The 72,089-nt window shown below is 35.5% G+C and overlaps 3 protein-coding genes and 1 long non-coding RNA gene across 6 annotated transcripts in view; 2 read left to right on the forward strand and 2 right to left on the reverse strand.

Moving 5' to 3' along the window:
- Positions 1–4,714, reverse strand: part of LOC18448790 (adenine phosphoribosyltransferase-like protein, putative (DUF2358)) — an 18,624-nt gene extending 13,910 nt beyond the window's left edge. The window contains exons 1-2 of one of the 3 annotated variants that reach the window (XR_016052986.1): positions 4,329–4,713; positions 904–1,010 (exon numbers count right to left, since the gene is read on the reverse strand). Coding sequence is in view for 2 of the 3 variants with exons in the window: in XM_006858841.4 (XP_006858903.3) it covers positions 904–1,010; positions 4,329–4,543 (322 nt within the window). In the remaining variant the exon portion in view is untranslated. Of the gene's footprint in view, positions 1–903; positions 1,011–4,328 lie in introns of all 3 variants that reach the window. The other 2 variants (XM_006858841.4, XM_088863274.1) reach the window with 2 other exon arrangements.
- A 9,959-nt stretch (positions 4,715–14,673) lies between these two features.
- ZDS (zeta-carotene desaturase) lies at positions 14,674–31,624 on the reverse strand. Its single transcript, XM_006858843.4, has 14 exons — positions 31,322–31,624; positions 30,365–30,489; positions 29,862–29,996; positions 28,647–28,719; positions 28,453–28,526; positions 26,167–26,271; positions 24,365–24,609; positions 24,112–24,199; positions 21,616–21,658; positions 21,328–21,484; positions 20,999–21,127; positions 17,714–17,786; positions 16,289–16,453; positions 14,674–15,057 (listed from the first exon to the last, which is right to left on the reverse strand). The coding sequence occupies exons 1-14, from the start codon at positions 31,479–31,481 to the stop codon at positions 14,908–14,910; spliced, it is 1,722 nt and encodes a 573-aa protein (XP_006858905.2). The 5' UTR covers positions 31,482–31,624; the 3' UTR covers positions 14,674–14,907.
- Positions 31,625–48,057: 16,433 nt separating this feature from the next.
- Positions 48,058–49,952, forward strand: LOC18448778 (Tetratricopeptide repeat (TPR)-like superfamily protein). The gene has a single exon (XM_006858844.3). It carries the CDS (start codon positions 48,344–48,346, stop codon positions 49,652–49,654), a length of 1,311 nt encoding a protein of 436 aa, XP_006858906.1. The 5' UTR covers positions 48,058–48,343; the 3' UTR covers positions 49,655–49,952.
- An 8,201-nt stretch (positions 49,953–58,153) lies between these two features.
- On the forward strand, positions 58,154–65,985 carry LOC148782727 (uncharacterized). Its single transcript, XR_016052989.1, has 3 exons — positions 58,154–58,611; positions 60,464–60,825; positions 62,361–65,985. It is a non-coding gene; the product is annotated as an uncharacterized LOC148782727 (long non-coding RNA).
- The last annotated feature ends 6,104 nt before the right edge of the window (positions 65,986–72,089 follow it).

A 72,089-nucleotide genomic window follows, 5' to 3' on the forward strand; every position in this document is an offset into this window, starting at 1 on the left:
AGCATGACAACTTCAAACTGCACTATATTAGACTTTCAAAATGAAATATAGTCATTTCTAAAAGTTAAATCACATTTTCAAAGAGTGTTATAACGATAAGACCAAATCTATCGTTTCAACTAGTCAGACCGAAATAGGACTAGAGCCTTGGTCAACATGATCCGAAGAAAAAATCACGTTTTGCCGAAATTTGAACTCATTTGACTGGCTAAATAATGTTGAGCAACATTATATATAATATATTTCATATTTTTAAGCTACTCTTCCTACTTTTTTCGTATTTTTTAAACATCTGGTCAGCCGGTCCAGCCAATTTAACTATTTAACAGAGAGTAGGACCTATTTTGAATGGACCAAATCCCTAACTAGTTCTGTGGCCAATGCGATTTTGATAACACTGATTCCAAAGACATTGATGACATGATCATAAGAAAACAATATTCAATTTACCCTTTGTAGATCAATATTTTAACACCAAGAGCCGGACTAATGCAAACATCTATGACAGATCACGCAAGTTCAAGTGCCTCTCATATTTCTCTTCTACAACTTTAGTACATTAGGGTTAAGTAAGAATACTTTGACAATGTGAATAATGATTCAACAACTTGTGGGATATTTATCTCAAAAATGAAATACATACAATTATGTCACTGGGTTTTTGGCTCGTCAAAGAACCTTCTATGAGTAATACAAGAAAGAAACACAAATACACATTGTCTAAAATAAATAGAAGATACGGCACGATCCAACAATTTGAGTAATACCCCATTATTAAATCATTTACTTCAATGACTACCAGCAAGTGAACAAAACCAAAGATAGAAAATAAAATAAGATTAACAATGATTGATTCCTGATAGGGGAATTTATAAAATAGTCAAGGACATGGCAATTTCTTACCTGTAACAAAGTAAGATTTCTCAAAATCTGATTGAAGGATGCCCAGAACATCATTAACACCATATACAGAAACTTCATCCCCTCGAGTATAATTAACACTCTTTAATCTAGGAAATAACAAGATTTAGGTAACAAGAATGAGACAATCTAGGTACTGCACATGAATTCACCAATGCTTATTTATAGTAGAGCACAAAAAATAAGCATAAAACAGAATGATTCGGAGTACGATTAATAAATGATAGTAGTTGCTGAGATTCAAGTAAATGAAAATATTCATTATCCATGTTGCAACTTCTTAGTAGACATCAGTAGTTCAGAGACAAGGGGTCTCAATCTCTAGCACGGTTATGAGATAAAATGAATGTATTATGTATAGTGTTAGCATGACACTTTCTTGTCTAAATTTTGAATTTTCTTGAATGTTGAAATCAACTAAGTTGATCAGAGTTCAGGCACTATGGAATACGAATTTAATCAGATTCATACGTTTCTAAGTTGCAAAAGGAATTAAAGTACAACGAAACGCAAGGAATCCATTAACATTTGTTAGTAGATATAACCAGAATACAAAAGAATTGTTTTCAAAATTACACATACTAGAGAGAAGAGAACCCTCAAGGGCATCCAATGGATAAATCTAGGACAACTTCCCTGACTACAAGTATAAAGGAGATCCATTGAAGTTACCCAGATATTCATTTGTAAAACTCACTACTAATTAATATATATTTTTTGGAACTTAACTACTAATTAATATATTGAAGCATCTTTAATAAGCTGGAGGTAATACAAGACTCCACAAAAACTTAATGACACAGAAGCCCCTAAACTTTAAGTGACTTGAATGCATGCGCAAGCACGTACACGAAACACACTCAAGCGCACTTGCACACATACCTGCAGACACCTGCCCACCCACCCAGACAGACACGTGCATGCATAAGTACGCACACATAAGGGAAAAAGGAAAAAAAATATACAAATTCAGATCAACAATGTCAAGTGTGATCCTTCTCACACGGTACAGAAACCATACCAACATCAAAAGAGATACCTTAGATTTCTCCTCAGATGGCTCAAGAAGCCTCAGGCTAAAGAATCCATCTCATAAACCACAATTAAAGGAAGTTATCTGAGCAATGAGGTGAGGTCTTTTGGAGCTGGTTTGGAGTAGCATTTTAAACGCTCAGCAAGTTCAATAGGAAATTGCCTTAGTAGACTTGTCTTGGGCCCTTGCAGGTCCTTGCATGACTCATCTGAGTCTTCTGGTCCAAACCTGACTCAAATCGGATGAGTTCATCCATATCAACTCGGTTCAGGACCAAGCTGAATGCAGAGCAGAGTCTGTGATTGAAAACCTGAGTGTGGAGAGGAAAGAAAAATAACCTATTCCTCAGAACAGGAAGATGTAATCATTTGGTGTAAAGTTTATCTCATAAAGCCCACACTCATGAAGACATCAATCCATTTTCTGGTTGCCTACCAAGGTCTCCGCTAGATTTTAGAAGCCTCACGAACATTTTCTTTCGAGTGGAAGGAATAGGGAGCACAAAAATTATCCAATTCAATGCGCATAGTCTACAACCAAAACACAAGATATTAGACTAGTTCCCTCCTTTCCAAATGGATGTTGATGACTTTGATTGGTGTGAATCTATAGGAAAATACGATTCAAGACAAAAATGACCCTAATGGGGTAGCATCAAAATGTGTACCAAATGATTCAAAAAGGGGATAAGGTTCAATATGCCTTGTTGTATGCAGCATTTTGAGATAATAATGGGATATTAGTGGGATCCAGAAAGACATTTCCCAAGGATCATTGCTGTATCCTGGCTCAAAATGGTTAAAATAATAATTCTCATTCATGGACAGATGATTTATTGTTTACTTTTCTTTTTTTGTCCAGGAACTAATTAAATTGTATTATTGCATGGGAGTTGCATAAAATTGACATAACCTGAAATATATAAGTTCACAAAATCAAGAAGAACCAAGACATTCAGCAGCACTGCACTTCAAATGTAGTCCATAACTAAGCGGGGGCCAGTCTGATGCCAACCTTAAGGAAATTGAATTAGTAAGCCCACCTGGAACCAAATTGATCATGTCACTAAGGTTCAATAATTGGGTCAAAGTTGTTTCTTCTGGAGTACATTGAGGTTAGTCAAGTTGTAGAGGCAGCAATGGTTAGGTTCAGAAATTTGAGGGTTGAGGATCGAGATTAATGAAAGCAATAACGCAAGGTGGACTGGTAGGAATGAAGTGAAGAATAAAGAGCTGTTGGATCAGCTTCTTATCCTCATTGCAATTTTAAGGGTCTGCTTTGGTTCAGTGGATAGGAAGGACAAACTTACTCAGGAACATAGATGTTCAACTTCATACTCTGTCAGACCATGTATTACAAAATTTCTTGCACTAGTGAAGTAGTAATGTACAATTTCAAAAACGTGCTCTGGAATTAGAGGCTTATCTCCTCTTTTCTTTTGGCTTGTTTTATTATGCCATTCACTACTAGCAATCATCTACAGAGTAGATAATTCCAGTTTTATAATTGTTCAGGTCTCTGTAGAAAGAAATAGTGGAACAACTCCTCTTATCAAGTTGACATGAAAGTGTGGATGCATATGCCAACTTTATTATGGATGCCACGAGTTTGTGCCAAATCTTAAACAATAGCACACCAGAGAATGGAGGATTGCTGGTAAAAGACATTAAGTAGCCAAGTTGCTAGACTATTTCTTTTCATTTCTCTAAAGAACACTGAAGAAAGGGAAACTACATTATCTTCAATAATACACAAGGTGATGAAGACGACTTATGAAGAGGATTCATGAGGATGTTATATCGGTTGGTTTATCAAACTCCCCACTCATTGAAGACCAAAATTTTTGACAAATGGGCATTTCGCTAAAATCATGACAAGATTTTTATCTCAAACAAGAAGAACAAATGATTAGGATCCCACTTTTCTTAGAACACTCCACCCCAATTTTCAGGGCATTATTAAAAAAACTAAATTTTGATGGCTGCCCAAAAGGTAGTCCAAGAAAAATAAGGATTGAGAGGTCCTTAGAGATGCAGTTGAGGAGATCCTCAAATGTTCATCAAGCCCCTAAGGTATTGAACATATAAGGTCAAAGGCCCATTCTCAAAAAACATGAGCTTAGATCCACAGTGGAACTATGTAGCCTCCCCACACAAATTAGAGGGGATGCATAATCATTAGTAGACTGCTATGAAGGAACTCTGGCAGATTTGACCACATTTTTCAAGAGAACTTTTACTAGTACTTAAAAAGTTAATAATATGAGTATGGCAAAGGCTAAAGTGAACCATGAGAGAAGGAATTCAAGCAATTTGAGGAGTTGCATGAATGGGAATGCATAGCATGCAGAGGGTAGTCAAAGGGTTCGACGAACCCGGTGTTTTGGGGGCTGAACAGTCGAAGAAGCTCCGTGACTCCATTAACGGCAAGCTTTAGCAGCTGAGGAGCTTCTTCTTTCTCCCCCAGTGAACATAAAAAGGGGCCCTGCATCTTCTTCTTCTTCCCATCGTTGAAGTTAGGTTTGGGAAGTGGTTTTAAATGAGAAGGGAATGAGGAGCAGATAGACGCCATTTCCCGCCTCTCGGTCATTCACTATGCATATTTCATAGGACTTGCGAATCGGATTTTTCTCTGAGCGTACGCTATGCTTCCGGCGGAGTGTATTGTAGACTTACTAACTCGGGCAGAAGACCAATGGAGACTTTTTAAGGTTTTGGATCCAAACTTGACAGGTCGAGTCCAAAAGTGGAACCGTATCTCAGGTTTGATCTAGTTAAATCACCGTATTAATATATTTTTTTAAAGATTAAGGTATTATACGAAATAGAAATTTGACTTTATTGCAAAAGCAAAAATATGATATTTTTATAAAAAAGGTCGGGATATCTTTATAAGTGAGTGAAAGAGCACATAATATTCTTTTAGAGGTTATAAGAATGGATCTCCAATATGGAAATGAGTTTCTAAAAGAAATATGGCTTTTAAAAGAGGGGTGGTATTTTCATGAGTTTTGGATTGGTTAATTTCTACTTTTAGAGAGATAAAATCTTTATGTTACTCTCGAAGTTTTTATCAACGGTGTTGCTCAATAGGGAGAACGGGTTTAAAAGGGAAGATCGATGATGATCTTTGTAACAATCCTAAACTTTTAAATAAAAAAAAAAAAAAAAGAGGAGAAAATATGCTTATAAATAGGTGATGTTCTGTTTAAGTATGATGGTCCTTGGGGACCATCACTGTTTTTAAAAACTTTTGTTTTGGATTAACTTTTGCTTTGCCTTTACTTTTTTTTCCTTTGCCCGCTTTTGCCTCCTGCTTGCAGCTGGCAGCGTCCTTTAGCGGACGTGATTTTCGTACGATAAAAGTCTGCTTTTAACGCGACACCTCAGATATGAGGTAGAGCGTAAAAAAACAATATAATAATACGTTATAAGAATTTAAATAGGGGATGTGAGCACTCCCACCCTAAAACAAAATTTTGAGACCTCTCTCTCTCTGGTCGAAACACAGTGAACTTCTCTCTCGAACCGAAATTTTTTTATCGGAAGCTCCATCTCAAATAATTGTGGGTAAGTGACATCGTCTTCCTGAAAAATAGTCTGTTTTTAATAAATAGTGATATTTTCGTTCAGAATATTTATTTTATAAGTTTTGTGTGTAAGTGACATCGTCTTTCTGAAAAATAGTCTATTTTTAATAAATAGTGATATTTCCGTCCAGGATCTTTATTTTATAAGTTTTGTGTGTAAGTGACATCGTCTTTCTGAAAAATAGTCTATTTTTAATAAATAGTGATATTTCCGTCCAGGATCTTTATTTTATAAGTTTTGTGTGTAAGTGACATCGTCTTTCTGAAAAATAGTTTATTTTTAATAAATAGTGATATTTCCGTCTAGGATCTTTATTTTATCAGTTTTGTGTGTAAGTGACCTCATTGTCTCGAAAAATAATCCATTCTTTTTAAAAATAAAATGAAATAATTATTTCTGCTTATTATCATGAATTTTAGGCGCGATAAATTTTATGCGCACGTGACCTCATTATCTTGAAAAATGATCTTTTTAATAAAAATTGTGATATTTTATCTATGTTAGAAATTTTGAATGCAGTAAATTAGAAAAATAAATTTATTTATTTTTCTTGTTTATTGTTAGATATAAATGTGATATTTCTGCTTTTAGTAAAATTATGATATTTCTTTCTACTGTTTTGAATATTTAGACATTGTAAAATTCGTGTGCAAATAACTGCCATATTATTTAAAAATTGACATTTTTGCAATTGATTATAGTATTGTTGTGAAATGTTTATTTACAAATTAACATCCCATAAATTGTGATAATTCTGTATTCTTGAATTTTTATAAGAGTTTTTCTATACATATTAAATTGGCAATTATGCTAGAATGCCTTTACAAACTGCTACCTTTCTAAATTTGAGCCCAAGATATTTGATTGGTTATTTTTGAAATGTTATATAGAGTGATTGTTATTAATGGTTTAAGTGAAATTCTTATTAATGATTTTAGTGATATGTTGAGTACATGATATTGCTGCTTTCGAATGTTTAAAGAGATTTAGAAATAATTTAAGTATGCAAGTGGACTCATTCGGTTCGCCGGTGAGGTATAAGTGGACCTATCTGGGACGTCGGTAGGGATTAAGTGGACTCATCCGATACGCCGGTGAGGTATAAGTGGACCTGCAGGGATTAAGTGGACCTATCTGGGACGCCGATAGGGATTAAGTGGACTCATCAGGACGCTGATGGGGTATATAGGTTACCTACTTGGGACGCCAGTAGGGTATTTTGTGAAATCCTTTGAATTATGTACTGTTGTTAAAAGTGTTATAAGCATTTCAATTACTCGGATTATACTTAATTATGCATTTCTTGAAAGTGAAACTGTTGATGCATTTCTGTTAATAGATCTCATTTTGGAAAATATTGATATCTTTCAATCATGATTATTTTTAGGATTATGATGATCACTTACTGAGTAGCCAAACTCATCAAACTATGATAAACATTTTTCAGGATAACTGCGGTTTCATTTGTGTCCTCGTCAAGATCAACTTTGGGAAGATATTGTAGTTTTGCTTAAACTTTTTTTTGTTACTTTGTAAGACCTTGCCACTGTAAATTTGTCCTATCAATAGATGTATATATGTTTTGTCTGTCACATCTCGGGGTGTGACAATTATGGTATCAGAGCAATAGGTTTAAGATTTTTAAGAAATTTAAAAATATTTTTCAATAATCAGGTACACAAATTTAGAGGACTAAATTTCTTTAAGGGGGGAAGAATGTAACAATCCTAAACTTTTGAAAAAAACAAAAAAAAAAAAAAAGAGGAGAAAATATGCTTATAAATAGGTGATGTTCTGTTTAAGTATGATGGTCCTTGGGGACTATCACTGTTTTCAAAAACTTTTGCTTTGGATTAACTTTTGCTTTGCCTTTACTTTTTTCCTTTGCCCGCTTTTGCCTCCTGCTGCTTGCAGCTGGCAGCGTCCTTTAGCGGACGTGATTTTCGTACGATAAAAGTCTGCTTTTAACGCGACACCTCAGGTATGAGGTAGAGCGTAAGAAAACAATATAATAATACGTTATAAGAATTTAAATAGGGGATGTGAGCACTCCCACCCTAAAACAAAATTTTGAGATCTCTCTCTCTGGTCGAAACACAGTGAACTTCTCTCTCGAACCGAAATTTTTTTATCGGAAGCTCCATCTCAAATAATTGTGGGTAAGTGACATCGTCTTCCTGAAAAATAGTCTGTTTTTAATAAATAGTGATATTTTCGTTCAGGATATTTATTTTATAAGTTTTGTGTGTAAGTGACATCGTCTTTCTGAAAAATAGTCTATTTTTAATAAATAGTGATATTTCCGTCCAGGATCTTTATTTTATAAGTTTTGTGTGTAAGTGACATCGTCTTTCTGAAAAATAGTCTATTTTTAATAAATAGTGATATTTCCGTCCAGGATCTTTATTTTATAAGTTTTGTGTGTAAGTGACATCGTCTTTCTGAAAAATATTCTATTTTTAATAAATAGTGATATTTCCGTCTAGGATCTTTATTTTATCAGTTTTGTGTGTAAGTGACCTCATTGTCTCGAAAAATAATCCATTCTTTTTAAAAATAAAATGAAATAATTATTTCTGCTTATTATCATGAATTTTAGGCGCGATAAATTTTATGCCCACGTGACCTCATTATCTTGAAAAATAATCTTTTTAATAAAAATTGTGATATTTTATCTATGTTAGAAATTTTGAATGCTGTAAATTAGAAAAATAAATTTATTTATTTTTCTTGTTTATTGTTAGATATAAATGTGCTATTTCTGCTTTTAGTAAAATTGTGATATTTCTTTCTACTGTTTTGAATATTTAGACATTGTAAAATTCGTGTGCAAATAACTGTCGTATTATTTAAAAATTGACATTTTTGAAATTGATTATAGTATTGTTGTGAAATGTTTATTTACAAATTAACATCCCATAAATTGTGATAATTCTGTATTCTTGAATTTTTATAAGAGTTTTTCTATACATATTAAATTGGCAATTATGCTAGAATGCCTTTACAAACTGCTACCTTTCTAAATTTGAGCCCAAGATATTTGATTGGTTATTTTTGAAATGTTATATAGAGTGATTGTTATTAATGGTTTAAGTGAAATTCATATTAATGATTTTAGTGATATGTTGAGTACATGATATTGCTGCTTTCGAATGTTTAAAGAGATTTAGAAATAATTTAAGTATGCAAGTGGACTCATTCGGTTCGTCGGTGAGGTATAAGTGGACCTATCTGGGACGCCGGTAGGGATTAAGTGGACTCATCCGGTACGCCGGTGAGGTATAAGTGGACCTGCAGGGATTAAGTGGACCTATCTGGGACGCCGATAAGGATTAAGTGGACCCATCAGGACGCTGATGGGGTATATAGGTTACCTACTTAGGACGCCAGTAGGGTATTTTGTGAAATCCTATGAATTATGTACTGCCGTTAAAAGTGTTATAAGCATTTCAATTACTCGGATTATACTTAATTATGTATTTATTGAAAGTGAAACTGTTGATGCATTTCTGTTAATAGATCTCATTTTGGAAAATATTGATATCTTTCAATCATGATTATTTTTAGGATTATGATGATCACTTACTGAGTAGCCAAACTCATCAAACTATGGTAAACATTTTTCAGGATAACTGCGGTTTCATTTGTGTCCTCGTCAAGATCAACTTTGGGAAGATATTGTAGTTTTGCTTAAACTTTTTTTTGTTACTTTGTAAGACCTTGCCACTGTAAATTTGTCCTATCAATAGATGTATATATGTTTTGTCTGTCACATCTCGGGGTGTGACAGTCTTTTACCAATGTTTAGAGATAGGTATTATCGTTTGTAACCCAAAATTGTAATCTTTATTTTAACAGTGGATTTCTAGTTGTCAAGGCCGTGAATGTAGCCTTACAGGGTGAACCACGTAAATCGTGTATTGTTGTGGTGTGTTTTTTATATTTACTTTATTTCTCGCACTCGATTTATAGTTGTATTCATCTACTTTGCATTTAGTCAATCATGTACATGATCTTGGATGGGATCCCGATGTTTGGGATTCCTGGTTCTGCAAGTTAGAGGTTCATGAGAACCTTACAGATCGGGTCCATTGTCACCCTGACTATAAGCTTATTTTTTTTGCTTTTTTTTTTACCATCTATATCCATATTGTTGGCAACAAGATCATAATCACCCACCATTAGATTTAAAGGTATCTGATTTATTGTTTAATAGCTAAAGATGACTACGGGTTCTTACTGTATGTAATCATTAATACACCTAAATGAATAGGGCTTGAATTATTTTATCTCCAATAATTTATGGGTATGGGTTGGATCCAACCAGACCCGGATCTAAAAAGTATTTAGGTCCAGATTTTGGACCTAAACCCAACTTGCCGAGTCCAAATGTTGGACCCATACCCGGACCTAAATAGTGTTCGGGTCCAGATTTTGGACCCGAACCCAACCCGTGGGGTCCAAATGTTGGACCCATACCCAGCCCCGTGTTGGATGTACCCGATGGGTCCAGGGTCAGGTCTTGGTCCATTTCCTCCTCTAGTTAAGATTGAATCAACCTCGGGCTAAAATTGAGTTTTATTTTATTTTTTATTTTTTATATAAAAATGGTATTAATTTGAATTTTGAGTTTGAGAATTATTTTTAAGTCAAAATTAAATTAAAATAGTAAATATTATTTTGAATAAATAATATTGATTAAAATAAGTTTAGGAGTATTTTGGAATTTTTTATTCAAATAGTTTGAATTATTTTTATCTAGTTATCTTTAAAAAACAAATATATACCCCAAAATTCAATTTAATATTTTATTTAAATAAAAGCTAAAAATTAAAATATAAAATTAATTTTGGCCCATTAGATATCGCCTTGTGAAATATCGAACTCTGAAAGGGCACCCTTACACCTATCGTGGGTAGTATATTTAACCTTTTCAGATATGGAATCAAGAAATCCCTATTTTTAAATTAAAATTTTTAGATTTTGAGTTCTCTATTATGAGGGAAAAGTTTATATAGAGCCGAGGCTTTAAACAATCAAATTAAAGCCCACCTCAAAGTTTCACTAGAAGATGTTGTGATGCCTAATACCCTCAAATTGATCATCTCGACATCAAGATGTATTGATGTGAGAAAAAAATGGATTTTAAGATTTAAAAATAGTGCATCTTGTAATGTATTTTTTGACTGTCAATTTTCAAGATTTTCACAGATATGCTCGATCTACACTATTTTTTACACTTTAAATTTTATAATTAAAGTTGAAAATATATTTTAGTGCTATCACAATGATTTTCAATACTGAAATCACATTTCTCGATACTATTTGAAGGTGCACTTTACTTTGATTGTTTAGAGCCTCTGCTCTATGCAAACCTCACCCAATATTTAAATCTCATAATTTTAAAATCGAATGGTCTCCATTCAATCTAAAGTTTTTTTTGTTCTTCTTCTTCTTATTCTTATTCTTCTTTTTTTTTTTTTTTTTTTTTTTTTTTTTTTTTCAGGCCTACAAAGAGGAAATTTTTTTTATTGAAGTTAGCTTATAAGTTGAAAAGGTTACATCCGCAAAATTTGGAGTAAGATACATACGGGTAGACAAGATTTTAGGCTAGAAAGTAAATGAACAGTATGCTCCAAAACTCTATTCACTTTTTCATTTTCTTTTTCGTAGATAGAGGAGTTCGACGAGGCCATACAAACGTTCACCGTTGGCTGCCCTAGCGCCATTAAAGTTCCTACTGGGCTCGCTGACGGCCAAATATAATCCAAAAACTCTGCCTACGGCACCGGCCCTCGCCTACACCCAATCCGGCCCCACCATTAAGATGTAGCCACCTTAGCTAGCCCAGCACCTGGGCCGAGCCAACGAACTGGGCGAGCTGCATTGACCCTCATAGAAAGAGAGTGTCTTTAATGTTTTTGTGTGAGAGAGATGAACGCCGTTGATATTCGTGAGAGAGAAAAAACTCCTCCCAAAGGTATATAATGAGGGGTGCAGTTTGTATAAAGATGAGGCTCAACCATCAAAAGTAAAGCTCACCTTCAAATAGTGCTGAGAAATATGGTTTCAATACAATAGTGTTGAGAAATATGGTTTCAATACGAAAATCTTCGTCATAGCTTTAAAATCTATTTTTATATTTAATTATAAAATTTAAAGCTTTGAAAATAGTGTCAAGCAGGTTTATGGAAACTTGAAAATTGATTATTAAAAAAATACGCTACAAGATGCATTATTTTCAAATTTAAAATTTATTTATTTTTCTCATGTCCATGCATCTCGGGCACTATGTTTGCTCCGATAGTGGATCATGCGTTTCGATACTCAGTAAGTAGGCTCTAGCAGTGGAATATGGAATCACAATGCTCTGACACTATGTATGTGTGCTCCGACAGTAGATGATGCGCTCCGTCACTATGCACTATGTTTGCTCCGATAGTGGATCATGCGTTTCGATACTCAGTAAGTAGGCTCTAGCAGTGGAATATGGAATCACAATGCTCTGACACTATGTATGTGTGCTCCGATAGTAGATGATGCGCTTCGGCACTATGTAAGTGCGCTTCAACAGTGCAACACTCTGGAGTCACAACGCTCCGACACTGTGTAAGTGCGCTCCGACAGTGTAATCTGGGGTCACAACGCTCCAGCACTATGTATATGCGCTCCACCAGTGGATCATGCGCTCCGACACTGTGGTGGTTCGCTTCGTCAATGAGCTTCGAAAGTTAATGACAAATCTGGCCAAATTAATTTATGTGTACATAAAGGGCATTTCTGTCTAAAAAAATGAACTTTTTTCCTTATGAGTAGATGCATAGAAAGTGTATTTTTAAAAAAAACGAAAAAAGTGAGAAAAACTAAAATCGGAGGTAAGTTGCAAAAAAAGTGTGATCTTGGAGTTTTTTAGTAATTTCCCCTTCAAAGAATGAAGTCTGATTTTGTAAGTTTGTTGTGGAAAAATGGATGAAATTAGGAAAGAGAGAGATGGAGGCTTCAAGAAAAAGAGAATATTATAACAAAAAGAAGACGACTTTTAAAAATAAAAATCTTTATTCAAAAGTATAAATAACCGGGGCTTTAGGTTCCTGGTTGCTCTTGTTGACTTCAATCAAATATGTGCCGCTCAAATCTAATGGCCTAGAGGCTGCAACCAAGTCAGAGAACATTACTTACAGACCAATTATGAGAACATGTTGTTCTTAAATTACGGGCGTCACCCTTCTTCTCTTGGGGGTTTTTTTTGTTAAGTTATCCTTATCCGGTAAACCGACCATCGGACGACTAAAGCTTTGGCATTTAAATGAAAAGAAGATATCAAACTGGATGATATTTCCATGAAACCATAAGAAAAATAATTCTTTCATCAATTTGCGTTTGGCTTCTGTTGGGCCTTCAAACTGGATGATATTTCCATGAAACCATAAGGAAAATAATCCTTTCATCAATTTTCAAGAAAAAAATTATGACACGAAGGAACTCCAGTAAGTTAGGAGAACTTTGGAGGTCACGGTATTTTAGGAACCAATTTCGAAGTTGAAAAATGTAATGAGAGAGAGAGAGATTGCTTAGGCCAAACATGCCTCCCAGGTTTTCCTCACAACAAGATGCGATTTGATACCCCCTAGTAAGATGATGATTAAAATGTTTGAAATGGCACTAGTCCATTAAGGGTTTAATATTGTATCAATATGAAGCTTTCATTCATTAATCTATATTTGTATTGCAAAATTAGCTAAAATAATAGCAATGGAAGAAATAAATAAAATTCATATGTATCAATACTAAATTAACTAAAATAATAGCAATGGAAGAAATAAATAAAATTCATATGTATTAGTACAAAATTAACTAAAATAATAGCAATGGAAGAAATAAATAAAATTCATATGTATCAGTACAAAATTAACTAAAATAATAGCAATGGAAGAAATAAATAAAATTCATATGTATGTGTTGATTTACTGGCTGTAGAAATGATGCAAGGAGAAAAATAACAACCAAAATAATAATAATAATAATAATAACGTATGAGAAAATAAACCTTCTCTCAAAGTTTGCAATGAAATCCACCCCAAAACAATCTTATAATGAACTTTATTCAATTCTCATTATCTGATCATTCTCTAATCTATTTACAATCAGGGATCTCTTCTTTTTAAATACACTTCAAATAAAATAAATAATTAATTAAAAAAACCTAAATAAAATACGGACAAGCATTCTATGCTTCCCCTTGAGCATAAAAATTACATAATTTCCCTTGTCTAACTGTCCACCCTAAATGGAAGGCTAAGATTGATCCAATCACAATGTCACGTGTTTAGACTATTTTATTTTTAATTTTTCTTCTATAAATTATTTTGACACCAAAATTTGGACATCCAATCCTCTATTAAACTCGTGCTAGGGAAAAAAAAAAAAAAAATCTCATAAAATAAAATGACCAAAATAACCCCTAAAAATTACAAAAGGCATTTTGGCCATTATATTTTATCAAAAAATTATTTTTAATATTTTTATAGATTCACCCCAATGAGAAGATGATACGTACCAAATTTCATATTCATATAATTTGTATAAAAAAAACTAAAAATAAAATACTTTGAGACGTCAAATCTAAAATCAAACGATAAGTGACTCTCTTGATAAAAATTGGACGGATGGATGGTAAGTGACTCTCTTGATAAAAATTGGACGGATGGATGGTAAAAGAAGCATAAATCTTCTATGCTGTAGAGGAAGTATAGAAACCTTTCCCATAAAATAAAGCCTATCTCTAAACAAAATACAAACTTCTCCTATTTTCTCTCTTTACCTCACGTGTCACATCTCTCTCTATTTTCTCTATCCTCCTTATTTTCCTAAATACTCATGCACCAAAATTTTCCCATATAATCCATCTCTATCTAAATTTCCTATAAATCTCTAGATAAACGTAAATCCCTTTGTCCAATATTAAAATCAACCATATCCACAATGCTACTAAAACTCACGCCCCACTTAATCTATGCGCACTTGCTAAATTTTTATTTGCATCAAGAAATAGCAATATAAGTAATTCAAAGAAGTCACCCTTAGAGAAAGTGAAAGAACTAAGAGTATTATCCTTTTAACAGTCGAAAGTAACAAGGGAATGGGAAAGGAAATTTGATAAAGGTGGAGCAATTATCTCTTCACATCCAATACACTGCTCGATATTGGACCAGCTTACACATGATTTGAGTGGAAAAGGAGTGAAATTTCTATTTGTTTAATACAAGATCTTTAAATTACATACAAATTGGACATATTTAACATGGAAGAACAAAAACAATTCTTCCCGTATGACAAGAATCAAAACCGTGGTAAAAATTGCCATTATGCTATACACGGCTCAATCTTTGCACCTACTGCTGTACCTTGGGCTATCTTCTTTCTTAGGGAAGCTAGCTCTTCCCCAGCACTACATATATAAGACGCAGCTTGTCTTCCTGAAAGGGTTGCTCCCTCCATGCTATCAATATAGTCCTGCATTAGTATGCAAGTTGTTCTATCAAGGGTTGCTGATGCCATGGTTTAAGATATCAATAGAGACTTAAAATCAGACTGCTCTATGATATTGAAGAGATTTGTGGGGGTTGATAAATACCACATATATTCCTTCATTTAACTAGAGTGTCTACTGAAGGTAATGAAATCCATGACTCAGATCCAAGACATTTGCATAGCAAAAAGCAATGTTAAAAAAAAATAGATTGGTGAGGTGGATCGCCCACCCACCAAACCCGATCCGGATTGGCGATCTAAAAAAAGAGGAAAAAAAAAGAGAGAAAAAACAATGAAATAAATACATAATATATAGTATAGATGTTTTAAATCTCTTGGCTAGGATGGCAGCAGTAGTTAGAGGACTCTTTGTACAAAACATAAATGGTCTCCTAGTATATATATATATATATATATATATATATATATATATATATATATATGATGGATTTAGATAAAACTAATTTACAACCAGAAGCATTACAGAAAAATCCAAAAAAAGGGAAAATATGAAAAGAAAGCATATGAAGGTTAAGGAGAGAGATGGATACTATGCAGAGTGTGCAGGATTTTCACGTTAGCAATGCCTCTTCTCCTCGATAGTCATGATAGTTGGATGGTTTATAAAAAATATAGTCAGGCAAATAAGAAGATTTTCAATAACTAAGAAACAAATCATAAGTTGCCAGAACTTTATCTATCAAATCCCTCAATAATAGGCAACCCAAGGATTTTCCAGCTTCACATCCACGAATCCAGGCCTAGGTCAAGGACTAATATGGTCAATGAATTTTTAAAGACAGGGACTGGTAGCTTCTATCTTTCCTGCACAAAGTTGGACCGACAGTCCACTTCTTCCATTCAAATCTTAAGGCAACTATAAAAACTATGATTAAAACTTCTAAGAGATATTCATGCATTTTAATGAGAACTGTGGTCCACCTTTTTCAAAATGTTTCCTGTACATTGAAAGTCGCTAGTATGAGAATGGATGGAAAGTTAAAGTGTCCTTGTCTGCAAGCATGGGGTGTACTCATGCTAGCATCAATCAGAACATATGCAGTTCTTTCTATTTTGGATGGCATCGTACACAGTTCTTTCTCAGGATTCGGAGCAATTAGAGCAACATGAGCATTAGTAATAGACAGAAGATGTGCTCAAATGGTCATCAAGAAATTCAAAAGAGCATGAAATATTGGATAAAACATATTACCTGCTTCGTATATGAACCTGCAAGGAAGAAGTTCTGCACTGGTGTTCTCTGATCAGGTCTGAAAGGATCCATTCCAGGACCCTCACGATATAGAGATTGTCCAATTTTGACCACTGAAGACCAAATAACTTCTAAACCTTGAGCAGATGGAAACAGAGACAGCACCTACAAAAGGCAAGTTCATGGAACCAATACTTTTTCATGTCCATAATGTACGCATTTCTTGAGACAATTAGTCATGCAGTAGGCATCCACATAAAAATAAATAGTTCAGATAATACATCAATGTGAAAAGTAAATGAATTCAAAACGAAAATGAAAGATAATGACATAACCTGTACATGCAAAATGCCTTTATTGAAGATGGATAGCTTGGGGCCTAATGTTGGGCGGTCAAGAAATAATATACCTCTAGCATGAGTGTAGCTGAGATGATGATGCTGAGATGGATGAGTGGCAAAACAAGAAGGGATAGAATTTGAAATGAATACATTCGGAAAAATTTAGGTATGGCACAAATAGGATAAAAGAAGAGAGAAAATAGACTAAAGCGGGCTGGCCATGCAAACCCAATATAGCACCTGTTAGGAGGTGAAAGTTAGTTAAAGTGGAAGACTCAAAAAGGGTCAGGGGTAGTCCAAAAGAATATGGTTGGAAGTAGTGCGAAAAGATATGGGGACTTATGGCCCCACTAAGGTATGACCTTTAATAGAGCAGAATGGCGAACCAGGATTCTTGTAGCTGATCACAATTAGTTGGGAAAAAGCTCTGACGATGATGATGATAACTTGAGCAAGAAGCACCAAGTCTACACACCCATTTCTTCACTTTTTTTAGGCTTCGTTTACCAATGGGGTCAATTACCCGTATTACATTATTAAAGCAGAGCTCTATTGCAAATGGTACAATTAAAAGAAATGACCTTATGGGCATCACAGATATAACAGAATTTTTTTTAGCACTTTCAGAGTTTTGGATTCAGGCCTTTCACTAAACAAAAAAGGAAAAGATGAAAAAAATGGTATGCTGAGCACTGAATCTAGTTTCATTGACTAATGACGTTACAATTCCTTCCAAAGGTTGTGTTGTTTACACTTGAAATACCCGAAAAAAATTGCTTGCTTGATTATAGGTTTTCAGACACTATTAGAAGAATCAAACTAACAAATTCGATAATCTAAAGAGCATGTGAACAAAGAGGCTGAGTCTGTCATTTGTAAATAATACAGATAATTTTAAACCTACTCTGATGAGTCTCAGAGAATGTGAACAAAGAGGCTTTTAAACCTAATCTAAAGAGCATGTGAACAAAGAGGCTTGTGCATGTGCATCTTTACAGGCCTGTGAATGTATAATACGTAAAAAAATTCTCCAAGGCATGCTAATGGTGTTAATATGGAAAAGGAAAAACTACTTATCACTAACCTGTTTCTGGATCCGTTCAATGATTTTATCATTTGTCAGCGGCATGTAGGGATCACCTGGAGTTATCACAGCTCTGCAGAGGAAAAAACAAATTTACAATAAATCAGACTATGGAAATGAGCAGGGATGGTAGTTAGCCAATAGTTTAAGCAGATATATAAAAGCACTTCATATTCAATTATATCATACAAAATAAGTTAGACTAAAGCCAGGGCGTGAAAGCTCCAATAATATACAAATGAAATCGCAAGAACCAAGAATGAAAGCAACAAAAATGCCAAGTGGTCAAGTGTCAAGATAAAAACCTCTTAAAACTTATGCATCCATAAAGGGCAAACCAGGGGAAAGAAAATTGCACACAAAATGTATCTCTCAAAATCTTCTGTCTCCCAGAAGATGCATTTTAGACATACTCCTGGCTCTCAAACATCAACTAAAACCCTAGGTAAACCTTCAAAGGCAAACTTACATCATGAAGCTCACAAATTGCAGTTAATTAGGATTGCTTAAATAGATGCTATCCTTACTGGCCCTATATAAATGGATTCAAATGTAACCATCGTAGTAAAAACAAATAAAGTTTCTTTGACTCTCCTATTGTGACCAAGGGTCCATGTCTATTGCTCGGTGACAAAGATTTTCCAGCCTTCTGTTGGTCCCATAGATAACCATCAAAATACAACTTTGTTGGGTTCTCCTGTTGACTACTGTTCAATCTCCATGTCTATCGCTGGATCCTCAAATACTGTTCTAACCTTGTTGAACCCAAGCCACTTATGAGATTCTCTCCAAATTAATTTAGCAGTAGCCATGATTATAAACTGATGCCCAAGAATGTTCAACCTATATAATGAGCAGAAGACATCCATCATACGAGTATTATAACTTGGGAAATAGTTCATTATTAATAGAAAACATATCCCCTTGAATTTTGACATCAGAAATTTCTATTGCTCGGTCACAAAGATTAAAAAGTTTCTTTGACTCTCCTATTGTGACCTATTCAGTGTCCATGTCTATTGCTCGGTCACAAACATTTTCCAGCCTTCCGTTGGTCACATAGATAACCATCAAATACAAGTTTGTTGGGTTCACCTGTTGACTACTGTTCAGTCTCCATGTCTATCGCTGGATCCTCAAATACACTTCCAACTTCCCATAACGTTGCAATGAACCTTGTTGAACCCAAGCCCCTTATGAGATTCTCTCCAATTAATTTAGCAGTAGATATGATTACAAACTGATGCCCAAGAATATTCAACTTATATAATGAGCAAAAGAAATCCATCACAAGAGCATTATAACTTGGGAAATAGTTCATTATTAATAGCAAACATAGCCCCTTGAATTTTGACATAAAAAATTTCTACTAGTTTTGGATTAAACATCAGGAATTTATTATGTCGTTCAATCACCATAGAAAATAACTGAGCTTCTTGATTTTTATTGTCTTTCTAAAATCAGAGCAAAAATACTTTGTTAGCCAGAGGTATTTTTGTGTTGCTTCCAAGCTGCCTAACAAAGTTTCTAGAATTTGTGAATTCTAGTTTACAAAGGTAAATGCAGCCTTACTATTCATGTCGGTGACCAAGTTGGAAAAAAGGAATGCAAGTAACGAAACTGGAAGGTCATAGGACAGTTTAGCAACCAAGGGAGTGAGGAAAAATACCCAAAAGAGTATCTAAGAAGCATCTGGGATAGTCTATCAAACCAGACCCTGGGTCTGGGGTTGTTTCAGAAGCCTGAAGTTGGTTTAAGGATAATTCTAATTGGAAAATATAAATAAATTGAATAACATGAATAAATATCTCAAAAAGTTAGTTTTGAAAAACTCTTCTAATTTCTATTTGTAAGGATGGAATTCATTCAATTAAAAGAATGCATAGGGGAACAGCTATAAACACAAACCAAAGACAGAGATGCTGAAGAGGAATCTGATTGGACGAACACAGAGCAAAAGAAAAAGCTTAGACTGGGATATGCCCCCTTTGGCAAAGATTATTATGGATATTAGAATCAAAAAGATAATGAGAAATCAAATAAAGAAGTGAGCACAGAGCTCAAACACCTCCACAAAAATATGGGCTGGTCAGGCAGGGAGGCACCTTGTGGCAAGCCCATCTAACAACATAACATTAGGGAACAGCCCTATATTAAAATGCAGGTTGGGGCGTTGCCTGGAGCCATTAAGAAGTTGCATGGCCTCTGGTTTGGTGGGATTGCATGCACCTAAGGGTCTTGTCCCAGTAATCTCGAAAAGTAAGGATATTTGTAAATATTCTAAGAGTTGGGTTCTTTAGCATGTATAAAAACGTGGGGTTTATTTTAGTGGAAAACATTTAAAATGTTTATGTGAGTATTGTATCATGAGCATACCAGATGTATTGGGCTATGGGATAAGGGAAGCCACCACAACTTTCTCTCATGTGGGGCTCTGCTAAGATTTGATAAATACAAAGCATGGAAAGAAAAGGGAGTTTTTTATTTGTTTTCTTGCTTCTTCGTTTTTTATTGGGTGCAGATGGGGGATCGTGCGTGTGTGCGAAGATAAGAGAAGAGAGGGAGAGAGAGGTTTCCCAGCTTAACCTCATTTGGGGTTGAGTGGGAAAAGATATTGCAGGTTACTACATAAGTGGCATAGGTTCTGGAGAAATATATTCTGGAAGAATTAGAGAATCAAAGTCCAGCTTTGAGGTTTTTAATATAAGGTGGGATCACCATATTCTATAGCGCATTAACCATTTTCGTATCTAGTTGAAGAGCCTATCTAGCATTTTCTGTATGATTTGTTTGATGGTATGATAGTGGGAACCCAAAAAAGCTGTGAAATCAGGATTAATTGTGATCTTGGAAGAATTCTTCTGCCGTTGCATTGATTTCCAAAACATTCCAGCAAACCCACTGCATACATTAGAATAGAGGAACTAATATTGTTCAATGCAGAAAATATCTCCAATTAAGTCGCAAGAGGAAAAACTGTTTGAGTAACATAAGCAAAGTTTAGACCACATGAAACCACTACAAATTTCTAAAGCACTACTATGTTAGCAGAGTTGAAAAATCAAAGCAATATGAGAACATAAGGAATGAGAATGCAACAGAACAATTTAACTTCATATGAAAATCCAAGGATATAAAGAAATAAAAAAGAAATAAGTTCAATAAAAAATTTTGAACGGTGTTCGTTTTATTTTATTTTTCTGTTTTTGATCAGTGAGTTGATTACCAATTCCAGATTGGACTAATAAAGCAAGACTACAAAGTCTAATGAAGGGTTCTCCTTACTGAATCAAAGAACCTTGCCCCTCAATGTAATAATCTTCAGGAGAACTCAGTGCAAGGTCAGCAAAGCAAGAAAAATCTGCATCTGGACTATACAGGAGATTATCCATCCCAGCAGCTCGTCTCAATTGCCTTATAAATGAAGATGAACAAAAGACAAATTGGTATAAAATATTAACAAGTACATATGCAAGAAATAATAGAGGCAGAGAAACAAAACCTAGAAAATATCAACAAATACACATGCATTAAAAATAGAGCTAGAGAAAACAAAAGCTAGAAAGCACAGCCAACAGTTTTCAACATCTCAAATGTTAGATTATGTTTATCACCTAGAAAGTTGCAGATCTCGTAATTCGGTAACCCAGCCATTATATCTTAGTTGAACAGTGATTACTGGCACTCCGACAAGTTTGTAGATATTATCAAAGAATTCATTCTCCCTCCATTTAGAAGGCACTAATCTCTTAATGCCAGGGACATCACATGCTGCCAAGAAAAATTACTACATTTATTAGATGATGAGCTAAGATATCACATGCTGCCAAGAAAAATTACTACATTTATTAGATGATGAACAATTCAAGAATGTAATCTTGATCAGAGATACACATACAAACCTGCTACATATGCATCAGCTTTTACAATTTGCTTTTCAGTGGCCTACAATTTAAGAGAAATGAGTTAAGTCACATTTGATGAAAAATAACTATTACCGTATCTGAATAGATAATCCTAAATCAGCAAAAAAACTCCAACTGGTTTTTCATCTCTAGAATAGGAATTGCTATCTTTGCAAATATACAAGATACCATATATGTTATTTACCAATGAGTCAGACATAGCAAAGGAGTAATTTAAGACAAACAGGTGTCGATTTCCTCATGGATCAACATGTTTGAATCCGCATGGTAGCCCAGTTACATTTATATCTAGGGAAAACATATGGTCGACCGAAGGGCAGACTGGACCAGTATCCACCCTCCCCAATTTGGGGGCATTAGGGACATTTCTATCACCCAAAATCAGCACGCACCTCCTCTTGTCCTGTCAAAGAAGTCGGCGAAAAAATTGTTGAAATAAAAACCAAGAAATTATCTTTTTTGAGGACAGAAAATGTGCAATGAATGCAGACCTTCCATTTAGAAAAGAAAAAGTATTGTTGGATCGAGGCCCAGGGGGATTTGTTTATCCCAAATTTTGTCGATTGTCATCATCACCTAACAAATAACTAAAAATGAAAAATAAAGATACTGATTTTGAACTTAAAAGGCTAGATCTAGTGGCCTATGAAATGGACAGCCTGCACTCATCAAGTTCAAAAAAATCATTTTCCAGCGTTGGTTTTTTTTTTTTTTTAGAATTTCCATGGGCTTCTTCATTAGTGCCAAGAGGATGTATGCGCAAATTTTGGGGTGAAATAAATATCCCGAAGACTCTCAAAATGGGGGAGGGCGGACCAATGTGGCGGTTCGCCAAAGTGTGGACAAAATGTTTTCCCTTATATGTCTATTCAACATTTTCATTATTAAATTTATTTATTTTACTTCATCCATGAGGCAGATCATAATTGGTGGGACAATCCCATTTGGCTTTCCAGGGCATACACTAGTGTATTCATTAAGCTTTGGATTGGCATAATATCAAGGCAGATACCTAGCGTCGATCTTCCCATGTAGGCACAAGTGACAATGCCTCTGTCACCTAGCTGTGGGAGCATGGAACACTGAGGCAACTGCCTGGAGGACTTAGGTCACCGTCTAGACCATATCACATAAAAAGTAATGTGTTTTTTTATCAACCATCAAGAACTCTATTCCTCAGGACAGTCGCCAGGTTCACTGAGGTAGGGGTTCTCCCCTCACCACTTGGGCTTTTGGATACTCATGGGTCGACAAAAGTGGATTGTAATCATTGGTTGAAATAAGAAATTATATAAGCATTTCATTAATATTTTACATATATAGTTAAAAGATACAACAAATTGATTCAAGGCTACAAATTGTGACACAGATCCCCAACAGAAGTATAAAAATGACCACATGGGTTGGGGACTATTTACATCCTCTCTCTCTTGGTTTTATTATGTATCATGTGAACCATTATTCAGATAAATCATGTAACTGATGCATTTTTTATTTTAAAACATCTAGTAGGTCAATACAATTCTAAATTCAGTTTTATTTCTCTTATATTTTGGGCCGGAGTTCTTATTTCGAGGATAAAATTACAAGAGAACTATAACATGTACATTACATGCCAGATAGGGCAGGAGAACCTTTAAAATAGTGGTTAAATTAGGAAACTAGAGAGGATGACTTGAAGCAATGGTAAAGAGCACCTTGGAACCACAAATCAAACTTCTTAAGTAAATGTTCAAGACAGATCCATGAGCAAACTTCTAACATCACGATCTATAATTGAGCATACCCACGTATCCTTGTTTCTTCACAAGATGTAGGTAGTCCTCAAGATTTGATAACACAGAAGGAAAGATCTAGGACCCTAATGTGGTAGCCGATGGCTTTGTACATAGTTAACATACAACAGAAGCACATGTTTTCCAACAATGACTATGGTACTGTTGCTACAGTATAATGCAAATATTAAACTGCTGATTATATTAATATCATTATGGACTACAACATAGGCCCTCATCAACCAAGAAAAATTTCATCAATGGGAAATAAAAATTCAATACAAATCAATGGGCACAAAGGTGCTTACCAACCGAATAAAATCCTAAAGTATTACAATCCCTTCTGGCTCAGAAGATTGTCTTAAACTGCCAGGATTATCTTAAAAAATATCAGGATTTTGCCATCTGCTCAATGCCAAATACGTCTTCATACAGTTCCAAATTGCCACAATATTGCCACATTTCTATTCTAGCAATGAATTTCCATTGAGGTGAAAGTGTTGGCAAAAGTCGCAAAACAGACAAATACATGTGAAAATGCCTCTGATAAACTTATTACAATATATATAATAAAGGGTTCGCTGAACATCAATCCAATAATTTAGACTTGTAAGTTGTAGGTGGTTTTCATGAACTATTCACAGGTAATTGAAACAGAACTTCAAATTTCAGAAAAGAAAGATAAGCAGAGGGAAACCTTTGATATCGAGAGGCCAGTTACATAGGCTCCACCATCTTCCAAGTAATCATACAATATCTCCCTACACCCCCATCGGAGGTGGAATCTGCAAAGTCAGAAAAGATACCTTTATGCCTAAAGCCAATTTATGAATAGGAAAGGATTAAGAAACATAGCATCACTTCACTTTTTTTTCATAAGTATTACAACACTAGTTACTCATGAGCAGAAACTCCAAAGGAGCTCACAGATAAAGAATGCCTTGCCATACCTCCCTCCTTTATCTGCTATGTACTTTCTTATAGGGCCACTCAAGTAAACATCAGGAGAACCCTTTAGCATGCGTAACAGGGAAGCCTCTGTCTTAGTGGCGAAGAGCCCAAAAATAGTGAGCATGCAACGTGCACTAATATTATCACAATCAATAAAACCGAGTGCATAGGCAACAGGATCCCACATTCTCTGGATACTCATACGAGTGCCGCCTTTGGACAAGAACCAATCAGAGAAGCTGACCTGAAAGAGTTAAATGATGAAGATATAAATAATGATCCTTCGGACAAGAAGGAATGAGAAAGCTGACTTCAAAGAATAGTCAGTGCAAGAAGCCAACATAATTGTTAAATAAGATGGAGCAAAATATAAGCAGTTCAAACATAGTGGCCATGATATGCTACACAGAATATCCTTTATGACCAAGACAAAATATTAAAGAAGTCAAATTGGTATCTTGTAAACCTGATTATTTGAAGAACCACAAGAAATCAACTATTAATACATCACCAAAGATAAACTACCATCCAGCCAGTTTTTACCAGATCCTTCAAAATTCCACTTAGAAGTCTAGGTAGTGCAGAATAGAGCCATTGAGCTATAACATATTTGTGACATGGGAATCTAAGTAGGGAATACTCGTGTGTAAACCATGTGACACCTAATGGTGTCAAGTTTCTCCAAAATGGAAATTGGCTCTTTGCTTTACGTGTTTGTTGGTCACTGCAGTCATTCCTTTGCAAGGAATTGAGGGTACAAAGCATTTCTATTAGATGCAAAGGTCACGGAAATATCTTACTTGGCCTGAGCATGCCTGAGGTATTATCATGCGAACCCATCTTGAAGACACCAATCCGCTTCCTGGAACAGCTGTAAAATATTCGACTCACAGGGAACACCTAATTTACAGCACTACCTAGTGCTGGCTAATAGTAAACTAGTTATGACTATAGCCTAAGTGAATGTGAGATATGAGTTTCATCTCCTGAAGCTGTTCAGTTAGTCTCAGGCCATGTCATTCATTTACAATAACACCACATGGGTTCTGGCTCTTCTGTGGAACTTGGTAACCACCTCCAACTATAGTTCTTTTTTTTTTAGATGGCAACAGTGTTTCATTTCAAACTTACCTCCCGCGATAACTCATAAAACTAACACAAATGCAATTCGAATCCTTTCTAATCTCATCTTGGAAAGCATACAAAGCATATGTATACTGTCATTTTGCAATAATAAAGAAGTTCTTGCATGGTATCATTCAACTTCCTTGTTTATCTTCTGACCAGCAGAGAGTTGATTATTCACGAAGTGAGGAGAAGTATCCAATCCCTCCTTTTGCACACATGAAATACAACATGGTATTGCCAGTTGTCTGCATGACATAACTAGCAGTTTATCATTATTTCATTCTTTCGTCCTTATGTAAGTCTTTAAGCCAGTTAAATATTTGCCACACCATAAAAGAAAGGTGGGTCTTTACAAAAGTATCCATACAGAACTACTAAAGATTTTCTATCAATACGATAAGTATGTACAACAATACATATCTGCAAGTTAACATGGGGTATAAATGTCACAGTACTTTCGAACAATTTATGCTAGATGGCTAGCATAAAACTCAAATCAGCACAATCAATAAGATCCGATGTTGATGTAGACCATGAAAATATGAGTTGATTTTAAACGCACTGAATAATTGATACAACGAAAAAGAATATTTGTAACAATAAATCAAGAGTTTCATGTAATAACAACACAAAATTCAATCAAATAAAATACAGTACTTGATAATCTACTCACATTGTCCAGATTCCGTATGTCCTGCATTGCACCATCAGGGTCAATAAGAGCCCGTACAACTGGACTTCTTGCAAGAGCAAACGCATTCCGTGCTTTGTCAATAGTCTGCAATGACATAAGGCAAAACTAACATTGAGCTATTGTATTAACTTCAAGAGGAGAGTAAACTTAACGTAGCATGTCAAATGATGCAATGAGGAGAAAAAAGCCCCATCTTTTCATGACAGCATGACCAAACAAACTAACCCAGAGAGAAAGATGCATATTTCTGAACATCAAGCAAAGCAGAATAAAGAAATTAGAGCAATAAGTAAGAAATTTAACTGCACAAAGCGGAGTTCAAAAATAAGAAAACTATTACGAAGGGAAAACATATGAATAGCAACTTAAATCAAAGCTAGAAGTACTCCTGTACCAATATGAAAACACAGGAAAATAATCACCACCACTAGAAAATACACTTCTGATCCATTTCTAAGTAAAAAGGCATTTAAAGGTTCTTTCAGATAAACCTTTCTACCTACAGCCTGTTTTCAACGTAATATATCGTAAAGAGAAGTGACTAGATTGGCCATTAAAGAGATCAAAAGAGAGGAAAAGAAACGCTGAGTTATAACAGCCTTACACCAAAGCCAGTAGAAAATTAACCAGTCAGCAACTCAGCACAATGAAGTTCATCGGACAAAGAGGATCTGCCCACCATTTTATTCATGATGGCTGAGCTCAAAGGTCATGATACTTCCATTTCCTCAAGATGTCAGATGGGTGGTGCAACTATGGGGAGGTCATTGACTCTAAACCATCTAGGTCTTCTTGGAATCTCAATTAAGTAAAGTGCAACACATCTGAGAGGAAAGGTGAGTAAGAAAACCACATTTGGGGTTCACATGGAAAGAACTAAGGCAACGGCAATAAAAAGTTAGAAAGTTATCCGTATAATTTAGACAAGTAAAACCCAAGGTATCGGCACAAGCAAGTACAAGATATTTCTCATGAATTCAACTTCCTAGAGGAGAGTTAGAAAATTATCTACTGGCTCTGGTGTAAGTTAAATGATGACCCAGGTCCACGTTTACATGCATATCAAAATTTGATAAATTCAAGTTTATAACATTCACTCTCCAACAAATCATTAGGGAATATAACTCAATGTTTCACGATACTACTCCAAGGTGACACACACACACACGCATGCTGATGGATATTTATTAGAACGCACGCACGCGCACACACACACACGCATGCTGATGGATATTTATTAGAACGCACGCACGCGCACACACACACACATATATATCTATAGATAGATAGATGCACATTCTAACATGCTGATGGATACTTATTAGAAAATAAGCATTCTATATATGAGCATGTATGAGTACGCATTTTATATATGAGTGTGTATGAGTACACATTATGCTATAGAGCCCCAAAATCATGGTGAGGCAATTCATCTATTCCCCCTCAACTCACTAAGGACCAAAACTAACATGTAGGGATCATTTGCCACCTAAACTCTCTACAACACATATGACGTTATTTTCAATCTAAAATGTTGAATGTCATTTTTGGGGCACGGGTGAGATGTCATGGACTCATGGCCATATGCTGGGAGAAGGTAATTCAGTGGTTGATGATGTAGGTAATCTTGAAGTTGTTAAGGGGCTAGGCTGTGTAGTGGGATTATTTGCCACATTGAGAAAATTTCTTCCCAATTCTTTCCTATGATTAAATTTCTCTCACAAAATATTGCAGATCAGTACCCTAAAGCCATCATAGGAGAAGATATATAGAGGAGCAGTTGCATGAGGTTTTATGACTTTATCATGTTGAAGACGAAAAAAATTTCCAGCTGAGCTTTCAGAAGCCTTTCTTTCCACAGAGGTTGCACATATCAATGATTACCCCAAGGAATTAAAATGTTCCTTATCTACCACAGGATCCACCCAAAATCAAGGCTACCATAGAATTACAGAGAATGATGATGTATCCACTCTCTAGAATAAGAGAGATATGAAATGTTCTTTTCAGCAAGATGGTTTTGAAACATCAATCAACATGCATGGAAAGAGTGAATAATGCAAAGACTGTAATGCCACCCAAAAGGCTAGATAAAAAGTGACAAAAGTATATGGCAAGTACAGATACAAGAGTAAATAACTCAATATCAATATATTAACAAACAGAACACCATGCATCAGGTTTACATAATAAAATACTGCAGAAGCATCTTGTTTAGCTGCAGTACTCTTGACAAAAAAGGAACAATGCAAAGAATGAAGCTACCTTGAGCTGATTAGTAGATAAAAAAGCCCTGATACCATGCACTGGGGCCCCAATGGGAAACCGAAAATCAAGTTCTGCACCAAACTGTAATGTCATTTACAAGAAGATAACCAATATAATATATATCATAATTAGCTACCGCATATTAAGTTCAAAACCAACATGTAGCAATTGACAAAAATCATAAATCATACCACCAACTTGGCCGCCTTTATTAATGAAGGTATGAGTGTGATCCTTTACGAGTAAATTTTTGTCAGCACCAACCTGCAACAAGAAAAAGATACCCAACCACCATACAATCAAATAACAGTACCATAATGATAGGAGGAACTGCCCAGAAAAAAAAAACACCTGGGTTTTGGGCAAAATTACAAGACTGAGATTAACAGATGCACGCAAAAACAAGCAAGCCAATTTCCGAAAGTGATAAAATTTACTTAAAGTTTTACCCAAAAACAACCAACTCTATCTACTACTAGAAAGGACACCAACTTGCAATCTCTCCTTCCCTCCCATATTTTACTCAAAATTACAAGACCAAGATTAACACATGCACACAAAAACAAGAAGCCAACTTCCGAAAGCGACAAAATTTCCTTAAAGTTTCACCAAAAACCAACCTTACTCTATCTAATAGAAAATCCCCCCTCCCCTCCCCGAGCCACCCCCCACCCCCCCGACATTCTATCTACCGGAAAGGACACCAAATTACGAAATCTCCCTTACTCCCTCCCTCCCTCCCTCTCTCCCCCTCTCCCCGCCAACCTATCCCTCCCTCTCCCCGCCAAGTTATGCCTCCCTCCCTAACACACGCAAGCACACACACACGCACATTCGCACATATTAACTCCTAGAAGTTTCTACGCAAGAACTCAATAGCAAGTTAGAATATGATAGGAAGCCCTTAACCCCTATCCTTTTATGTTAGACAATCTTGACATGAGGCATATCTCCACATAAAAGCCCAATAAGTCAAAAAACCTAACAGTAAACTACTCAGTGAATTATGTGAATAAAATATCTCCATATAACAATAAATTTACGGTAATACGTGTTTCAGACCCAACACTTGTGATCAGTGATCACAGCCATATTTTTATTTAGAAACAAATGTAAACAATTTTGTGAGGTTGCAGTTGAAGAATCCATAAGGATCTACATCACATTCACACATCAGCACTTAACAATATAGTGAGCACCCATTGCTTGAATTTCTGGCACATTCTATAAACATAATATCAAAAGTATTAAGAATAAACTCCTACACCAAGATTCTCTAAAAAGGAAACAAAAAACTTATGGTGTTCATGGACAAACATAACGTTTCAGTTCATGATCATTCAGAACCTGCAAGCATATGACCAAGGGAAAAAACTTGTAACATTCTATGAACAAAGCAAACTAACCTTTTTCATCAGACGGAAAAGGTTGTTATAACACCCAAAGAATACATGGAGTCCCATTTCAATATGGTTTCCACGCCTATCCTGAAAAGAACCAACTTTTCCACCAATAAATTGGCGGGATTCATATATATCTACCTGCAAAAGACAATGCAAATATGCATTTGAGAAACATATGTTATTACAAATTTGACAATGTGGAGCATGAGTCATTTATCTAGGAAGTTCAAGCAAGTTCTAACCAAATTAAAGCAGTAAGCAATGTAGAAACATAAAGTGAGCAAGCGACATACAAAACGTCAAAGAATATTTTGTTATTCAAATGGAAGTAATTCCAAGATATTGAGCATATCCCACTTGAACATTGTCATTTGTGTGAGAAAAGGAGTGAACAAAGCTATTCCATTCTCAAAAGTCAAACCATGAGTTACAGAACTCCAACAATGGTATTGATTTTGGAAACCACACATAGAAAACAGTGATCTTTGACATGTTGAGAGATCAACCTCATGGCCTTGGTCCAAAAGTTCCACTGCAGTTGACATTCCTGCAAGTCCAGCTCCAATGACAGCCACTTTAAGTTTAGGCCCTCGGTAATGCTCAGGTTCTGGTGGGAACAGCCCTTTAGGAGCTGCCATATAATATATAGAGTCAAAAATGGATACCCATAATCAAAATGGAAAAAACTACTACACAAAAACGAGAACCAAAAAAAAATCAACAACTTCATATACATCGCATAGATAATGCACTCTAATGTACAGAAGAAACATAACATCCATAACAAGACCCAGGTCATAATTTCAGAAGTTGAGAGCAGAACACAAAGCTAATAAGGAAGTAGTATTAAAAACAATTCCAACACTTTTCATAGTTTCACTCGGCTCTGATGAAACAGAGAAATAGTGCATTGCATTTAATTTTTAAGCCAACACCAAATCTTGTCCATGGATGCAGAAAAAAGAAGTCGTTAACATTCAGAGAAAAAAAAAATAAAACGGTAACAGAATAGTTCAAATTTTGCAAAACAACATGTTGTCAACATTACCAAGTAAAAGCTGTGCTCAGATTCACTTTAAATTTCAGAGGCTACGACACACTCCATAACACAGTGTACATAACAACGCTAAGCTAAATTACACTTCAAATTTCAGAATTTAAAACCATAGGAACACACTTCACTATACATAAAACCATGAGAAATTTCCCTTTAATTTCCATAAGCCTAAAGCATAAAAGTACAAACACACCCCCGGTAAACAAAAATCTCTGCTAAATTTCATCACAAACTCAAGAAGCTCAAACCCTACTCAGACACTCAATTAACACACAAAATTCTGCAAAATTTCACTTCAAAATCTAAAAGCCAAACCTCGAAATAGAATTCCATTACACACAACTGAAACTGCCTGAATCCAATAAAAGAAAAAAATCAAGAAGAAATGCAAATAAGTGAAGCACACCATTCACTCTCATGTCTGAAACCTTCTCCTCCAGAGAACAACGGGCCCCCAATTGCCAGACCTTCACCCCGACCCTAGTTTCCGGATACCTAGGCGCCGGAATCCCCACCATCTCACCGCAAAAACTGCCTGAACTCGCCGGAAAACAAGCAGAAGCCATTAAATTTTCCCGTAAAATGGCCGGAATTCAAAACTCCTTCGGCCGCTTCGCGTTCTGATAAAAACAGAGGGCATCTCAAATAAGAGATACCAAATAATTGTCAGCTTGTCGTGATTATTTGCTAGAGTTTCACACCAAACGGCGGAGAGAAAGAGAGAGAGAGAGGGAATTTGTGTAAGATTCGATTCCTCCATGTTCCTCTTTGTCAGCTTTCCATTAATCGGCCGGTGGAAATTTGACACTTGACTTTGCCTTATCCCCAGTGTAAGCCACGGAGGGAGTGGTTCCTATTATAATAGTAAAAAAACATTTGGAGTGCTAGTTTATTTTATTTTTTTTGCTCTAACCCTCCAAATGTTTTATTATTATTATTATTATTATTATTATTATTATTATTATTATTATTATTATTATTATTATTATTATTATTATTATTATTATTATTATTATTATTATTATTATTATTATTATTATTATTATTATTATTATTATTATTATTATTACTATTACTATTATTATTATTATTATTACTATTATTATTATTATTATTACTATTATTATTATTATTACTATTATTATTATTATTATTACTATTATTATTATTATTACTATTATTATTATTATTATTATTATTATTATTATTATTATTATTATTATTATTATTATTATTATTATTATTATTATTATTATTATTATTAGCTTTTAAGATTTACTTATTTTTTCATATTCATGATCCCCATTTTAGAGATTATATACCTTTAAAAATTCAGTCCAAAAATCCATCTCAAAAATAGATTTACTATTGGGTCCGCATTTTTTCATATGCAGGCTTGGCCGCATAGAAACCGGATCCTTATAATTATGAAAAAAGTTTATATAGAGCCGATGCTCTAAACAATCCAATGAGAGCCCACCTCAAAATTTTCACTTTTAATGCCTAATAAATATCCTTGAATTGATCATCTCTACATCAATATGTATAGATATGAAAAAAAATGGATTTTAAGTTTTAGAAATAGTGTATATTGTAACACATTTTTTTACCATCAATTTTCAAGTTTTCATATATCTGCTTGATTACATTATTTTTTAAGCTTTAACTTTTATAATTAAAGATGAAATATATTTTAAGGCTATCACAAATATAATTGAAACCACATTGCTCGACATTATATGAAGATGTGTTTTACTTTGATTGTTTGGAGCTTCGGCTCTATACAAACCACACCCATTAATTATTGGAAGCTGGCTACAAGTGAACACGAGCATATGCCCTTTCCTTGCCCAACTACCACTGTAATCTTGGCATGAGGCCCAGTTGGTCGTAAATTCATGCAATTCTTCGAGTGTGGTTTGTATAAGGTGTGAACATTAAAATATCAAATTAAGGTTTAAATAAATGCTTATTCGGGACCGTGATTAGGATAAAAAATCATTGGGGCAAATTGGTTCTTGCTAAATATCGGGAACTGGCAGCTTTCCCTTTGACTCAGCCGGTTCTTGCTAATTCTCTGATAAAATTGGAACCAATCTGAATCAGCCCCATTATTTTTCAATTTAAAATTTTTTTAAATCATTGATTCGGTAGACTAGATTGCCAATCTAAATTGCCAATCCTCTGAACCTGGATTGAAAATCTGGATTTGAGATCCAGATAACCAACTTGTTTTCCAAAACCTTGCATCAAAATAATGTGCACTTCTAAATCTAGTCAAAATATGTAGATCTGTTACCAAAAACCCTTATGATAACCTTAAAATATATTTTCACCCTTAATCATGAAATTTAGAGCTCTTGTAGATCAAGTGGATCTACAGACACTTGAATATTTTGAAAATGGCCTCTCTAGATAATGTGTTATATAAGATGTATTATTCTAGAGGTAAAGATGATCAATTGTTGGGTTTTTCGACATTGAAACTGTCCTTTTTAGGTGGATTTTTTAAGTGTTATTCCTTTTACAGTAGAAGGTTGACCCATTATGCAAACTTTTTTAGTTCTAATATATGGTTTAAAGTTCAAAGATATTACCGATATAGTTGATGACATTGAAACTGTCCTTTTTAGGTGAATTTTTTAAGTGCTATTCCTTTTACAGTAGAAGGTTGACCCATTATGCAAACTTTCTTAGTTCTAATATATGGTTTAAAGTTCAAAGATATTACCGGTATGGTTGATATGCAAATACTTTAAGGAAAACTATACAATCACATCATTTACCACATGTACAAGGTGGTCATAATTAATCTTGATCATTAGATGTGAAATTGGGTAGTTGGATTTATTCTATTGACTAAACACAAAGTGCAAAATAAATTTTTTCAAACTTTTTGACACACTAAAACTATCAAATTTCACATCGGATGGTTATAAGCAATTGTGACCTCTTTGTATAATAAGTAAATGGCTTCATTGTATACAATCCCATACTTAAAATAGATGTTTGTGTTAATTTGTTATAAGATATATTATTTTGAAGGCTTGAAATTTATTTATTTTCCCATATTTACAGCTTTTTAGATTCGGATGAACAATCTTAACGTTTTTCATTATTAGAAATATATTTTTTGATGAATTTTGGCGTGTAGCTTTACTTTTAGTCATTGTTTAAAAAATTACCAATCCGATTGGAAATCGCCTGATCCGGATCAAGAATCATTGAAGCCGGTTTGATTCCCGTCATATATTTGGAATTAACTGGGTACCTCCATGAATCGGCCAAATATTTGAAACTAGCCAATTTTGTTGGCCAAAATTGATTTTGGTTCGAACCGATTTAAATGAAGAAACCTGGGTAAGTGTATTTTTTATTTTTTATTCTGTAAGTGTACTTTTGAAAAAAAATTTAATAAAAACATTATCGTTATGTGCACCCCACCAACCAATCATATGCCACGTACTGATGTGTGTATTGCTTTTGCTTGCATTCAGCAACCCACGCAAATTGTGTGAGGCTTCTATACATAGTTTTGCTTCATTCAATCTTCGATGCGGGACAAATTAGTCCCATTTATTCACCACCTTGGTATCTCTCTCTCTACTAACAACCTCCACTATTGACAACATCTCTCTTTCTCTCCCTCCCCCCTTGGCATCTCCCTCTGACCAAAAAATCCATTCCAATAAAATTATTTCTATCTTTTTATTTCTTTCTATAAACAACTACTTCCACTAAATTTGTTCTATATAGTTTTTTTCAAAAATTAAAACTTCTAAATTAAATAAAAAAAAATTAAATTAGAGATATTCATTTTATTGTCACGTCGCATTTTAGATTTTTTTGACTATTAATAGACAACAAATGCTCAACTTGAGAAAGGTTATTAGGATTCACATATATTTTACGCTACAATAAAAAACCATAATATATTTGTCACTATTTCTTTTAGAAACTTAAAACTAAATTTTTGAGAAATTACAGTGATTTTTTGAAATTTTTTGAAGCTGAGACCGGCTGATCCGGCCTATTTTTCAATCCAAAATGTCGATCCACCGATCCGATATGATTTTTTGGGTGACAATCTTAGTCACTTGTCCGTTTTTTTAAACCTTGGTTTTAGTGCCTGATATGAGCTTTTTCCTTGGACAAGTGTGATTTTTATAAGGTTTAGGGTTTAGGTTAAAAGGTTAAGTGGCACCTCAAAATTCATCCAGAAATGCAGTTCTAAATTCTCAAATCCATGTGATGGAATAGAAGTTTGCTTCTCTTCTTGAATATGAAATTCACAGCTCAAAAAATAATACTGACCTAATGGAACTCTAAACGCATGAAAATAGACAATCATGATGATGTGTAACAAAATAAACTATAAGACGTGAATCCATTTAATTATGGGTGCAGTTGGCATACAGATGCATCGCTGTAGAGGTAAAGTGTGCTTTCAAATTTTATTTTGGTGTATAATTTTGATGTAAATGTTCTTAGAATTATCTCAAAACCTATTTTTATATCTAATTATAAAATTTTTAATTTAAAAAATAGTTAAAATCAAGTAGATCTATAAACATATGAAAATCTTGAAAATGGACGGTGTAGATAATATGTTGTAAAATGCATTATTTCTAAGACTTAAAATCTTTTTATTTTTCATGGTTATACATCTCAATGTCGAGATGATCAATCAAAAGGTTTTTCAATATTAAAACTACCTTTTTCGATGGATTTTTGAGGTGCATCCGTAGCTCTACATTATAAAATTGCAACCTTACATAAACTTTTTACTTTAGTTATTTATCTATAAAAGTTGAAATGATTGATTTTAAAGTTTCTCACCATAAAAACTACATTTTCCAATGGATTTGACAGATAAATAAATTTAATTGTACTCATAAAGCATAGGCCTTGTGTAACTTTTTGTCCTCAAAGTGTGCAGTTAAGCATGAGGTAAAGCAGCAAACTTGAAGAGAATGGACCGGAGCCTTGGAGGTAGTACCATCGAGCCCTTTTGATGAAGTGTATGAAATATCTACTCACTAATTTTTAAATAGCAACTTGAAATTCTAGGAACTTGACAAATAGGTTACAGCCTTCAACTGCCATTGAAAAGGTAAATCTACAATCTATTGGGTTTATGTGGCCTTTAAAAACCTTATGAGTATGTAATGAAAAACATTTATTATAAGGGAACATAAATTTAGTGGTAGTGTGGTCCCTCGAAGACCATACTAAGCAAATGATATTTGAGGATACCGGACTGTGCTTGACGATCTAGGCCAGTTGGTTGGAAAACCCAAGGTACCTGGGCATAAAAAATAATCCGAGAAGGGATTTAAGTTAGCCCGTGATGAGGTCGAAGCTTATGCCTAGATGAATGTGCTGAGGGATTGTGTGACCCTTGTATGTGATGGTAGGCCCACAGAGACGGGTGCTAAAACCTCATCCATGTTCCATCACACGGTATGCATATAGATATATCATTCGAGAAAGCTAGATATCCACCTTTGGGTGAAGCATATGCATGTGCGAGAGATACCCCTATGTGCCATAGAGCTGTGGTCGCATCAGGTCGTGGTGACCTTGACTTGTCTATGGGGGAGGACCTGTAATCCACAAACTGGGATTGCAACTCTTTGGCTCATCGACCAGACTTTGGTGACCAGCTAATGAGCCCTTGTTTGGACTGTGGGTCATGAAAAACACTGGATCGGTTTGATAAAAGCAAGTGTGGTCTGTAGTCCACAGTTGAAAATGGAGTACCCCGTAATCGTTGATTGAATTCCTGAACCATATGGATCCACTTCTCATCATATTAATTTAATTGTATTCATTTTATTATTAAATTATTTTTTATTTATTATTTGAATTTTTATAAGTGATTTGATATTTTATTTCTTATTTTTTGACTTATAAAAATGAAGTTATTAATTTATAAAGTTATAATGTTTTAAAATTTATTTTGTTTAAATTTAAAATATTTATTAAAAAAATACATGGGGGCCCATAGTACACATGGGCCCACCATGTGGGTATTATGTGAGGCCCACATACCATACATGGGTGGCACACCCTATGTATTAAATATGATAACTATATCTTGTAGCATATGGTCAAATATTGAGTAGGAAATATTAACCATATCTTATCTTGAAAGAATATCTTGACTTGATATTATTGAAATATTCTTATGGAAAATATGAGATGGAATATGCAATATATGGTATGCACTATGTCTTTAATAGATTTAATTTATTTAAATATATTGATGAGAAAATAGTTTAAAGAAAGGGGGATAATGATTCATGCACCTTCCATAATGCTGATGGCCCATTTATGGAATGGATGACCTTGATCAACGGTCCATATTCAATCTCAAGAAAAGAAGCAAGCTATGGGAAACCTAAAGAAACCCTATACCTAAATTTCACTATAAATAGGGGTGTTCTCCCCCATCTCTATACACCTCTCTCGCTCCCATAAACTCTATCTCTCTTCTTAGGGGCCACGCTGTAACAATCCTAAAATTTCAAAAAAAAAAAAAAAGGGGAAATGATGCTTTTAATAGGTGATGGTCTGATTGAGTATGATGGTCCTTGGGGACCATCACTATTTTCAAAACTTTTACTTTGGTTTAACTTTTGCTTTTTCCTTTGCCTGTTGCTTTTGCTTCTTGCTGCCTGCTGCTCGCCACGTCCTTTAGTGGACGTGGTTTTCGTATGTTAAAAGCAGACGCTTAACGCGACACCTCAGGTATGAGGTAGAGCGTAATAAAATATTATAATAATACGTTATAAGAATTTAAATAGGGGAGGTGAGCACTCCCACTCTAGAAAATTTTAAGATCTTTCTCTCTCTCTGGTCGAAACACCGTGAACTTCTCTCTCGAATCGAATTTTTTTATCGGAAGCTCCCTCTCCAATAATTGTGGGTAAGTGACATCGTCTTCCTGAAAAATAGTCTGTTTCTAATAAATAGTGATATTTTCGTCTAGGATCTTTATTTTATCAGTTTTATGTGTAAATGACCTCATTGTCTCGAAAAATAATCCATTGTTTTTAAAAATAAAATGAAATAATTATTTCTGTATTTATCATGAATTTTAGGCGCGATCAATTTTATGCACACGTGACCTCATTATCTTGAAAAAAAATAATCTTTTTAATAAAAATTGTGATATTTTATCTATGTTAGAAATTTTGAAGGCTGTAAATTAGAAAAATAAATTTATTTATTTTCTTGTTTATTGTTAGAAATAAATGTGATATTTCTGCTTTTAGTAAAATTGTGATATTTCTTTCTACTATTTTGAATATTTAGACATTGTAAAATTCATGTGCAAATGACTGCCTTATTATTTAAAAAAATTGACATTTTTGCAATTGATTATAGTATTGTTGTGAAATGTTTATTTGTGGATTGATATCCCATAAATTGTGATAATTCCGTATTCTTGAATTTTTATAAGAGTTTTTCTATACATATTAAATTGACAATTATGCTAGAATGCCTTTACAAAATGCTACCTTTCTAAATTTGAGCCCAAAATATTTGATTGGTTATTTTTGAAATGTTATATAGAGTGATTGTTATTAATGGTTTAAGTGAAATTCACATTAATGATTTTAGTGATATGTTGAGTACATGATATTGCTGCTTTCGAATGTTTAAAGAGATTTAGAAATAATTTAAGTATGCAAGTGGACTCATCCGGTTCGCCGGTGAGGTATAAGTGGACCTATCTGGGACGCCGGTAGGGATTAAGTGGACTCATCCGGTACGCCGGTGAGGTATAAGTGGACCTGCAGGAATTAAGTGGACCTATCTGGGACGCCGATAGGGATTAAGTGGACCCATCAGGACGCTGATGGGTTATATAGGTGACCTACTTGGGACACCAGTAAGGTATTTTGTGAAATTCTTTGAATTATGTACTGCCGTTAAAAGTGTTATAAGCATTTCAATTACTCGGATTATACTTAATTATGCAATTATTGAAAGTGAAACTGTTGATGCATTTCTGTTAATAGATCTCATTTTGAAAAATATTGATATCTTTCAATCATGATTATTTTTAGGATTATGATGATCACTTACTGAGTAGCCAAACTCATCAAACTATGGTTAACATTTTTCAGGATAACTACGGATTCATTTTGAGTGCTAGTCAAGATCAACCTTGGAAGATACTGTTGTTGTGCTAGCTTTCTTTATTTACTATGTAAGACCTCGCCACTGTAAATTTGTCCTATCAATAAATGTTTATATGTTTTGTCTGTCACATCTCAGGAATAACAGTATTGTAAATTCTTGGGGTGTGACAATTATGGTATCAGAGCAATAGGTTTAAGATCCTTAGGAAATTTAAAAAAAATGTACTTAAAGATCACATTTATTGTGTGTACAGACCGGGATAAAGTCAGGATCCAGAATAGCTAAAGCCAATATGGAAGGAATTCACAAAGCCTTGGAAAATATGGTTGCTCTAATGCAACATCAGATGGAAAACAACAATCCACCCAGGCAGTCAGTTACAGGAAATGGTGGGAGCAATATCGAACAATTTAAGAAATTAAACCCACCTTCTTTTAAGGGTGCTGTAAACCCACTGGAAGCCGAGGGATGGATTATGCAATTGAAAAAAATATTCGAGGTTATAGAATGTCCTGATGATAGGAAGGTGGCCTTGGCAGTTTTTATGTTAGAAGGTGAGGCACAACACTGGTGGCGAATGGCAAAAGGAGTATTGGTCAAAGAAAATAAAAACTTGACTTGGGAAGTATTTCTAGAGGCATTTAATGAAAAGTATTTCCCAGATTTTATTCGAGACCAAAAAGAAATGGAATTTCTAGAATTAATCCAAGGAAATAGGACAATAGCACAATATGAGGCCAAGTTTACTGAATTGGCCAGGTTTGCACCACATATGATTAACAATGAGGCAAGAAAGGTGAAGAAATTTGAAAGGGGTCTCAGGCCAGTTATTAGAAGCAGAATATCAGTCTTGAAATTAAGAACTTATGCTGAAATAGTGGATCGTGCCCAAATTGTCGAAAAAGATTTTGAAGATTACCAAAAGACGAAAAATCAAAACAGTCATGTTAGACCTACATCATCTAATCGACAACAGTTTGAAAGGCCAAACAAGAAGCCAAGGCCCTCGCCATTTCAAAACCCAATAGAACCATGTAGAAAATGTGGGAAAAATCATGGATCAAGCCCTTGTTATTGGAATACCGGAGCCTGTTTTAAATGTAAAAAATTGGGACACCAGATTAAACAATGTCCTAGCTTACAGACACAATAGCTTCCAAAGCAGGGAGAGATAGCTCCAAAGCCTCAGATGAAGGGAAGAGTATTTGCGATTATCAAGCAAGACGCTCAGGCCTCAAAATCAGTGATCCAAGGTACTCTTACTATCTTCCAAAAAGTAGCTCATGTTTTGATTGATCCTGGATCTACTCATTCATTTGTGTCACAACACTTTGCATGCCACTTAAAGGTAGAACCAGAACAATTAGAATATATTTTAGAGGTAGCCACACCGATGGGAGATTCAATTAACACCAATATAATGTACAGATCATGTGTAATAAAGATAGACGAAAAGGAACTGTTGGTTGATATAATACTCCTGGAAATTCAAGATTTTGATATAATCTTAGGCATGGATTGGCTTTTTGCATACCATGCAAGTATTGATTGTTATAAGAAAATTGTTACCTTTAGTATTCCGAATCAACCAGTATTTTACTTCAATGGTGTCAAAGAAGACTCCCCAACATATTTAATCTCTTGTATTCGAGCTAATCGCCTCCTTCGAAAAGGATGTCAAGGCTTTCTTGCCTATATCAAAGAAGATAGGAAGGAAGAAATAAATTTGGATACCACTCCGGTTATCCGAGAATTTCCCGACGTTTTTCCTGAAGAATTGCCAGGATTACCGCCGGACAGGGAAATTAAATTCTCCATTGAATTAGTGCCAGGGGTAGCACCAATTTCTAAGGCACCTTACAGAATGGCTCCTGCAGAACTTAAAGAACTGAAACAACAATTGGAAGAATTATTAGATAAAGGTTTTATCAGGCCCAGTGTGTCACCTTGGGGTGCTCCAGTACTGTTTGTCAAAAAGAGAGATGGGACTATGAGATTGTGTATTGATTATAGACAGTTGAACCAAGTGACAGTGAAAAATAAGTATCCATTACCTAGAATTGATGATTTATTTGATCAATTACAAGGATCACAAGTGTTTTCAAAAATTGATCTTAGATCTGGATACCATCAGCTTAAGATTAAAAGTGAAGATGTACTCAAGACAGCTTTTAGAACAAGGTATGGCCATTATGAATTTTTAGTCATGCCTTTTGGATTAACCAATGCACCAGCTGCATTTATGGATTTGATGAATCGGATCTTTAAGCCCTTTTTGGATAAATTTATTGTGGTATTCATCGATGATATTTTAATTTATTCCAAGAATCAGAAGGAACATGAGCAGCATGTAAGAATGGTATTGCAAATATTAAGAGAAAAGAAATTGTATGCCAAACTTAGTAAATGTGAATTTTGGCTTGAACAAGTGACATTTTTAGGACATGTCATATCAAAGGAAGGTCTATCAGTTGATCCTTCAAAGGTTGAAGCCGTTGTTAATTGGAAACAACCAAGTAATGTGACTGAAGTTCGAAGCTTTTTGGGATTGGCAGGATATTACAGAAAATTTTTAGAAGGATTTTCTCGAATCGCAATCCCATTGACTCGATTGACACAGAAAAATGTCAAATTTGAGTGGACAAATGAATGTGATGAGAGTTTTCAAGAACTAAAAGTTCGATTAACTTCAGCACCTATTTTAACTATTCCTGAGGGGAGTGGGGGATTTATGATTTATAGTGATGCTTCACATAAAGGTTTGGGCTGTGTATTAATGCAATATGGGAAAGTAGTGGCATATGCATCCAGACAGTTGAAAGAATATGAGAAAAAATATCCAATTCATGATTTGGAGCTAGCTGCAATAGTATTCGCTTTGAACATATGGAGGCATTATCTATATGGTGAGCAATTCGTAATATACACGGATCATAAGAGTTTGAAATACCTTTTCTCTCATAGGGATTTAAATATGCGGCAGATAAGATGGATGGATCTCTTAAAAGATTATGATTGTACAATCCATTATCATTCAGAAAAAGCTAACGTTGTGGCCGACGCTCTAAGTAGAAAATCTACGGGAGTCTTAGCTCATCTAATGATCCAAGAAATGCGATTGTTAGAGGAAATAGTGGATTGGCATCCAACTCCGTCCATTAATGGTGTGGTAAGTATGATTGCCAATATTAAGACGGAACTCCAATTAATCCAACAGATTCGATTGGCACAAAATAAAGACCCTCAGCTTATAACAATTATAGAAGAGGTGAAGCAAGGAAAGAGAGATGAATTCTCTATATGTAGTGAGGATTTGCTAAGATTCAAAAGTCCGGTTTGTGTCCCGAATGATGAGAGTGTAAAGAAAGCTATATTAGAAGAAGCACATCATTCTCGTTATACGATACATCCCTGAAGTATTAAAATGTATCAGGACCTGAAGAAAACCTTTTGGTGGAATAATATGAAAAAAGAGGTAGCACTATTTGTGTCTAAATGCCTAACATGCCAGCAAGTAAAAGTTGAACATCAAAGGCTCGCTGGGTTGTTGCAGCCTTTACCGGTGCCAAAATGGAAATGGGAGCACATCTCTATGGATTTTGTCTCTGGCTTGCCTAGAACAAATTCAGGACATGATAGCATTTGGGTCATTGTGGACCGGTTAACCAAAGCTGCCCACTTTCTACCGATTCGCACGACGTACACTTTGGATCGACTGGCTCAGTTGTACATTAAGGAAATAGTGCGATTGCATGGAGTTCCTGTCAGTATTGTATCGGACAGGGATACTCGGTTTACTTCTAAATTTTGGGCTAGACTACATTCAGCCATGGGGACGAGACTCACCTTTAGTACTGCCTTTCACCCCCAAACTGCTGGACAATCGGAGAGGACCATCCAAACCTTGGAAGATATGCTGAGGGCCTGTGTTATTGACCTTACAGGAAGCTGGGATGACCATTTACCCCCGATTGAGTTTGCTTATAATAATAGCTTCCAAGCCAGTATTCAGATGGCACCATATGAAGCCCTGTATGGAAGGAAATGCAGGTCACCCATATGTTGGGACGAGGTTGGTGAAAGAAAGCTTTTGGGGCCCAAAATTGTCCAGATAACCACAGATAAAATAACATTAATTCGTGAAAGGCTCAGGACAGCTCAGTGTAGGCAAAAGAGTTATGTCGATAACCGAAGGAGAGATCTTGAATTTGAGGAAGGTGATCGAGTTTTCTTAAAAATCTCACCAATAAAGGGTATTATGAGATTCGGCATGAAAGGAAAGTTGAGCCCACATTACATCGGACCATTTGAAATCCTGGAAAGAATCGGAGGTGTCGCTTATAGATTTGCCTTACCACCCGAATTGGCAAATGTCCATAATGTCTTTCATGTATCTTCACTACGAAAATATCAGCCCGACCCATCCCATATCTTAAAATATGAACCTTTACCGATCAGGAAGGACCTATCCTTCATTGAGCAGCCAATTTTGATACTGGATAGAAGGGCACAAGTGTTGCGTAACAAGGAGATTCCTTTGGTCCGTGTATTATGGCGGTACCATTCAAGAGAAGAGTCGACTTGGGAACGAGAAGACGAAATCAGAGAAAAATACCCCTATCTTTTTCAGTAATCAGGTACACAAATTTAGAGGACTAAATTTCTTTAAGGGGGGAAGAATGTAACAATCCTAAAAAATTTTTAAAAAAAGGGGAAATGATGCTTTTAATAGGTGATGGTCTGATTGAGTATGATGGTCCTTGGAGACCATCACTATTTTCAAAACTTTTACTTTGGTTTAACTTTTGCTTTTGCCTGCTTTTGCCTTTGCCTGTTGCTTTTGCTTCTTGCTGCCTGCTGCTCGCCACGTCCTTTAGCGGACGTGGTTTTCGTATGTTAAAAGCAGACGCTTAACGCGACACTTCAGGTATGAGGTAGAGCGTAATAAAATATTATAATAATACGTTATAAGAATTTAAATAGGGGAGGTGAGCACTCCCATTCTAGAAAATTTTAAGATATTTCTCTCTCTCTGGTCGAAACACCGTGAACTTCTCTCTCGAATCGAATTTTTTTATCGGAAGCTCCCTCTCAAATAATTGTGGGTAAGTGACATTGTCTTCCTGAAAAATAGTCTGTTTTTAATAAATAGTGATATTTTCGTCTAGGATCTTTATTTTATCAGTTTTATGTGCAAATGATCTCATTGTCTCGAAAAATAATCCATTCTTTTTAAAAATGAAATGAAATAATTATTTTTGCTTATTATCATGAATTTTAGGCGCGATAAATTTTATGCGCACGTGACCTCATTATCTTGAAAAAATAATCTTTTTAATAAAAATTGTGACATTTTATCTATGTTAGAAATTTTGAAGGCTGTAAATTAGAAAAATAAATTTATTTATTTTCTTGTTTATTGTTAGAAATAAATGTGATATTTCTGCTTTTAGTAAAATTGTGATATTTCTTTCTACTATTTTGAATATTTAGACATTGTAAAATTCATGTGCAAATGACTGCCTTATTATTTAAAAAAATTGACATTTTTGCAATTGATTATAGTATTGTTGTGAAATGTTTATTTGTGGATTGATATCCCATAAATTGTGATAATTCCGTATTCTTGAATTTTTATAAGAGTTTTTCTATACATATTAAATTGACAATTATGCTAGAATGCCTTTACAAACTGCTACCTTTCTAAATTTAAGCCCAAAATATTTGATTGGTTATTTTTGAAATGTTATATAGAGTGATTGTTATTAATGGTTTAAGTGAAATTCATATTAATGGTTTTAGTGATATGTTGAGTACATGATATTGCTGCTTTCGAATGTTTAAAGAGATTTAGAAATAATTTAAGTAAGCAAGTGGACTCATCCGGTTCGCCGGTGAGGTATAAGTGGACCTATCTGGGACGCCGGTAGGGATTAAGTGGACTCATCCGGTACGCCGGTGAGGTATAAGTGGATCTGCAGGGATTAAGTGGACCTATCTGGGACACCGATAGGGATTAAGTGGACCCATCAGGACGCTGATGGGGTATATAGGTGACCTACTTGGGACGCCAGTAAGGTATTTTGTGAAATCCTTTGAATTATGTACTGCCGTTAAAAGTGTTATAAGCATTTCAATTACTCGGATTATACTTAATTATGCAATTATTGAAAGTGAAACTGTTGATGCATTTCTGTTAATAGATCTCATTTTGGAAAATATTGATATCTTTCAATCATGATTATTTTTAGGATTATGATGATCACTTACTGAGTAACCAAACTCATCAAACTATGGTAAACATTTTTCAGGATAACTACGGATTCATTTTGAGTGCTAGTCAAGATTAACCTTGGAAGATACTGTTGTTGTGCTAGCTTTCTTTATTTACTATGTAAGACCTCGCCACTGTAAATTTGTCCTATCAATAGATGTATATTTGTTTTGTCCGTCACATCTCAAGAATAACAGTATTGTAAATTCTTGGGGTGTGACACACGCCCTCTCTCTCTACTCTCTGATTTTCTCTCTCTATTCTCTCTCTTAAAAAGACCCTAGGGGGCACGCCCCAACATAAAGACTCTCTCTCTCTCAAGATCTAATCTAAGGGTTGGGAAAATTAGGGTTTGAGCCTAATTATTTTGGAGTTAGAGTTTTGTAGAGATTTAAGGGTGGTTACCTAGTTTGGCCTAAATTAGCTTTTTCGGTTCAAGATTGAAGCTAGACCGCTGATCCCGTGCCATTGAATGTGGTGACTCGATGTGGGGTGTAAAAAGCCCGATTGAGGTAATCGCCCACATCTTTTCTTTTAATTGTTTGTTCTTTTATTTTATATTCTCAAGCACAATATTAGGTTATATGAATGGTATCAAGTAGTTGAGATTTATTTTATTGATGTGTTGTTTATTTTTAGAATTTCTATTGTTTGTAATAAGACCATCTGTGAGTGATCTTGTTGCCAAAATTATATGAGGTGATTATTATTTTAAAAAAAAAAATTGTATTTCCCCGGCAAAAGATTACATAGGTCTTTTTTTCATTGGTATCAGAGCTAGTTTTACTTAATTGCCATTAGGAATCTTTTCTTATTTTTTGCTTGAGAATATAAATATAATGGCTACTCGTACCTTCATCTCTGAGATCTTGAAAATCGAAAGGTTTGATGGGACCAACGTTGCTTCATGAAAAAGAAAAATCAAATTTGTGCTCTATGAAGAAAACTTGCATGAGAGGTACTCTTTGAGGACCGACCTCATCGTCCAACTGACGACTCATCTCAAATAATTAAAGATGAGTACGCCAACTGAAAGAGGAGGAACTTGAGATACAAGCACATTCTTTTATGTGCCATGACTGACTAGTATGCTTATGAGTACGAATCAATCTATACTGCAAGTGAGATTTTTAATAAACTTGAAAGAGAGTATGTTGAACCCTCTCTCATGAAGCAAACTATGGCTATGAGAAGGTACAATGATTTAAAAATGGTAAAAAGTACCAAGTTTGCATATCATGTGCACATGTTTTATGCGTTAGTCAGAGATTTGGAAGATACAGGCTTGAAGCCTAATGAATCTATGCAAGTGATTCATTTAATGAATTCTCTTCCTAATTCATGGGAGACTTTCATATCTTCCATCTCTACTAGAAGAAAGACACTAAAATTAGAGGAACTTATCACGACCATCGAATCTGAAGAAGAAATGAGGAGTTCAAGGCAAACCCCAAGGGATGCTGTGTATATGGTAAAATCTCAACTATCTTTTAAATTTAAGAAAGGAATGAGAAGAAATATTTTTGAGAAGAAAAGATATTTCAAAAGAAGATATTTTTTAAATAAGGGAGCAAAGAGGGAGACTCGAACTTATTTTATTTGCAAGAAGGTGAGCCACATAGCCAATAGTTGTCGGTTTAACTAATTTAGTGGAACTAACAAGGAATTGACATGTGTAGTTTTCGAGTCTATACTAGCTGACCCCAAGGAAGCTTCTTGGTGTCTTGACTCGGGAGCTATGACCCATGTCACAAACACCAAGGAAGTTTACCGTCCTTTCACTCCTATGGGGTCAGGACAACAACATATTTATATGGGAGGAAATCAGAAGACTGATGTAATTGGAGTTGGAGATTTTGAGTTGAAACTAAAGAGTGGGAGCACATTGATCCTAAAACAAGCACTTTATGCTCTTGATATGAGGAAATGCTTGCTTTCGATTCCTAAGATGTATATGACTGGATTCATAACCACTTTCATTAGGGAGAAGTGGTGGTCAAGAAGGGGAAAGATGTGATCATGACTGGACGACTTGTAGACGGGCTATTTACCATTGAAATAAAAGAGAACGTTGCTTATGTCTCGTCCTCGAATGAATTAAATGTTACCCTATGGCATATGACGTTATGACACATTAATATCAAGCGAATGGAAAGATTAAAAAGAGACGGGATTCTTCATAATTATAAGGGAGATTTATCGAAAGTGTGCGAGTCTTGTGTGCAAAGAAAACTAATAAGGAAAAATACCACCAGGGCAAAAGAGCTACTAGCGTATTGGAAATCATTCATAGTGACATAAGTGGACTTATGAATGTCACCACCAAAAGTGAAAAAAGATATTTTATCTCTTTTATAAATGACCACTCGCGATATAGCCATGTGTACCTAATTAATGCAAAATCAGAAGCCCTAGAAAAATTCAAAGAATATAAGGCCCAAGTAGATAATCAAACCAACATAAAAATTAAAATCCTTAGAATAGATAGAGGAGGGAATATTCATCTGACATTTTCAAAAAATTGTGCATCGAAAATGAGATCATCCATCAGTACATCATGCCTTATAGTACTGAACAACTGGTTCAATTCGGCCTTGATGACTATGGTTCATGCATGCCAAGCGGTTCGAGTTCTAGGACATCACATCAGTCATCAGTCTCTACACTTCAAAAAATTAAAAAAAACTAAAATAAAAATACAGTCAATGTTTTGAACATCAATCGGAAAGTCAATTTTTTTTTTAAAAAAAAAAGACAAAAAAGAGAGAGAAAAAAAAAACTATATTTGGAACATGAAACCGAAAGACCTCCAGACCCCTGCATAAAATTACCATTATGATATGGACCGTAAATTTCGCTCAAAAATAATTTGAGACCATCAAATAAGAAATCCAGTAATGAAATCTTCCTTGCAATCGCCATTGCTGATGACACAAAATGGAAAAGGAGCTCATGTATTGTAAAAGCCTGTAATAAAGACTCTCTGTTACCACCACGCCAATGGCATCTCCCACTTGCAGACCTTCCCTTCCCTACCATCGGACCACCGAAACTGATATCATCACCTCCACAAAGGCCCTCCAATCTCTCATCAAATCCTCCCACTTCGACCAGGCCCTCTCTCTCTTTCGTCGGATCCTCTCTCTCTACAAGCCCGACCCCTTCTGCCTCCCCCTCGCCCTCAAGGCCTGCGCGAACCTCCCTTCACCGCTCAGCGGCCGCGCCCTCCACGCCCTTGCCCTCAAGTCTGCGCTCCGCCCGAACCCCTTCGTTGCCTGCGCCCTCCTCGACTTCTATGCCAAGTCCTCCTCCTCCCCTGTCTCCGCTCTCTCTGTCTTCGATGAAATCCCGAACCCAAATCTTGTCACTTACAACGCTCTTCTCTCTTGCCATGTTCGGCTGGGCCGAGTCGACGATGCTCTTGACCTCTTCCGCTGCATGCACGTTAAACATAATACTTCGTCGTATAACACTATTATTGCCGGTATGTCACGCGCGGGCCGGCATGCTCATGCTCTCGAATTTGTGCGTCAGATGTGTACTGCAGGCGAGCGGCCGAATCTGATTACGCTACTGAATGTGCTGCCGGCGTGCGCGAGCCTTGCAGCGCCACACACTGTCCGTGAGGCTCATGCATACGCTGCCCGAGCAAGTTTGTACTGGAACGCCCAGCTGGGTAGTGCACTTGTTGAGGCATATGGGCGATGCGGGTGCCTGCACTATGCCAGACAAGTGTTTGATTCGATGCCTGTGAGAGATGTGGTAGCATGGAGTGCGCTCATCTCGGCCCATGCTCTTCATGGCGAGGCAAAGAACGCCTTACTTATTTTCGATCAAATGGTGAAGGGTGGAGTCAGACCAGATGGCCTGGCGCTCTTGGCAGTGTTAAAAGCATGTAGCCATGGTGGGCTTGTGGACGAGGCATTGAGATTTGTGAGAGAGATGGAGGTTATGTATGGTTTGGAGGTGGGAGTTGAGCATGGAGCATGCGTTGTGGATGTGTTGGGGAGGGCCGGGAGGCTGGGGGAGGCGGTGGAGGTTGCTAAGGTGATGGGGGAAGGCGCTGGGGCGAAGGTGTGGGGGGCGGTGTTGGCTGCATGCAGGGTGCACGGGGAAGTGGGAGTGGCGGAAGAAGCGTGGGGAAAATTGAGGGAGCTGGAGGGGTGGAATGCGGGAAATTACGTGTTGATGGCGAGTGTTTATGCTGGGGCTGGGCGGCATGAGGACGCAGAGAGGGTGAGGGGGGATATGAGAGAGAAGGGGGTTAGGAGCTTTCCTGGGTGCAGTTGGGTGGAGGAGGTTAGTGGTTGAGAGAGAGAGATGGGTGTTCTTCTACTCGAGAAAGAGTGAGAAGATGATTAGGGGTGGCAAACGTGTTGGGTCGACCCAAACCGGGTCCAAATTGGACCCTTTGGATCCGACTCGACCTGACCGGTTGCCACCCCTAAAGATGAATTGGGTTGTTTTTTCACCCTTCCCCGGGGAGGAGGTAATTCACTAAGAGAGAGCCGCGAGGATAGTTGGAGGTAAAAGAGAAAAACAACGTTGCCTAGGTAACAGAGACACAAAGGGTGTGGTTTCTATAAAGTTTCAACTTTTAACAATTCAATTATGGCGCAGCTCCAAATTTTATCATATAATTTTGGTGTAAAAAATTCTCAAAAATTATATTAAATTTTATTTTTATATCTAGTTATAAAATTTTAAATTTTAATATTTTTTTTTCATATTTATACATCATCAATTAGAGGGTTTTTTAACATTAAAACAACTTTTTTCGATAGATTTTTGATGTGCATCTTTAATTATATATTTTAAGATTGCAACCTTATATAATCTCTTTCCTTTTTAAGTAAATGTTTTGAGTGTATTAATATTGAGGGGGAGAGACGTTAGTCTTTGGGAGATTGCCAAGATACCATATGTAACACCTTTGCCAATCCAATTTTTGTGGGTTGTTGGACTTCACGAATTGTGGAATCCATATCAGAAGAAATATAGGTTTTAATTGTACAAATAAATGAAATACGTCTCATTATTCCAGAAGAAAGATGAGATTGGTATGTAAAGATATCTTTTGTGGGCAACTCATTCGAGAATTTAATTTCAAGTATAAAATCCGTCCCGCGTGTTGTCCAAATAAATTTTGAAGGTTAAATAGTGGTAGCTTTCTTCTTTTTTTTTTCTTTTTTTTTTCTTTTTTTTTTTGTGGGGAAATCGTAGATATCCCCAGAGTTTTACTTTTTAAGCATTCTTTCCAAATATTTTTTATACCACATAGTTTTTCTTTGCAACCACTCTTTAAGTCAAAAAAAAATTAATTTTTTGAACTAAAATATCCTCCCCCCACCCCCACAATTGTAACCCATATTTTCAAAACATAACAACCGACATGTGTTGGTCTGCATAAGTGTGTCAAAAATATGCCAAATTGGCTGTATACAAGTTTTGTTGCTCAGGCACAAGTTGAATATAGAGCTGGTCCTGAACAAAAAATGCGTTGAATCGGCTCTGTACAAGTTGTGCCTGTCCGACATGAAATATGCCGTTGCAGAGGTTTATGATCCAAATGCATACGCGGTCCCATGTGCATCTATTGCAGCTTGGCCCATTGATCTAGTTGGTTATGCAGTTGTTGAGGTTGGTTCATCGGGCCGAGTCCATTCAGTTGTAGGACTAGATCCATATTGAGTTAGAGTAGAGCCTATAGAAGCCCATACCCAGTCTCTTGGCCCATTGATCTAGTTGGTTATGCAGTTGTTGAGGTTGGTTCATCGGCCGAGTCCATTCAGTTGTAAGACTAGATCCATATTGAGTTAGAGTAGAGCCTATAGAAGCCCATACCCAGTCTCTTGGCCCATTGATCTAGTTGGTTATGCAGTTGTTGAGGTTGGTTCATCGGCCGAGTCCATTCAGTTGTAAGACTAGATCCATATTGAGTTACAATAGAGCCTATAGTAGCCCATACCCAGTCTCATCTGGTGCAACTCCATGTGCTAGATAATAGCCCATACCTAGTCTCATCTGGTATAACTCCACAGGCTAGATAAGTCAAATAGTAGGGTCCGAATGGCTCCGGCTCTTCAACATCTCCTCATCATCATCCTCATTGGCTCTTCAACATCTCCCCGTCATCATCCTCATCGTGCTCACCTCTAGCTCATCTGACCATCATCATCTGGCTTAAGTACTCCTCAACATCTCCCCATCATCCTCATCGTGCTCACATCTAGCTCATCTGACCATCATCATCTGGCTTAAGTACTCCTCAACATCTCCCCATCATTATCCTCATCGTGCTCTCCTCTAACTCATCTGACCATCATCATCCTCATCGTGCTCTCCTCTAGCTCGTCTGACTTAAGAATGAGAAAGTGGAAAACATAGCCAAAACTTATCTCATTTGACTTAAAGAGTGAGAAAATAGGGAACATAGCCAAAACTCGTCTGATTTAAGAGTGAGAAAGTGGGAAACATAGCAAAAAAAAAAAACGCTCTAGTTCATCTGACCTAAGAGTGGAAACATAGCCCAAAAAAAAAAAAACAAAGGGTCTTTTGGTAATAATAAAAAAAGAAAAAACACTTCTAGCTCATCTGACTTAAGAGTGAGAAAGTGGGGACCATACCCAAAAAAGGGTCTTTTGGTATAAAAAAAAAAAAAAAACACTTTTGTGTTTGGGGGTGGTAGTAAAAAAACAATATTGAAGTTAATAATGTGCTATAAAAAAAATGTTGAGCGACTACCCTTAGCACATACTAATTGAAGTATAGCTTTCATTTTTTTTCTTTTTAATGGACAAAACAATTGGGATTTCCAATTTTCATAGTTTTCGTCATGATAGTGTGAATGTGTTGATAATCATCTCATCATTTTTAGTACACATTGATTTCTCTTACCAGTATCGTTGCATTTCACAAACATCATGGAAAATGGGGCTCCCCTCTATTTCCATCAGTGTTGATGACGAATTTATGATTCGTTTAAAATAGTGGTTATCAGCCTGTGGAAGATGGGAAAGATTGTTAGACAAATCAGCCGGGTCGAACCGGACCTGGCAAGGTTACCTGAAACCGGCCCATGGCCGGGTATGTTCAAGGCCAGTTTTGGTGGTCAAGTTCGAAAAAGATTTACAAACAATTACTAAAATAATTTTAAAAATAAGAAAATTATTTTTAATGTGTTTTATATGTTTTTAATCATTTTGGCAAAGATTGGAAAGTATTTTGGCCATAAATATTTATTTTTACATTTTTTGTTCTGTTTTGGATTATTTTTAAAGGGTTATGTTATGGTACTCATAAATATGAGCATGTCCTTGATATAATCAACATATTTGACACTAATTGCTCCTTGTTTTGTGATACAATTTTTTTGAGTAAGGGCATTTTTTGTAATTAGGAGAGGTAGGATATATATTTTTATAAAAAACTAATGGTATTTTATTAGTGATTAAGAAGCAGTTGTTGCTCCATGTGGGTAGAAGTGGCAATGGACCCAAGACCCAACGTCTTGACCCGGGTCTGGGTATAGGTCCAAAAGATAGACCTGTCGGGTCGGATCTGGTCAGGGTCCATAACTTGGTCAACTTGGACTTGACCCACACCCGACCTGAATAGTGATTATTTAAATAAATATAACTATATATTTTTAGTTATAACATTTAAATAATACATGTATATATTTAACATAATATTTAAATATATTTGTTTTTTTTGGTCGAGTGCAGGTCCGGACCAGCCTGACCCGACCGGTCGTTTTCCTTTCATGTGGGTGATGTCACACTTCATGTGGATGATGCCATCTTGAACTATAGTTAATAAATGCTTCTCTTTCGTTTAAGAATTTTTAGTTACGCCTGATTAATTATCTAAAGTACCCTTAGATAAAAAATTTACTATATGGTGGGAAACGGTATTAGTATCCAAAAATTTAAAGAAATGCTCATACATGAGTACTGTAATACAACACATTTATAACATAACCCTACTCACAAATTGATTTTTTAAAGGAAAAGTTTATATAAAGTTGCAACCTTAAAATGTAGAATTAAAGATGCATATAAAAAATCCATCGGAAAAGGTTGTTTTAATGTTGAAAAATCTTTTAATTGATCATCTCAATATCGAGACATGTAAATATGGAAGAAAAAATAAAGATTTTGAGTCCCAGAAATAATGCTTCTTGCAACGCATTATCTAGACCGTTCATTTTATTACGAAGAAAATAGATTTTCAAATAATCCTAAGAATTTTTTACATCAAATTTACATGTTATGATAAAATTTGGAGGTGTTCCTTAATTGGATTGTTGAAGGTTACATCTTATACAAACCACATGCCTTTTTTAAAATCTTGTTTAATTTTAATTTAAACATATTTTTAATTTTATTGTAATTTTTTTTTAAAACGCTTCTTTTGCCTAATCGATACCTGTCCAACTCGGGACAAACTTAGAATGAGTAGAGGAACTCTTAGGTAGCTTTGGAGAGAGAAAATGAGTTCTAAAGAGCACTGTAAGAGGGAGGGAGGGAGGGAGGGAGGTTTTTCGATATATTTCGTTCTTATAACTTAAGAAAAGGGAAAGTATTTCTTAAATCCGGTGCTTTATGTAAACCTTGATTCGTGGTTTTTATGGTGTTCAAATGAACATTAGTGTTATATCACAATTGTGTTCCTAAGCCACCTTAAAATCCACTGCGCTGTTCTTAATGTACATAATTTCAAATGGCAAAAGATGCTCTCCAACTTTATGTTCATAAGATTGAAGACATGCTGAATAAAAGTTCTACACAGTCTATTGGCAAATGCTGCAACCTGAGAAAGTGGTTTCCTGGAGGCCTTTTAGCTTGTGATGGACTTACCTAACTGACCATTCTGATTCATATGTTGTCTTTTAAGGATGCCTTCCTGATTTCATGTAAATAACTTATTTAGCTTTGGGAACTTATAGTCTAAATGAGGGTATGACCCTTAATAAAACATAATAGTTGAGAAAAGGCTTTGACGATGACGAATTTACTTAGCTTTAGATGTCCGCTAGTGTTAATGTTGAAGCACAACTGTTTCATGGAATCTCATCAGCCTACTCCATAATCGTTAATGACATATTTCATGCAAAACCCTACCATCTTGAAGTTCGATCATATCCAATCCTATCTGGTAAAGTCAGTTTTTCCAGTTTCAGGAGTAAGAATGACCTTTTTGGATGCCTATTTATAGGCATTTTTGTTGAATTCTTCAGTTTAGTTGAAGACTATCAATTGTTAGTTCATATAGAATGTGGAGTTTATATTTGTTCCAATCCCGACTTCGGTTGTACAACTCCCTCTCAAATTCATTTGTGCTGTAGATATTTATGCCAGGTAGCTCTTCTTTTCATGTAGATTGCAATCAAAATGAAAGCATCTTTGATTTATTGATGACATGCATTATTATTTATAATACTTAAGTATCAATTGGTTTATAAGGTGACTATACAAGGACATCTATAATTAGAACTGCATTGTGGAAGGCTCAAAAAGGACAAGAGGTAGGCCCAAAAAGACATAATTGGAAGTAGCGAGAAAAGATATACGGATTTATGGCCTCACTGAGGGTATGACTCTTAATAGAGTAGAATGACGGATCAAGATTCATATAGCCATCGCCAATTAGTTGGAAAAAGGATTTGACGATGATGTTGATGATTGTGACAACTCATCTCCAATAGTAATTGCATAGAACTTTTTTCATGGATTGCAGATCTAAAATGGAACATGATCAGGTAGGCAGGGAAATACGGAATTCAGTACATGTACTCGTAGACCTAAAACTTGGATCATTGCCCCAAGAGAAATACACTTTTTGTTTCAAATAGTACTTTATCTTTTGCAAAACAAATATTATCATTATTTGTTCCTCTTGGGAAGCAATTGGTCAACAAAAAGTGGCACAATAAAGATGGGCACTCCATGCTAAGATATCTTAGTTTAGATTACTCCCCTTATTGAACTTGTTTGAGAACCCTTGATAAGTGACTGTCCAACACACTTAGGTATACCAGTAAATTCTCCTATAGAGCTCATCCATCTAAACTCTCCATCCACAATTATATCTTAAGTTGAATAAATTTACTTTTTTTTGTTTTTTTTTGTCCCTTACATGGTCCACTATTCCAAGAGAAAGATATGAAAGAAAGGGAAATCTCAACCTAATTGAAATCCCAACTGCTAGTTCAACTGAAGCTTAACGACATGCCAACTAACATGACGAGAGAGGAGAGCTTAAAGACAAGCCAACAATATGGAGAGAGGGAGAGAGAGAGCTTTCAAATTGTGTTCAACTGGTTTTTGCTAGCATCATGGAGGTGCCTCCAGATTCAGGGGTGTGACTCTCTAATTACATATAAAATCTAAAACAAACCACAAAACAAACAACATAATTACATGTAGCTTATGCATAATAATACATGAATGTATCTATGTACAAGATCTTCATTGTTCAAACTGGTGGCAATGCTGGTAGAGGCTTGGAATGGGAGTCGACAAGGATTGACCAGAGAACGTGAACATCCTCGTAAGGGCACGACTTCACATCATCGTATAGAATGTATATCCCTCTCCCTATAAAGGGATGCATATAAAAAAATAAGATCATTTCAAAATCGCCATTATATGATAAATCATAATACTAATGCAAATTTGAGGCATAAAACGCAAAACGCACAGATGAGAGTATGGGTTTAGGGGAGAAAGAGACTGACTGTTGTTTGCTTGTGAGAAATGGAGGCGTTCCCAGAGCCTTCTCAATGGAGAGAGCCTTCTCATTAGAGAGATGAGAGATTGCAGCCACCCCATTTGGAGGGGCACCTGAGATAAGCTAGAGGTGGCTCATACGTTAGGGTCAAGAGGCCAAGGAAATAGGGAGTCAGAGAGTTGCTTAAAACAAGGGAAGTTCAAGGACACTGTCCCATCTATTTTTCATTCCCTTGAAGCTCAATCATGCAATTAAACATATATTATTGCTGCTACATCCCTTTCTACCTTCCCTATTTTTCTTTGCCTTTTAGCACAATACTCTCTCTCTCATTACATGAATCCACAGTTCTCATGCCCATAGGAAAACTATGGCAGAATACTCTCTCTCTGCCCCCACCAAACCTCACCTTTAACCCCAACATACGCAGGCATATTCCTTATTTATGAAGTTCGGTTCTTTACAACTTTGAAGTGCACCTCTTCCTCTATTTGGCTTCTGCCAATGTTTTCATTGTCTGGTGCCTCTGTGAATACCTTTGAGGAAATTGATGGGTTTTGGTTCTGAAATGATGATATGTGGGTTTTTCTTTCCACATGGAGGAAACTAGTTCATTTTTCTTTTAAGGACACGGTTTCTATGAGTCCATGTAGAAATGAGTCGACTCTTAAAAATCTATTTTTGAGATGATTTTCGGATCTAATTTTTAAAGACATGTAATCTACAACATGGAGATCATGAATGTACAAAAATAAAATAAAATTTAAGAAATAAAAATAATGATTTTATGAAAAAAACATTTGGACCATTAGTTTCAATTGTTTTTAGATGGATCACCTATTTGCATCAATCTTTAAGATAGATGCTTTATACCTTGGGACCGTATGTTGTAGAAATGCAGTCTAGCCTGCATGAAACAATTTTCCTTATTTTAATGGACCTGTGGCTATGAGAATTTGGAAGTGGAATAGAATCAAAATAAAAAAAACAAGGCTAACTTACCTAGGACAAAAAGGGAAACGAGGATAGAGTTACTCAACCAGTATACCCTTTTCTTTTTCTTTCTTTTTTTTTTCTTTTTCAGTATACCTTTTTCTCTTTAATGTTAAAGTGAATATTCAGTTGCCTTGTATGTTAGGGGTACTTCAGAAGGTATGTTATAATGCATTACTTGAATAGTGCACCAAAAAAATGTTTTTCATAAGCTGCCAACTTAATTAAGCGGTTCAAATATTAAAGCCATATTGTCAAATACCCTTCCCTTTGGCTGAGGTAGAGAAGCACTTCAGCTAATTGGGAAGACTTTTAATACTTTATAAAAAGTAAAAATAAAGATTAATAAATAAAATTTTGACCAAAATATTATGGGCGGAGATTCACTCTCTCGAGTAAATCCCTACCTAAAGATATATGTTTTTAGGACCTCCTCAACCTAGTGACCAACTTCAAATAAATAAGGGGAATGATATCATGTCACCGTGTCATAATAATATAATTGTAAATATCCTATTTTCGGTTGAAGGAGTTCCAGGAAGCCAAGACCTTAGAAAACTTAGAGTATAGGCCTAAACCTTTACTAGACCAATCCCTAACCAAAACTATGAAATTCGTCCCACCAAGAGCCCATCCTTTGGCCTAAACTAGACTAGGGACCATACTATTTCCATACACCCTAGGACCATCATTTTCGTATACTATAGCCCATCCCATGCACCATAGAAGTTAATAAACACTCCATTAAAACCATCTAAAACAAGTCTAAACCTACCTAAATGGCCTAAACCCACCTAAAACTTATCTAAACTAGCCAATACCTTTAATTCTAGGTCAAACCCTAATAACACCATACCCCCATTAAACCTTAATTTGACCCACCTTTATGACATTTGAAACTCCTAATTCAAACTCATTACCACCACCCAAATGCACTTAAATCAGCTCATTCACATATTGAAAACGTCCCAACGGATATAACAAGGCAAGTGCATGAAACTACAAAATTGTGGCGTTCACCATGTTTGTCTAACACCTATTTACGCATGCGTAATAGTGTGTTTCGCAAGAGATCTACGACCCAAATTGAGATGTCACTTGCAAGAGCCATTATCTAGGTCCCAGCTTATAAATATAGATCCTCACCTACATATAGGGACCCCAGATTTGAGAGAGTTAGGCGAAGCCCTGTCACTCTACACACTGAATCCTGAATCCTTAGAAACCTTAAAGCCAAGAACCCTAATTTCCCTTCTCATAGATCTCTCAGCCTACTTTGGACCTCTGAAACCTTATCCTAACCTAGGATATACCCTCTAGCCAATCAAATCATACACTCTTAGTTACCATCCATGGGCCCTAGACTCTTCCTGTAGACCGTAGGTTTAGTATCCCATTTAAACCTAGATTAGCACCGACTCAATCTTAGCATTGTTCCATTCCAATTGACGAACTCTAAGAGGCGAAAGAGGTCGGTGCACAATCTCAAATATGAGCAAGACCACCAACTGTGGGTGTCGGGCCTTTGGGCCCGATTTCAAGTAAGTTCATCAATTTTTCTTTTCTTTGTATTTCCATTTTGCATATTTAGTATAGTTTAGACCCTATTTCGAAACCATTTTCCAAATCTCTGCCCTTCTTTGCTTCTTGTTTGCGAATTTTCGTCCTCATCGTCCCATAAGCCGGTAATTGCCGGTGGTTCGTGAGAGAGAGTTGTCCTTAGGCTTATCTCCCTTTTGGACCACAATTTGATGGAGCTCCAATTGCTACCTTTGATTGACTCCGCTCGCGTTCGAAGGTGCTCGATGTCGCAGTCGAAGAGTCGTGCCCCGCCTTGCCACCCTCAAGCGTTGTTGTTGAACAATAATGAATGACACTTCTAGAAAACAATGATTTTGGCATTTGTATGACGTCAAAACTTGCACAAACCTTCTCTTCATCCTAATAATTAATCCTCAAAAAATAAAATTCAATTTGCACCCTAGATATGGTTAAAATGGGTGCTCTCCAACAACGAATCTAGACCGTTCATTTGATGAATTTCAAGATCTAAGTCTTTACAAACTCAAAATCATTTTTTTTATTTTTTAACATTATTCATCTAATGATAATAAAGCCATCTAAAGATATTGGAAAGGAAAAAAAATCCTTATAAAGCCTAGATCTTAGCATCTTATCAAAATGAATGGCCTATGTTAATTGCGCTAAAAAAATACTTTCTAGGTTATGTTTTCAAATTTTACATTTTATAATTATTCATTGGAATGAAACTAGTGTATATTAAAAAAATTAGGATCAAACAAATAGCCTTAATATTGTTTTTGAAGATTGTTTCATTATATTACTATACAACTGTTGTACAAAATCACTTCTTAATAAATAAAAAATTTTATATGCCCTATATATGTGCGTGAAAAATAACAAAATTGGATAGAGGCCATCCCATTTGTGGATGATCAGACCTAAGTATTTAGGAACTAAAAATCCAATTTTTTATTTTTATTTTTTATTATAAAGTGGATTCCAAAAAACGAGATTAAGAAAATTATTAGTATTTCACATAAGGGAGCAGATGCACAATGTCCACCCATGAGTGTATGCCATCCCACACTCAAATTCATAAACATGCGACTTAGAAAACTTCTTCTTCTCTAAACTATTCTTGACATTGTCAAAATACTGTCACATATTCATACTATAAGCAAATATTTATACAGCAATAGTTTTATGCTGGGCGGAGTTCGCTTCACTTCAGTTTGGCCTCTTTGGTCGAATTTAATAATATTGGTTTAAAGTTCTTTTTGCATTTGTTATACTGTGGAGTTATTCGTCGAAATAAGCTTGATTTTGGTTAAGGATATTTTGGACATTATATTCAAATGTAAGAGATATTTTGATAAATTTATGTTAAGGGTAATTTTGAAAAATATTTTTCGAAAAAGAATAATTTTGAATGATGCGTCACAATTCCAAGATTGAGTGCAATGCAAATTTAAATGTGAAATGTGTGAACTCTAGAATTTTCATGTGTATTTTTGTAAATTCGTTCAAGCACATAAAGGTGTATATTTAGAGAGGGAAAAAACTTCATTAAAAAGGTATAAAAAGAGTTTAGAAAAGTTCTACAAGGTCTAATGTACTATGCATTTATGATTTAGGTATAAAAAAATAAAATTAATTTTGTACAAACAGTTGAAGATCATATATATATATATATATATATATATATATATATATATATATATATATATATATATATATTACAAGTTACTTATTCGAACTTGTCCTGTTGTGTATTGTAACTTATCCTATCCTGTTGCGCAAGTTCGTTATTGTAACTTATCCATTGCAACTTATAGTGTTGTGCAAGGTATGTATACATGTTCTGGTCAGCGAGGTTTCAGTCCACCAGTTTGATCCTAGCCATAACAACGTTTGCTTTGAGCGAAGGAGTCTTCCGGCTTCCTCCATTGTTTTCAATTCATGCGCTAAGATCGCTTTTCAGCCAATCGCCTTGGGATTTCGAGTGGGAAGGAGCAACTGGAAAACAACCCTCCATTGTTTTCAATTCATGCCCTAAGATCTGTTTTCAGCAAATCGCCTTGGGATTTCGAGTTGGAAGGAGCAACTGGAAAACCTTTGCTTCAAGTATCTAAACCCAGCAGCCTCTGCCATCTCTGCATCATCTCAGAATCGCCGGAAAATTCTATTCAGAGCTCCCTTGGATCTGTTTTCAGGCATCCGAACAAAACCAAGTAAGCATAAATAAAAAATTAAAAAAACCCCAAATATTACTTTCTCTCTCTCTCTGCCTCTCGCTTCTGTTATCTTTCATCCGCTGTTTTTTTTTTTTTTGCAACGGCTGTTTTCTTTCATCCGAAGCATTCCATAGATTCGATGGCCTCCGTAGCCATGGATGAAACCTCGAACATTCAGCTCTGTTCTCCATGCTTTGCCCTTTTTCCTTTTGGCAATAAAACCGAATAGTTTCCCATGCTTTCCTTTTATTTGCAAAAGACACCTTGAATTAAGCTCATTGAGCCGACCAAAACAGTACTTCTCAAGTCTATATTCTGATATTGGACTGCGTCTTGAAAACGGTACTTCTCAAGTCTATATTTTGACATTAGACTGCGTCTTTTGATTGAAATTGTGGTGCTCGCACCATCTGCACATGTCTTTTGAAAAAGGAAATGTATTGGCCATAAAACTTGATGGGCATAACTATCCCGAGTGGCCCTTCCAATTTCAATTTTTTGTTGATGGGAAAGATTTGTGGGGGTATGTTGATGGAATTGAATATAAACCTGCTACACCAACACCAACAATGCAAAAATTTCTCATGGATCCGTGACTCTGTTGATGAATATTTGGAAAAGGTTTATCTGCAATTAAATGACGCTTTCAAATTCAGATATGTGTACCCATAGACAGGGAGAGAAAAAAAACATCCATGAATATTATCCTGGTAGATAAATGATAACAGGAAGGTGATGCAATTTCTAATAAAATTACCCTCAGAATATGAGTTCATTCGAGCCAATATTTTGAATGGTGAAACAATAGCCAATATGGATGCCAACCAATATAGATGCTTTTGGGTGAAATTCTTGAAATTCTTCGTGAGGAGACGAGAATTACGACACATGCCACCATTGAGAGAAAAAAGGATATAGAGTCTGTCTTTGTACCACCATTGAGAGCCACCATTGAGAGACCATTGAGAGCCACCATTGAGAGAAAAAAGGATATAGAGTCTGTCTTTGTACCACCATTGAGAGCCACCATTGAGAGAAAGAAGGATCTGTCTTTGTGGCTTTGTGGCTCAACAGACTAGCGGAAAAATCACTTCTATTGTGTGTTTTGAGTGCATAAACAGCCTCTTTGTGTGTTTTGAGTGCATAAACAAAGCTTCTTCCTCCCTACTTCCAAGTTATACCATAGGTCCATAGGCTGCTTATCTTTTTCTTTCTTCCCATCTTTAGTTCCCTGCTGCCACTTCAATAGATTGGTATTGCGTTAAATTTTTTTTGTCAAACTTTGGCCACTTCATTAGTTTGCCCGAATTACCTGAAAAGATAACTAGAAATTTAAAATATTACTGTAAGAAATCTTATGAAATTTCTTCCTTTTATTTTCTGTTTGAATAATAATCTTGTGCATTTTCATATCTAATAATAGGGTGGTTGATGCCATCAAAGCCATATCAATGGACGAAAGAAATGAAAATAAGAAGAACTAAAATTTAAATAGCTGGGTTCTACTTAACATTATTCAAGTAAAATATTAGTGGACAGGAGAAGAGAAAGCAAAAGATTCAGGTTGGGCCTCTAGAAATTTAAGTGTGTATTGAGACTCCTGGCATTTTGATGACTCACCACTAGAGGACTGTGTGTGTATGAGAGAGAGATAGATCAGAGCAGGGAGAAGCAAGAAGTAATGCCCTTTATTGTTGGGAGGTTTAAACTTTGTCTAGGAAGCTGTAAGGAGGTTGCGAAAAGCAACCTTGCTGACAACTTTGTTCCAGTTGGGAGTTTTAAACTTTGTCCAGGAAGCTGTAAGGAGGTTGCGAAAAACAACCTTGCTGACAACCTTGTTCCCCTGGGTTCAAGGTTTCCTATGGAAAGAAATTGCCTAAGGAAACCTCTGCTGAGAGAGAAGGCTTCCTTAGATTTGTGGTTATTGGATCTTCCTTAGATTTCTGGCTATTGGATCTTTCTACCCACAGCCTAAGGATATTGTGAACAGTTAAAGCCTCGAAAATAGGGAGCACAAGCAATATGTACCTGCCTAGCAGCAGGAAAGATACTGTTATTTTTGAGCTTTGCGGAAGAGGTCGCAAGAATCTATAAAAATAGGCTTAGAGATACAAATGTATGCCATTAACCATTTCAAAATGGTCTTCTTATTCATGGGTTTCTCTGGTTGTCCCAATTAATTCTTGGTACCTCTCAACAGGCATTTCACATCGTGCTTGAAATTTTGAGGCTTTTGAGGATATTGACTATAGGTGTGGAAGATATGTAGATATTGATTGGAGGCTTATGGGAGGGCACTGTATTGATATTATGCCATTCAAGATTGAGAAGAATCATGGCGTAACCATCCCAGAATATAGGCTATAATGATGATGGTGAGTGTTGGAAACAGAGATTACATATTCATGTTTTGGAAGAGGACTGGAGAAAGGGTTTGGAGGATGAAACTGAGCAATTTTGAAATCCCTTCCATGAACCAGAGAGAGGGAGAGAGAGAGACTGGAAATGACAATCGAAGTGGCAAGTTTGCTGCCTGGTCAAAAGGGAACCCCCAATTACTCGCCAAGGCTTCTTGTTCCAAGAGAAACAAGTGGATTGATTTTGTCATCCATCAAAATGATAGATAAGATGATCAAAACAGTGTGGCTCCTAGTTGGTTTACTCCCAATTACCCAAGTCTTAAATTTTAAACTATGATACTGTAGGAGGGAAGATAACTCAGCCTCTAGAGTTGCCATGTTTCGGTTATGGACAGACCGGTCGTCTAGTAAATGGCAACCATTTATTGTTGACAGTTTAAAACTTCCTTTTACTAAAACAACATGCTAAGGTAGAGGACTGAAGTAGGAATTCAGTGAATGGTGGAGATATTGTTTCTCTCAAGTCCGAAGATGGTAATGAAGCAAAGTATCAGAGCTTACAGTGGAGACATAAGAAGAATGCTATAGTAGAAAACCCAAATTCACCCGAGGATTACCTCCTTAATGGCAGCCAAAATCCCCACTCTTTTTATGTCAAGACATCTCTATAGAATAGAATCTGCTACTTTTAAGTGTTGTGAGCCCATATTCCTTAAATCGACCACAAAAACATACCTTATAATACCAAATGAAACATGAAGTCCTGGAATGTTCATTCTACTGCATTGGCACAGTTTAAATTGTTCAGAATCCAGAATTGTTCGAGGAAGAGGAGGGTTATGTTGAAGCCTCTTTGGAGTGGCATAAAGCACTGGAGTTCAACCTCTAGTATCCGTCCTGCCCAGTATTCAAGAAGAGTTACAACTTAATAAATCTATTTTTTAGATGGATTTTAAGACTTAATGTTGAAGGACATGTAATATCTAAGATGGAGATCACGAATATAAAAAAATAATCAAATTTTAAAAACTAAAAATAATAATTCTAGTAAAAAAGCATTGGGACCATTAGTTTCCATTGTTTTAGATGGAACACCTAGTTGCATCCATCTTTAAGATGGATGCCTTACAGTTTTTGGACCGTATATGTAGAAATGCGGTCCAGCCCGCATGAAACAATTTTTCTTGAAGTAATAGACAACAATTGTTTCAAGCGGGCTGGACTGCATTTCTATAATATGTCATCCATGGGTATAAAGCAATGTGAATGCAAATAGGTGGTCCATTAAAAAACAATGGTAACTAACCATCCAAATGTTCTTTTAATATAATTATTATTTCTAGTTTTCAAAAAAAATTTCATATTCATGATCTCCATGTTAAAGATTATGTATACACTAAAAATTAGAATCAAATTATATTTTAAAAATATATTTATTGACAAGCCATCATTTCTACCCGCGAGCTAACCATGTCCTTGAATAGAATGCTGGAAACGTTAGAGGGATGACATTACCTATGAATATTAATTATGAGGGGCGTACAGAAGAACTCACAATAAAATGGAAGTTTGAAAGAAGATAAGCAGGCTAGAAACATAAGAGTTGCGCTGCCAAAGAAAGTTACAGTCCTCCTAGTAACATAAAAGGGAAAATTATAGATATCTCAAATTCAACTTTTTAGACATCCTTTTTACCCAAAAAAATTTGTATCCTATTATAAACCCCAATACTACTTTTCTTTATATTTATCCTCAAATAAAAAAATGAATGGGTTTAAGACAAAAATGCTCTTACTTTCTCTATTCTCATCTATTTTGGAGCTCTATTTTGGAGTCACATCACTTTTTTTACCCATACTTTCTTTTTCTCAAATTAAAAACCCATTTTCTCTATTATTCTTTGGTATTTCAGTCACACACCCAATCTACAGGACCGTATTGTGTTCTAGTAATATGGCTTATAATGTAATTCGACATAATGGTAAAAATATGAGTTGAGGCTAATTTCAGTCCAGCACAATACTAAAGAATGAGAAAGAGAATGAGAGAGAAAGAATGGGTTTATATTTTGAGAGAATGAGTGTAGGCAAAGTGTAGATAGAAAGAGTCATGTGATTACAAAGTTGAAGAGAAACGTGAAAGTAAAGATATGTTTGTCCTAAACCCATTGATTTTTTATTTGGAGCTAAATACATAACAAAATAATAATAATAACAATATTGAGTTTTATTTGCAGGTAAATACATATATATAAAAAGAAACAGTAACAATATTGAGTTTAGGGTGGATACAAAAAAGTTTGGAAACTAGGATGTATCGAATTGACGGTATCTATAATTTTTTCCAAACATTAATTAGTAAGTTACACCTAGTACAGCTAAGGAGGAAAGACTGACCCATTTGTACTCTACTTCCAACACGTGTAGTAGTGAAAGTCCATCACGAGACCCACACCCTGTTTACAAATCGGACTTAAGCTTTTAACATGGAAATATGAGCGGTTTAGAAGACACAAGGAGGAAGAAAGATCTGTCTTTCATGGTTAGGAAAGAAAAACCGGATAGCCTTTTATTATACAAGAAAAAATTCCCTCCACCTGGCATCCAATTAGTGGATGTTGTTTCTGAAAAATAAAGGCTTGTGATCGATTTATTTATTTATTTAAATAAATTAATCACAAATTTCATTAAAAAGGATATACAAGTACAAGTTACAGGGAAGGCACATCAGCTTCATCGTTACCTGCTATAGCAATGCACAAGTCACAAGGCCAAGGCCAAAAAAAAAGAGAAGAAAATTAAATAAATTTCATTGAACAGTCACAATAAAGTTAAAACCAGCTGGTCTTGGGTTGCCCTAGAGGATAATCATTGAAACTAAGTTTTAGACCATTCAAAAGGTAGCGGTTTTGAAATAACCTGAATATTCAGTTTTAGACCATTCAAAAGGTGGCGGTTTCCAAATAATTCGAATCCTATTGAAATTTTGACTTATTTTTGTCACCTCCAGGCTATGAAAAACCAGACTTTTGGGTATATCACTACAGTCCTTATGCATCGAGAACCAATCCATTGCCATTTGCAAAAGTATTTGATTTGAAAACATAAAGATCTAGACACACCTTCGAAAGGTTTCACTAGACAAGCAGACTGGTTCGAAAAGCTATTTAATGAAAGATGAAATAAAGAATGCTGTTTTTGGTTATCGAAAGATGTTTTTGTACTATAAATCTTTTTCAATACTAGAAATCTTTGTGAAAACTTAAAAAATTATTTTCATATCTGATTATAAAATTTAAAGCTTCAAGAATAGTGTAGATTAGGTAGATTTATGAACCCCTAAAATCTTGAAAATTGACTGTTCAAAAAATACACTACAAGAAGCACTATTTCCAATACTTCAAATCCTTTTTTGTTTTTTATGTCTATACAATCTTGAGTTTGAGATGATCGATTTGAAGAATTTTAGACATCAAAACAACATCTTCTAATGAAGTTTTTAGGTGAGCCTTAATTTGATTGTTGAGGTCTTCATCCTTATACAAACGTTTTCAAAATATAAAAGACAAAAAATATTATCGTATTAAAATAAATACTTTATAGGTCGAGTGTTGACCTAGGACGAATATTTGATTTAGGTGGAATGCTCTAAATCGGCGAGGGGAAGGCCCCAAAGGACATAAGTAAAAACAACTATAGTGACTTATGCACATATATGGCTTTGGATATAGTAGAATGATAGAGCATGAATTGTGTAGCCGTGTCACGCCCCAAGAATTTACAATACTGATATTTCGGAGATGTGACAGTCAAAACATATATGCATCTCTTTTTAGGACAAATTTACAATGATGAATTCTTACAAAGTAACAAAAGAAAGTTTAAGCACAACTACAATATCTTCCAGAGTTGATCCTGACGAGCACTTCAAATGAAACCGTAGTTATCCTGAAAAAAAATATTTACCATTATTTGATGAGTTTGGCTACTCAGTAAGTGATCATCATGATCCTAAAAATAATCATGGTTGAAAGAAATCAATATTTTCAAAAAAGAGATCTATTAACAGAAATGCATTAACAGCTTCACTTTAAAAAATGCATAATTAAGTATAATCCGAATAATTGAAATGCGTATAACATTTTAACGGCAGTGCATAATTCAAAGGATTTCACAAATTACCCTACTGGCGTCCCAAGTAGGTCACCTATATACCCCATCTGCGTCCTGATGGGTCCACTTAATCCCTATTGACGTCCCAGATAGGTCCACTTAATCCCTGCAGGTCCACTTATACCTCACCGGCGTACCGAGTCCACTTAATCCCTACCGGCGTACCGGATAGGTCCACTTATACCTCACCGGATGAGTCCACTTGCATACTTAAAGTATTTCTAAATCTCTTTAAACATTCGAAAGTAGCAATATCATGTACTCAGCATATCACTGAAATTATTAATATGAATTTCACTTAAACCATTAATAACAGTCACTTTCAATAATATTTCAAAAATAACTAGTCAAATATTTTGGGCTCAAATTTAGAAAGGTAGCAGTTCGTAAAGATATTCTAGGATAATTGCCAATCTAATATGTATAGAAAAACTCTTATAGAAATTCAAGAATACGAAATTATCACAATTTATGGGATGTCAATTTACAAATAAACATTTCACAGACAATGCTATAATCAAATGCAAAAATATTAGTTTTCAAATAATAAGGCAGTCATTTGCACATGAATTTTACAATACCTAAATATTAAAAAACAGTAGAAAGAAATCTCACAGTTTTACTAAAAGCAGAAATATCACATTTATTTTTAATAATTTTACAGTATCAAAAATTCTCTAACAATAGACAAGAAAAAAAAATTCATTTCTAAGAATTTACAGCATTTAAAATTTCTAACATAGATAAAATATCACCATTTTATTAAAAAGATTATTTTTCTAGACAATGCGGTCACTTACCTATAATATTTGAGTGTTTGAGTGGGACTTTTGGTATAATTTGGCTAGAGAGAGAAAGAGCTCACTGCGTTTCGACTAGAAAGAGAAATATCTCAAAAGTTTTCTAGGGTGGGAGTCCTCACCTCTCCAAATTTAAATTCTTAAGACATATTATTATATTATTTTATGAAGTTCCACCTCATACATGAGACGTGACGATAAGGTTATAAGTGAAACCTTTAAGGCCCACGTCAACTAAAGGACGTGGTAAAGGAAAGGAAAAAGTTAACAAAAGTTGTGATGGTCCCTAAGGACTATAATACTTATATGGACCATCACACTATAAAGAATTATTTATTTATTTATATTTATTATTTTTTTTGAAATTTTAGGATTGTTACATTCTTCCCCCCTTAAAGAAACTTAGTTCTATAAAGTGTACATGATTACTAAAAAAGATAGAGATATTTTTCTCTGATATCGTCTTCTCGTTCCCAAGTTGACTCATCTCTTGAATAGTACTGCCATAATATACGGACCAAATGAATCTCCTTGTTGCGCAACACTTGTATCCTTCTATCCAGTATCAAAATTGGCTGCTCAATGAAGGATACGTTCTTCCGGATCGGTAAAGGTTCATATTTTAAGATATGGGATGGGTCGGGCTGATATTTTCGTAGTGATAATACATGGAAAACATTATGGACGTTTGCCAATTCGGGTGGTAAGGCAAGTCTATAAGCGACATATCCGATTCTTTCCAGGATTTCAAATGGCCCGACGTAACGTGGGCTCAGCTTTCCTTTCTTGCCGAATCTCATAATGCCTTTTATTGGTAAGATCTTTAGGAAAACTCGATCACCTTCCTCAAATTCAAGATCTCTCCGTCGGTTATCGGTATAACTCTTTTGCCGACTCTAAGCTGTCCTGAGCCTTTCTCGAATTAATCCTATCTTATCTGTGGTTACCTAAACAATTTTTTGTCCCAAAAGCTTTCTTTTACCAACCTCGTCCCAACAAATGGGTGACCTGCATTTCCTTCCGTACAGGATTTCATATGGTGCCATCTGAATACTTGCTTGGAAGCTATTATTATAAGCAAACTCAATCAGGGGTAAATGGTCATCCTAGCTTCCTGTAAAGTCAATGACACAGGTCCTCAATATATCTTTTAAGGTTTGGATGGTCCTCTCCGATTGTCCATTAGTTTGGGGGTGAAAGGCAGTGCTAAAGGTGAGTCTCGTCCACATGGCTGACTGTAGCCTAGCTCAAAATTTAGAAGTAAACCGAGTATCCCTGTCCGATACAATACTGATCGGAACTCCATGCAACCGCACTATTTCCTTAATGTACAACTAGGTCAATCGATCCAAAGTGTAGGTCGTGCGAATCGGTAGAAAATGTGCAGCTTTGGTCAGCCGGTCCACAATGACCTAAATGTTATTATGTCTTGAATTTGTTCTAGGCAAGCCAGAGACAAAATCCATAGAGATGTGCTCCCACTTCCACGCTGGCATGGGTAAAGGCTGCAACAACCTAGTGGGCCTTTGATGCTCCACTTTTACTTGCTGGCATGTTAGGCACTTAGACACAAATAATGCTACCTCTTTTTTCATATTATTCCACCAAAAGGTTTTATTCAGGTCTTGATACATTTTAATACTTCCGGGATGTATCGTATAACAAGAGTGATGTGCATCTTCCAAAATAGCTTTCTTCACACTCTCATCATTCGGGACACAAACCCGACCTTTGAATCTTAGCAAATCCTCACTACATATAGAGAATTCGTCTCTCTTTCCCAGCTTCACCTCTTCTACAATTGTTATAAGCTGAGGGCCTTTCTTTTGTGCCGATCGAATCTGTTGGATTAATTGAGGTTCTGCCTTAATGTTGGCAATCATACTTACCACACCATTAATGGACGGAGTCGGATGCCAATCCACTATTTCCTCTAACAATCTCATTTATTGAATCATTAAATGTGCTAAGACTCCAGTAGATTTTATACTTAGAGCGTCGGCCACAACGTTAGCTTTTCCTGAATGATAATGGATTTTACAATCATAATCTTTTAAGAAATCCATCCATCTTATTTGCCGCATATTTAAATCTTTCTGAGAGAAGAGGTATTTCAAACTCTTATGATCCGTGTATATTTCGAATTGCTCACCATATAGATAATGCCTCCACATTTTCAAAGCGAATACTATTGCAGCCAGCTCCAAGTCATGAATTGGATATTTTTTCTCATATTCTTTTAACTGTCTGGATGCATATGCCACTACTTTCCCATATTGCATTAATACACAGCCCAAGCCTTTATGTGAAGCATCACTATAAATCACAAATCCCTGACTTCCCTCATGAATAGTTAAAATAGGTGCTGAAGTTAATAGAACTTTTAGCTCTTAAAAACTCTCATCACTTTCATTTGTCCACTCAAATTTGACAATTTTTATGTGTCATTCGAGTCAATGGGGTTACAATTCGAGAAAATCCTCCTACAAATTTTCTATAATATCCTGCCAATCCCAAAAAGCTTCAAACTTCAGTCACTTTACTTGGTTGTTTCCAATTAACAACTGCTTCAACATTTGAAGGATCAACTAATAGACCTTCCTTTGATATGACATGTTTTAAAAATGTCACTTGTTAAAGCCAAAATTCACGTTTACTAAGTTTGGCATACAATTTCTTTTCTCTTAATATTTGCAATACCATTCTTATCTCTTAATATTTGCAATACCATTCTTACATGCTGCTCATGTTCCTTCTGATTCTTGGAATCAATTAAAATATCATCGATGAATAACACAATAAATTTATCCAAAAAAGGCTTAAAGATCTGATTCATCAAATCCATAAATGCAGCTGATGCATTGGTTAATCCAAAAGGCATGACTAAAAATTCATAATGGCCATACCTTGTTCTGAAAGCTGTCTTGGGAACATCTTCACTTTTAATCTTAAGCTGATGGTATCCAGATATAAAATCAATTTGTGAAAACACTTGTGATCCTTGTAATTGATCAAATAAATCGTCAATTCTCGGTAATGGATACTTATTTTTCACTGTCACTTGGTTCAACTGTCTATAATCGATACACAATCTCATGGTCCCATCTTTCTTTTTAACAAATAGTACCGGAGCACCCCAAGGTGATACACTGGGCTTGATAAAACCTTTATTTAATAATTCTTCTAATTGTTGTTTAAGTTCTTTAAGTTCTGCAGGTGCCATTCTGTAAGGTGCCTTAGAAATTGGGGCTACCCCTAGCAATAATTCAATAGAGAATTCAATTTCCCTTTTAGGCGATAATCCTGGCAATTCTTCAGAGAAAATGTCGGGAAATTCTCGGATAACCGGAGTGGTATCCAAATTTATCTCTTCCTTCCTATCTTTTTTTATATAGGCAAGAAAACCTTGACACCCTTTTTGAAGGAGGCGATTAGCTCGAATACAGAAGATTAAATATGATGGGGAGTCTTCTTTGATACCATTGAAGTAAAATACTAGTTGATCCGGAATACTAAAGGTAACCATGTTTTTGTAACAATCAATACTTGCATAGTATGCAGAAAGCCAATCCATGCCTAAAATTACGTCAAAATCTTGAATTTTTAGAATTATTAAATTAACCAACAATTCCTTTTCTTCTATCTTTATTACGCAGCACTTGAATTTTCCATCCCTGTGGCTACCTCTAGAATGTATTCTAATTGTTTTGGTTCTACTTTTAAGTGGCATGCAAAGTGAGGTGACACAAATGAATGAGTAGATCCAGGACCAATCAAAACATGATCAACTTTTTTGGAAGATAATAAAAATACTTTGGATCATTGATTTTGAGGCCTGAGTGTCTTGCTGGGTGATCACAAATAGTCTTCCCTTCATTTGAGGCTTTTGAGTTATCTCTTTCTGCTTTGGAAGCTGTTGCATCTGTAAG

Source organism: Amborella trichopoda, chromosome 3, assembly GCF_054954075.1.
Source record: "Amborella trichopoda isolate Santa Cruz 75 chromosome 3, AtrichopodaSantaCruz75HAP2 v2.0, whole genome shotgun sequence".
In the NCBI taxonomy this organism is placed as follows: Eukaryota; Viridiplantae; Streptophyta; class Magnoliopsida; order Amborellales; family Amborellaceae; genus Amborella; species Amborella trichopoda.

Bases quoted from the DNA above. Each gene is read 5' to 3' on its own strand.
- ZDS (XM_006858843.4), bottom strand. From the start codon at position 31,481: ATGGCTTCTGCTTGTTTTCCGGCGAGTTCAGGCAGTTTTTGCGGTGAG. The intron at 24,200-24,364 runs GTATGGCAAGGC...CTGACTTTGCAG, and splicing joins ATAGCAGATAAAGGAGGGAG to ATTCCACCTCCGATGGGGGT. The intron at 15,058-16,288 runs GTAATATGTTTT...ATACTAATGCAG, and splicing joins CAGGTTCATATACGAAGCAG to GACTATATTGATAGCATGGA.
- LOC18448778 (XM_006858844.3), top strand. From the start codon at position 48,344: ATGGCATCTCCCACTTGCAGACCTTCCCTTCCCTACCATCGGACCACC.